We start from the raw sequence: 54,162 nt of genomic DNA on the forward strand, positions 1-54,162 counted from the left end.
ATATTCATATAGCTTGAAGCCATGAGGCATCAGTTTAGCCTCCAGCTCCGGTTCCTCCAGTTAAGCCACTTTGTTCCTTCAACCTGTCAAATTTTGATTTATTGTCACTGGCATCTTTGACTTGCTCCTCAGGTGCAAAAAGAAAAATGAAAGTTTTAATTGAAACTACTGTAGTATTTAATTCACATGACACTGTTTTCATAGAGCTGCTTATTCTGGAAACTACTGATTACTGAAACTGATTTTTTTTTAAAAGTAAAGTAGCTCTGAAGCAGTTTGTATTCTGTGAAGAGCTGTACAAATGAAAACCTAATTAAATGATTATTTAATACAATATTTACTCAGTTCACTAAGAATGAGAAAACAGATGATGTTCATTATGGCCATCTGACAAACAGGGATATCTGTACCGACTCTGTCAAGATTTTCAACTGACAAATAAAAAAGAAATGACACCATTTTTAGGACAAAATTATTCGCTGACATTAATATTCTCGAAATGGCCAAATGTCATCTGATACTGTATATCAGTCTGTCATTATTCATTTTATACAGTAATTATTAATTAAGGCACCTGCGCTCGGTCACACACTGCTTTTAGCACCTCATGCTCCATCTAAATATCCACCAATATTCTCTGAAATAATCTCCACCAGATCTGCTGAGGCTATTACAGCGTTCACGGATTCAGAAACTGCAGACACTCTCTACAACAAGATTAGATTTAAAAAAGAAAGAAAGCTGACTGGTTATCTTTGTAACAATTTCATTAATTTTATTATTTTTTTAAGTTATAAACTAAACCAAAAAATATAAAAAACATTTTTACAAAAATATTGTAGTATGGTTTACAAGAAAATACTAAATAAATTTCAATCTTTCTACTTCAAAATGTCAGGTGTAATTCAGTGTTACTCGCTGTTTGTGATAATTTGTGAAAATTGTTTCTACACCGTTTTTCTTTTCATTGTAGTTGGTATAAGACCAATATTTGTTTTAAATGAGTTTAAGTACTCATAAAAATTTGTAGTAAAACTACTCATATTTATGGGATTGTCTGCACTTCATGACACCAGACGGCTTTATCTGAAATTATGATCACACACATAAAGCAAACAATCAGCATTTTGTTTTGCATGTAACCATAAATATACAGACAAAAATGTAAAGAAACGGTAAGACTTAATAAGATCTCATATTTAATGCATTAACATTAATTGAGCAATACATTTGTTGCAGAATTTATTAATCTTTGTTAATATTAGTTAATAAAAATACAAATGATTAGTTCACATTAGCTCAAGTCAGTTAAATAACAATAACAGATAACTAGATTTCAATAAAATATTAGTAAATCCTAAAATTAACATTAACAATAAGATTAATACATGCTTTTGACATATTTTTCATTGTACATTCATGTTAATAGATATAGTTAACTAACGTTAACAAACTGAATCTTACTGTAAAGTGGTATTGAAGAAATAAGTAAAGAGACAAAAGATAAGCTTCTTACTGTATCATTAGTTATTTTTGAAGCAATGTTCATACAAAAATATTCAGAAATTCATAGTAACCCAGAAACTATGTAAACCACAAATGGAAATGAGTAAAAAAAAAAAAAAAAAAAAGAAATCCTCCGTGTTGAAAGAGTTTCTGGCCACATATGAAAAGCTAAAGACCAGTGCCACCCGGAATGCTGTGAGACAGAATATGAATATGCACGCGCTAATAGGCCTCTATAGCTACACCACACTGTACTGAAAGCAAAACAGAGCTTTTGAAAGAGCAAAAGTGATCAAACAGAAAATGACACATTGTCCACTTAAGTGGTCATTTTCAATAAGAAATATTAAAAATATTTAATGTGCAGAAGTAGTACAAAAAAAATCATTCATTTTGTTAAATGTACAGCTGAAGAGGGTAAATGTGGTAAATCTGTAAGCGCAACTCAAGACCACACGAGGGAGCTGCAGGTGCAGATTTATTTATTTTATTTTTTTTTTTTTTCTGGTTAAAATTATGTGATACAGTTGCTATTATATTAATTTGTTAAACTGAGGTGTATTACGGTATGTATTTTGCATGCTACAGATTTACAGGAAGGTCTGTGGCTGTATAATAATGCTTTTGGCCATTAAGAAACACCTCCATTTCTGTGTCCAGCAAAAAAAGTGTCTTTTTAAATCCATTTCTTAACACTGCAGAGTAGACTCAGGGTGATCAATTATGTAATTTAATAATGTCTTGTCATTACTGTTACCAAACTGGCTTAGTATAGACCTATCCATTCCAAGGTTATGTTAAACATTCATTTTCTCATTAGGTTCCTCCTCTTTCTGATAAGCTTTAAAATGAGCACTGAAACAGACGTGTTATCTTATTTACCTGATCAAAGATGGATCTGCAAAACTCATTTCAGAGAGTTAAGTCGTTTTACGACTCTTCTTTTTTGCTGCAAGGAAACTAGTGAGACCGCCGCGCAGCTATTTGTCGGGTGCAGATATGTGACCCTGAATGACAAAACCAGTCTTAAGTGTCAGTTTTTAGAAATTGAGATTTATGAATCATCTGAAAGCTGAATAAATAAGCTCTCCATTGATGTATGGTTTGTTAGAATCAGACAATATTTGGCTGAGACTATTTGAAAATCTGGAATCTGAGGGAGCAAAAAAATCTAAATATTGAGAAAATCACCTTTAAAGTTGTCCAAATGAAGTTCTTAGCAATGCATATTACTAATCAAAAATTTAGTTTTGATATATTTACGGTAGGAAATTTACAAACTATCTTAATGTAACATGATCTTTACTTAATATCCTAATGATTTTTGGCATTAAATAAAAATTGATAATTGTGACCCATATAATGTATTGTTGGCTATTGCTACAAATATAAAATGAAAAGTGTGGAATGTTGAACACTTCATTTTTAAAAAAAAAAACTTTTTTTATTGCATATGAACATATGTAACAAGAAGTAAACAACAAATACAACATTGCATATAAATGTCTCGTCTGAACCGCCAGTGACGAACATACACCCCATCATTTAGACAACCTATCAGACACCAGAAAGAACAAGAGAGAGGAGAAAAAACACACGACACAACACAGCAAATACCAAAGACACAAACCGTAACATATGCACATTCACAGTTCTGTCTATATGGACATTTTTTATTTTCTGTATATTTGTATTTTTAATACTGTTGCTATTTATAATTTATTGTCTATTCTCTTCATTATTAGTGTTTTTATTACCTTAATTATATGTTGTCTGCACTATGTTTGTACTTCTGTACTGGAAGCTCCTAACAAGACAAATTCCTTGTGTGTGTAAATCAGCTCTTTCTGATTCTGCTGTGGATGTGATGTTCTGAGCTGTAATACAGCTGATGTCCAGCAGAGAGCGACACTCACTGTCTGTCTGTCACTCAATCACGTGATCATGATCTCCTGCTGCTACACTTTCAGACTGAAGGATCAGAGACACTTCCTCTGCTTTACTGTAATAGTGAATGTTTGGGACTTTGACCATGAAAACTTAACAACTGAAAACAAATGCTGCGTCCCAAATGACACACGGTACACTATGTACTTATGCACTATGCATGTAGTGTATGGATTATATTTTGTCATTAATAATCTGAGTCCATTCAAGTGCATGAAGTGTTCAACATAATTTTATCAACAAATTTAAACAATACTGTAATATGGCATATAAATGTAAAACCAAAAAAAAAAAAGCTCTCAGGACTTCTAATATTATCTGCAAATTTGAAATAGACAAGTAAACTGTACCGTCTTCATTGTTTTATTTATTTATTTATTTTTAGTTTTCTTTCTTCCTCTGGCTTATTATTATTTTACTTGTAATCTTGTGTACCGATGGCATTTATATGCTATGTTGTATTTGTTGTTAACTTGTTGCTATATATGTTCATATGCAATAAAAAAAAAAAGTTCAGTGTTCAACTTTCCACACTTTTCATTTTTCGGTTATTTTCAGTGTGAACACACTACTCGCAATATTTATACTTCAAAACGTAAAACTATAGAATAGTGCATAAGTACGTGATTTGGACACACCTAAAATTTACAAAATCAACAGTGAACACAAAAAAAAAAAACAGAAGTTTGTCTTTGACTTACTTTGACTGTTTTTAAAATTGCTTTGCTGTAAAAATGTAATAGTGAGATGAAAATTGAAAGTTTCAGGGGGAAAAAAACTAATATGTAAATATAAATTGATAATGTTTTTTTTTTTACTTAAAATGTAATGCAGTGTTTTTGAGACACTGGCAATCAAAGCTGGGCAATTCAGAAAATGATGTGTAAAGATGAACAGCAGGTGTATTATTTTCAAATGTTTAGATGTATCTGATTGATTTTAAATTGTTTTAAATTTTAAATTGAAAATATGTATATAAAAAATAGAGCATGATTGCCTTTTACATGAAAGACATTGATTTGATTTTATTCTTATATCAATAGTTAATGTCTTCACCTGAAATTAGGGTAAAGAATATATTTTTCTGAAGCTTTGACAAACTAATCCTTAGTGACTCAAGACTTTTCAGAACACATTCCAGTTAAATTATATCATTTATATAAAAAACTATATAAACCCATGTTTATATAAATATAATCTGCTTCTTCACTTGTTTCTGTAGTTAATCACTTGTCTGATTGTGGTATAGGCGTCGCCATAGTAACATATTTTCTGCCAAAATTTTTGTTGTTTCAAAAATGTTATAATTTTTACACATCAAAATTAACCCATACAGTACCTGCACAGATGTTATCAAATTGCTTTCTGATTTTTAACCATTACTGTGCTGCAGCCTTACAAATTCAACAATGCCAATAAAAAATAATAATAACAATATCTGTTTTTTTTGTTTTGTTTTTTTAACACAACTGCATAGACATGAAAAGAGTGTCAGTCGAGTCACTCCTGCTCCTGGTTATGTGTTGTTGTTTTTTGTTCTGTCATGCATTTGTGTTTTGATTTTGGATTTTTTTTCTTTAAATGTAGTTCTTAATATTTTAATTTAATTAAAATATGCCTTGCCTTGAGTCTAAAATTAATTACTATAGTTGAAACATTTATTTTACTTGCTTTATATTTCAATCTTTCAAATGAAAGATAAAGTACAAGATTTTGGACCAGGTTTATTCTCTCATGGAGTAAAAATTATTTCTTTCTAAAAATTGTTTCATTCATATTATTACAGTGAAGTTTTGCACTGTAATTAAAGTTTTATTATTATTTAATAATGAAGTTTTAGAACATCATGTACAGGAATATTGTATTTATTGTGTGTATAATGAGTTTGTTTCTCACTCGCTCATCTCTGGTCATCAAAAGAGCAGCAATGAGACGAAGCACATGGAGAATTCCTTTTTGGTCTTTCTTGTGATTTACATACTGGTCATGTTTTAGTCATTAGTACATTAGGTTGTTGTCACAAACACTGTTGTTGAGAGTCCTCATACTCACCAGCAGAGGGCTCCTCACCTGAGAAACATGTCACATGACCCCAACCTATGCTAAAAATAAAGGATACTGTTTTGCAGACTGTGTTTTAGTGATTAGATATCTAGTGTCTGCAGCAGTGTTCAGATAGTAATATAGTATTATGTTCTGAACAGCTTCAGTTCAGCAGTTGAAGCTACTTATGAGCTGCTGATGTTTTATTAGAGACTTTTAAATGTGTGAAACGAAAATATGTTGTGGCATGGAAAATATGTTCTTCATGGAAGCATTGATGCCATTTTTTTTTTCATTGCACAAAAGGTTCTTAAGATTATTAAAATGTTCTTTTAAGAACTGATCGCTGAAATGTTCTTTGGAAACCTTATTTTGGAGAACTTCTGAAACTAGACGAGACATTAGAGATGACTGTGGCTGTAATGCGAGATTACTCTGGTCTGGTCTCAGGAATAAGTCTCCATTTGCTCTCAGTGCTGTCTCGAGACACAGCTGTTATATTAAAGGTTTCATCTGTTTTTATTTCTTGTGAGCAGGAAGAAGGCGGTGAACGCCTTCATGAGGCTGGGAAAGTCTCTCGTCTGAGTCAAGGCAGGTCTGTTTGTATACAATCACTTCAGAGGCTCCTCCCCAAGTGTCCGCCGGGTATAAACCGATCTCAGCAGCATCAGACACTACTGTGATGCCGGACGCGCGCAGAGGACATTAATATTAATGTTACAGCAGAGAGTCGACCAACACGAGTACAATAATAACGTGTGTCACTCATCCAGAAGAGAAAGCGTCTTGATCTGTGATTGTGGCTGTGATTCTCTGTTTGATTACTGAAGGCTGCTGTGGATGTCTGTATCTCGTAAGTCTGCTTTAAACGTATCAACTGTTTTATAAGAGAAGTCTTAATAAAAGTAATACAAGTAAAGAAATATGGTTTTGAGTGAATTACTCTGATGACTGTACCCTTTAATCTTATTCTTTAATCATGGCTCTGTGTTTATATTTATATACTGTAGTTAAGACCGGAGCTAGTTGTTACATTAGGTTTTTAACTTAACTTACTGTAAGGCTTTGAGTAACACACTTTTGTAACAGCCGTGTATGTAACGTGTATGTAGTACTATTGGAGTATTTTATACTTTTTTATTATAACCTGCAATATCTTGATACATCATTATTAAATAAATAATTTAGATTCCACTTGGGGGTATCCAAACTAAATCTGTCTTGAATCAGGGGCATTAAGGGACAGTGCGAACAGCACAGATCTCTGAAACTCTACTCCACACTATATACTGTTTATGTAGTTCAGAACTTCAGTGTGAAACTGCTCTGATTGAAAGGTAGCCAGCAAAACCAAAGAGTTCTGATACAGTTAATACAAGATCACATGTACCAGAGTGGGGATTTAGGTTTAATTTTCCAGTTTATTAAAAACTTTATCACCAAACATTTTTATATTGATATGGATTATATATGGCTCATTTTATTTTACCAGAAATATTTTAATAGCTTCCACTTAATGCAAGATATGAATTACTGTCTTGATTTAGAACCATTAAGGTGAGGAGAAATGAATATTGATTGTTTTCTTTATATTTGATTTTTATTGTTTAATTTAGATGGAAATTGGAAGTAAACACATGAACAGATGATGAGAGAGAGATGAAGACACAAAGCAGTGAAAATATGACGCTCATCAGATGGAGCAGCTACAGTGATATAAGACCGAATTGTAAGCAGACAAAATTAACTTCAATATGACCTTCTACTAATGTATGTATGAAGATAACCGCTGTGTGTTTTATTCCCAGTCTCTGATCCACACACACCTGTGAAGAGCTGCTCTCATCAATCACAGAAGAACAAACATGATGTAAGACTAAATGAAGTCCATCAGTTTCAGTATTGAACAGCATGTGTGATTTTATTAATTAATCTTGTTTCTCTTTTGTAAACCACAGAACATTAAAGTCTCTTCTGGACTCTCCAGCTCCTGACAGCATCTTTACATTTACATTTATTCATTTAGCAGACGCTTTTGTCCAAAGCAAGGTATAGTATAAATGAGGAATACAAGAAGAAATGCCATGAGAAATGCTAGTAATACAAATATTCAGCAATATACAGAATAGTGTAAGCTAGAAGGATGGATAATAATAGGTAATCAAATCTGCTGGTCATGTTCTTTTGAATCACTGATTACTGTACGTATTGCATTGCTGTATGGCATTATATGGAATATAGCATGGTAGGGAAAGTATGGAAACTAACCACCGAATTAAACCTTGAGGATGTGTCACATAACGGGACACAGCAATACATAGACGTTGCACCTTAACGCCGAAGGCACTTGAAGCTTCTTGAACTCATTAATAAAATGTTATATTTTAATATAATATACTAAAATGTTGTTACTACAGTTAATAAAATATATAATATAAAATAATTACTTGTAATCGCTAGATAATCGAAAATTTGACAGAAAGACCGCGCTATTACCACAGCTTGCTATCAGAGAACGCTAAACCGGAAGCTCGCCTACAACTGAGATTTTAGCGGAAACACGTAGGCGGTGGGCCGTGCATAGAGTCCATTCCTCTGCCAGCTTCTGTTGGAGGCATAAAGCGCTCTAAACACAGTTGTAGGACACTTCAGATTTAACGTTATCACAGCTGCTTAACATCACCTCAGTAACGATAACATGCCGGATGCTTCACGGCACGCGCAGTAACAAATACACCGCATCAACAACAATTAAAAGTTAATAAACTTATTTATAAAGCTGAAAGTGAGCACACTGTAACACATAACTTACCTCCACGTCGAGTGAGATGTGACGGTGTGCTGAAAATGTCAAATGCGACGGCTCCGACATTCATTTGGCAATCAAGATAGCAACTGTTACAAAGTTAACGTTACAGTTTGTTACATTTAACAAAATATAATTTACCACGGAAGTGTACGGTTCCTCAAACCCGAAATCCAACTTTAAAATGAAATTTTTACCGAGACTATCTCCGTGAATAATGGCGTCTGCTCAAGAACTGTTTTCGCGCCGATAATCGACTGAGCTTCTTGTTCCCACAATGCAAAGCGTAATTAAAAAAATACGGAAAAACACCTGTAAAAAACAAATACGGAAAATTCCTTCAAATTATTACGTTATATTACGGAGCCCGGGAAGTCACCTGTAGGAGAAAAAAAAAACAATCCGTGCCGACGGTTTTGCAATCCGTTCCCTCAGTTTATAAACCGTACTCACGGATTCTTAAACTGTTCCCACGGATTAATAAACCGTACCCACGAATTTCCACTCCGTGCGCTCAGATTTTGTAAACCGTACCCTCGGTTTTTGGATCCGTACCCACAGATTCATAATCCTTTCCCACGGGTTTGTAAACTGTACTCACGGATTCATGCAGCAAGCTCCTAGGTAGCCTACGTGTTAACAAATCATATTGTATATTGTTTTATTGCATATTATTATGTGGAATAGGCCTACAGCAAATTGTAACGGACACGGGTTGAATACAACGATTTAATAAGAAAGTTGTGCGTCAAAATCTTGTTTAATTTGTGATCATCTTAGACTTGATTATTATTGTATAATAAACCTGGCATTGTGACTGACTTTGGAGACATTTGTTACTCTTTTGTAAGTCGTTTTGAATAAAAGCTTCTTCTAAATGCATGTAACCTAAATATATAACAACAACAACAATAACAATAATAAAATAATAGTTATTATTATTATTTTAATTTATAGGCTAAATAAATGAGTGCACTTAAGACAGTAAAATGTTTGTCATAAAATAATTCATGAATGCTTTATTTTTAATAACATTTTACAGTTTTGGAAATGTGTTTGTGTACTATTCATTCTAACATGAAGACTTATTTTGGTGATTTTATTATACTAAGCTATTCCCCCCAGAGTTAGATACTGTTAATGTGGATGTGCCAGAACTTTCTTCAGTTAAATAAGGAGAAAACTGAAGTCATCGCATTTGGAAACAAAGATGAAGTTCTCAAGGTGAATGCATACCTTGACTCTAGGGGTCAATCAACTAAAAATCAAGTCAAAAATCTTGGAGTGTTTCTGGAGACAGACCTTAGTTTTAGTAGTCATGTCAAAGCAGTAACTAAATCAGCATACTATCATCTCAAAAACATTGCAAGAATTAGATGTTTTGTGTCCAGTCAAGACTTGGAGAAACTGGTTCATGCCTTTATCACCAGCAGGGTGGATTATTGTAATGGTCTCCTTCCAAAGAAGACCATTAGACAGCTGCAGCTCATCCAGAACGCTGCTGCCAGGATTCTGACTAGAACCAGAAAATCTGAGCATATCACACCAGTCCTCAGGTCCTTACACTGGCTTCCAGTTACATTTAGGATTGAATCGTTTTGGGCCTAATTTATGCCTTACGCACGGAGGGCCCAGAGGCAGCCTTACAATATCTTACTATTTATAGCTTTATTATTATTATTACTATTATTATTTTGTCATTACTATTACTACCATTATTATTATTATTATTATTATTACAATTTGTCCTCTTCCTGATTCCCCAACCACCCCCTGTCTCGGATGAATAAATTTATTATCGTTATTGTTGCTACTATTACTAATTACTATTTAATACAATTATTATTGATATTTGTCATCCTCCTCACCCTCCAACTTTCCCCTCATTTCTGATTAATTGAGTTAATTACTATTATTATTATTACTGTTATTATTTATTTATTGATATTGTTGCTGCTACTATTAATATTATTACTTATCACCTTCCTCATCCTCCATCCTCAAATTTTTGTTATTAATGCTATTATTACTATTATTATTACTGTTATCATTACTATTATGTTTTGTTTTTTGTTTTTTTTACTTTTGTCATGTCTGTTGTACTTTCCTTTATTTATATACTTCCACCCCCAACACTTACACAAACGCACACACATGTTCGTTTTTGTGAAAAGTGGGGACATCCCATAGGCGTAATGTTTTTTATACTGTACTTACTGTATGTGCTATTGTCCTACACCAACCCTACACCTAAACCTACCCCTTACAGGAAACTGTGCATTTCAACTTTCCCCAAAAAAACCTCATTCTGTGTGATTTATAAGCGTTTTGAAAAGTGGGGACATGGGTCAATGTCCTGAGATGCCACCTTCACCTTGTAATACCTGCCATACCTTTGTCATTATACACAAATTAATGTAACAACTCAAATGTGCTTTAGAAATAAATTGAATTGAATTGAATTGAATTGAATACACATCTATGTCCTGACTTTTCACAAAAACGCGCACACACACACACACACACACAAACAAATCATGTTCGCTATCATGTATGTTTTGTTGACCTTGGTTATTTTGTATTTGATTTGTTACCTGTAAGTATCTGTATGTTTGTTTGCATAAGAAAAAAATATAAATAAATAAATAAAATAAACGCCAAGGGTTCACACAAAACAAGGGGAGTCTGCTTTTAGCTATTATGCCGCCCGCAGTTGGAACCAGCTTCCAGAAGAGATCAGATGTGCTAAAACATTAGCCACATTTAAATCCAGACTCAAAACTCATCTGTTTAGCTGTGCATTTGTTGAATGAGCACTGTGCTACGTCCCAACTGATTATATAAAATGTATAATAAAATCACCAAAATAAGTCTTCATGTTAAGAATGAATAGTACACAAACATATTTCCAAAACTGTAAAAATATTTATTAAAAATAAAGCATTCATAAATTATTTTGACAAACATTTTACTGTCTTAAGTGCACTTATTTATTTAGCCTATAAATTAAAATAATAATAATAACTATTATTTTATTATTATTATTGTTGTTGTTATATATTTAGGTTACATGCATTTAGAAGAAGCTTTTATTCAAAACGACTTACAAAAGAGTAACAAATGTCTCCAAAGTCAGTCACAATGCCAGGTTTATTATACAATAATAATCAAGTCTAAGATGATCACAAATTAAACAAGATTTTGACGCACATCTTTCTCATTAAATCGTTGTATTCAACTCGTGTCCGTTACAATTTGCTGTAGGCCTATTCCACATAATAATATGCAATAAAACAATATACAATATGATGTGTTAACACGTAGGCTACCTAGGAGCTTGCTGCATGAATCCGTGCGTACAGTTTACAAACCCGTGGGAAAGGATTATGAATCTGTGGGTACGGATCCAAAAACCGAGGGTACGGTTTACAAAATCTGAGCGCACGGAGTGGAAATTCGTGGGTACGGTTTATTAATCCGTGGGAACAGTTTAAGAATCCGTGAGTACGGTTTATAAACTGAGGGAACGGATTGCAAAACCGTCGCACGGATTGTTTTTTTTTCTCCTACAGGTGACTTCCCGGGCTCCGTAATATAACGTAATAATTTGAAGGAATTTTCCGTATTTGTTTTTACAGGTGTTTTCCGTATTTTTTTAATTACGCTTTGCATTGTGGGAACAAGAAGCTCAGTCGATTATCGGCGCGAAAACAGTTCTTGAGCAGACGCCATTATTCACGGAGATAGTCTCGGTAAAAATTTCATTTTAAAGTTGGATTTCGGGTTTGAGGAACCGTACACTTCCGTGGTAAATTATATTTTGTTAAATGTAACAAACTGTAACGTTAACTTTGTAACAGTTGCTGTCTTGATTGCCAAATGAATGTCGGAGCCGTCGCATTTGACATTTTCAGCACACCGTCACATCTCACTCGACGTGGAGGTAAGTTATGTGTTACAGTGTGCTCACTTTCAGCTTTATAAATAAGTTTATTAACTTTTAATTGTTGTTGATGCGGTGTATTTGTTACTGCGCGTGCCGTGAAGCATCCGGCATGTTATCGTTACTGAGGTGATGTTAAGCAGCTGTGATAACGTTAAATCTGAAGTGTCCTACAACTGTGTTTAGAGCGCTTTATGCCTCCAACAGAAGCTGGCAGAGGAATGGACTCTATGCACGGCCCACCGCCTACGTGTTTCCGCTAAAATCTCAGTTGTAGGCGAGCTTCCGGTTTAGCGTTCTCTGATAGCAAGCTGTGGTAATAGCGGTCTTTCTGTCAAATTTTCGATTATCTAGCGATTACAAGTAATTATTTTATATTATATATTTTATTAACTGTAGTAACAACATTTTAGTATATTATATTAAAATATAACATTTTATTAATGAGTTCAAGAAGCTTCAAGTGCCTTCGGCGTTAAGGTGCAACGTCTATGTATTGCTGTGTCCCGTTATGTGACACATCCTCAAGGTTTAATTCGGTGGTTAGTTTCCATACTTTCCCTTTGGACAAGGAAACAAGTAAAAAATGGATTCACTATATCCGACGTGAGGATTTTAATATCACTCCTAACACAAGTCTGCAGTCGTCACTTCAAGAGTGATGATTTGATCGAGCCATCGGCTCCCACAGGACGCTGGCTACTGAAGAAAGGTGCAGTGCCCACTTTGTTTGAGTGGAACAACTACTCCACTTCAGCACCAAGGCGCACCGGGGCATGGCAGAGGAGAGAAGTTTCCCCTCCACTGAACGAAGATCCTGTGCCTGTGGACCTCCAGCATGAGGAGCATGATTATTGTTCATTTCCCGTTCCTGCGGCTGTCGATCTTTCTTTAGATCAGACTGAAGATCTCCGAAAGGAAGTGGAACAACTGAGGAAACAGGTGGAAGAACTGTCTGTCCGTCACAGATTTTGCTTGGGCAGATTTGCTGCATCAGACGATGACATACGGTTCTACACTAGGTAAGATTTAAAACTTATAAATAATATTATATCATTGTTAGGATGCTGTATTATAATTTTCTGGTCTTTGCATAATACAGTATGTCCATGTAGATATTTTATTTACATGTCAGTAAACCCGTATACTATACAAGTAAGCTACAATACAATCTAAAAGTAAGATAAAACTGTTGGTCATTTTGTGATGTGTATTATCTCAAACATGTCCCACATCTTATGTAGGTTTGTGACGTACAATCACTTGATGGCGTTCTGGAGACTCATTGAACCTGCATCCCACAACATGGTTTGTGTGACCAGAGCAAGGGCAGCTACAACTAGGAGTGAAGGTGGAGCATCAGGCAATGCATCTGTAATTATATATTTTTTTCATTTATCATTCCTTTCTAATTTTGTATATTATACAGTACATTAAAACAAAATTTAAATGCTGCAAATGCTACTTTCTCCATGTATAAACACGCATATAAAAAGTTTTAACAATTTTTTAACCGAGGATGAGTTTTTTCTCTTCATGGTTCATCTCTCAGTTGGTCTGACACAAAGGGATCTGGCTCACAGATTTGATATTCATCAGTCCACCGTGAGTCGAATTATAACAACCTGGGCAAATTTTCTTTATACCGTTCTTGGATCAGTGCGCATCTGGATGTCTGAGGAGGCAGTCAAGGCTCACATGCCAAAGGAGTTCCAGGACTATCCAGACACACAAGTGGTGATCGACTGCACAGAGCTGCGGTGCCAAACTCCATCCTCTCTCCTGCTTCAAAGTGAAGTGTTCTCCTCTTATAAATCCCACTGCACCTTCAAGGGGTTAATTGGCATGGCACCACATGGCGCAGTCACCTTTGTGTCATCCCTGTATGCAGGATCCATCAGTGAGCTTCTCAAGCAGTCTGGGATTGTGTCTCTGCTGAAACCTGACATGGCTATTATGGTCGACAAAGGTTTTCTCGTGGATGACTGTGTGCCATGCAAAGTCTACAGACCTGCTTACCTGTCAAAAAGAGAACAGATGTCGGCTGATGAGGTAAAGGAAACTCAATCCATTGCTCGACTGAGGGTCCATGTTGAGCGTCTCATCCGCAGGGTGAAACAACACAAGTTGTTTGATACAGTCATCCCTCTTTCCATCACAGGGAGCATCAACCAGCTATACACTGTTGCTTGCCTCCTTGTGAACTACCAGAATGGCCCCTTGGTAAAAGCATGGGCAAAGGATTAAAGACTAGACAAGACACTTGCTGTAGGGGACAGAACAATTTGAATTTATTTGTAGAGAATATAAATATGTTGATTAAATGTAAACAATTTTAATAATGTGTCTGTAAATAAATAACTTTGATACAGCATTTCTGTAAACATGTAAATATAAATAACTGATAGTGTTTCTGTAAACATGTAAATATAAATAACTTTGATGCAGTGTTTCTGAAAATTTGTAAATAAATAACATTTATACAATGTAAATCAACTTGAATTTCTTTTTTTTTTCTTTTACATTTTTAAGGATCTTGGCAGGTAGAAATAAAAAAAGAAATGGTCAGCCCTCTCTCTAATAGTTTTAAACATTCTACAGTCTTTGTAGATGCGCTGGATCATCATGTCATCCTGTGCGTACACAACAAAATCACACCAGTCCAATCCCGAGATCAGCATCTGACCTTGCACTTGCCAGTAATAAGCATGCTGTTGTTTTAGCTCTGGTGTGCCATTCTGCAGCTTCAGGTAAGGGCAGTCAACATAACTCTTTAGATTTGGGCACTTTATCTCCAAAAGGCCAAAAACCTGGTGCTCTGTGGGGTCGTAAACGATACCATCAGGAGAGGAGCCAAGCCAAGGTGCATCTGGGTGAATTAAGAATCCACAAGGGTAGAAGTTCACTCCACGCAACAGACAGTATTCCTCCACCGCTGCAGATTCCAGTTCAAGGCCTCTCTTCATGTCTGCTGTCTGGCGAGTTCCCTTGTGGATTCTTTCAGCCAAGTGTTCAGCAGAGTTCTGCCCCCTTACATGGCAAACCTCTCTAAATCGGGACGATGTTACTCGTGGCTTTCTAACGGAGTGCCAATCCATTGAAGCACTCTGGTCTTTGGTGGCATCCTGAATCTTGTGTGCCGTTTCCAGAGTTACTGCCAGTGACTTCATGTGCAGTAGTTCATGTTTGCTATGTACAAATAAGCACACAGATGGGTCAAGGTTGTAACCATCTAGAGGCAGAGGTGGTCGTGGTGGGGCATCTTGATGGGGAGTAACGTTGCGTGTTGTTGCTGCTGGCTGTTGGTATGACAGAACACTCCCAGCCTGAACTTTACCGAAAGCAGAATCCACCATCCAATCATCACTGGACATCCCCATTGTGGTGACTAAAGGGGCTGTAGTGCTGGTAAAGTCCTTATACACCTCTGCCACTTGCAGGACTGAGAGGTCAGGCAAGTCGCTGGAAACACCTTTATACAAGGTACTCCTGAAATGAAAATTAGTAAAAAATAATAATAATAAAAAATAGTATGAAAAATAAGTTGCACATTTTTATAGACTCAGTTACCATTCTTTAATTGTATGGAGAAAAAAGATGCAATGAAAGTGAATAGTGACTGAAACAGCCATGCTGCCTAATATATGTTTTTGTGTTAAAAGTAATATGGGTTTGGAATGACATGAGAGCGAGTAAATGCCATGACTTTGTGAACTCTCTCTTTGTCCATATAGTAAACAATCTTAAACAATCCCATATTATACTTCTACATTAAGTAAGTAACTGATTGCACTGTGCACCTTAAGCCATCTGCGAGTTTCCTTTCTTTAGGTCGTGCAGATATAACCACCATCCCACTGACAGGACCTGGCCGGACTCTAGGAATACCAATAGTCACTTTAGTATGAACCAGTGTTTGCCAGACTTGTTCCTGGAGGCCCACCAACAGTGCATGTCATCTGACTAATCTGACACACAAGTTTTAGGTCTTTTAAAGAGCAATGAGTTGAATTTAAAACAAGGTCTGTGTGCCTCCAGGAATGATGTTAGGAAAGCAATCATTTAATATAATTCATTCTAAAAAGTTTTGAAAATTCACTTAAACTTACCATTGTTCGTGGTTTGTGCCAGCTCTGCTCAGTTTCAGTACAGCTGCGAACTGGAGGAACTGCACTGATGCCAAGCTGAGAGTAATGTGTAGTCTGGTACAATAGTGCAACAATATGGTTGCACAGTGCTGTGCCAGCAACACAGGAACAGCTACACTGGGACAGTATGACAGGTTTGGAGTCCTTTAATGTAATCTGTAAAGATAATTAAACAATGACATAGTAAATGGATGGCCCCAAATGAAACAAATATCTATCTATTTATCTATATAAATAAATATATCTATATATATAACAATCTTTCAAAATCAGTATCTTTCTTTTAAAGTGCTAAATTTATTTACTGAATAGACTTATGTCTGCATTTCTAAACTTACTGTATAAATTAATAGAAATTTAACTTAAAATAAAAAGTTTAGAAAATTTAAACATTTTAAAATATGAACAATAAATCCATCCTTTATTTCTCTAGTTTTGTCTCCCTACTCTCAAACTATGTGGCTTCTCTGTCTTCCTCATAGATCTGAAACAAGTCGCCCTCACGCTGATCTCTCCTGTCACCTGATCCTTTTCAGAGACTGAAAAAAATGACATAGCTTTAAAGGGTCATACAGATCGTATTAACATAATATCATTAGCGAAATTATAAAAACAGAAGATCTTAAAAAGGTTAAGTAAACAAGAGTATGCACTGTCACAAACGAAGCTAGCTAACGTTAGCTTGTTAGCTTGAGAATACGTACCTTCAAAGTTGTCGATATAGGTCGAAATATACAGTTTGAAGCCCTTCTCCTTTTTACTTGAAGGAGTGACCGATGCTAATCTTACAATTCGATTTACATCGTTCACTGTAATCCGTGGAAGTTCTTGCAAGCAGGGAGTGTAAAATGCCATGCTGAGAGCGCTCATTGAAACGGTAGGAAAAAACTGCTTCCGCTGCAGCACCAGAAGTTGCGGCGCAACTGACACAAAACGCGGAAGTAGTCGTGCATCGAGTCCATTGACAATTCTGTCAACTGTACCGAAACGCGAGCTAAAGTCTTGTATCGCAGCGTGCAGCAGATGTGAAGAGAAGGTCAGAGAGAGAAGACGCAGTACAGCTGAATCACTCGCGCTGTTTTCAAATGACTGGTTGTGTGAATTTATTTACTCATCTAACCTACACGCTATATTGAATAAATGTTTTGCAGGAATTTCCTTCATTTTAAAGTCGAAAGCTGCGGGAATATATGCGCAATCCCACACCGAAATTCAGGACCTGATTAAGTATAATTCAACTGTACATAGAATTGTGAAACATGACTTTTCCAAAACTTTCTGGGTTTATTTATTTTTCCAAAACTTTACAGGACTGGAAATTGTTGTTTTAAAAGTCCATGACTTTTCCAGGTTTTTCATGACCGTATATGAACCCTGAATGTGACGATCGGGTGCGGTTATCAAAATCAGACAAAAATATAGGTGCGGGTGGTTGGCCATGTTTTCCAGGTACCGTTATCTTGAGTCCGGTAGAAGTTTGTCTCTGTATAGTACATTTCGTTCTTTTAATCAACTTTTCAACATTGTTTTTCATGTGGTTGTTTTAAGTCTCGCCCGATGTGGCCTCACAATATGGCGGCACCCTCTTGTTTACATCCGAGAATGCACTGCGCAGTGACGTCGGTTGCCAAGCTCTATATAACACTGTTTAAATTTAGACTTATATTCACATTCAAGGGACATTTGCACGCACATCATATCTGATTCTGAAGCTCTCTGCTGCCAGCTCATTATCATACGAACCAATCAGAGCCGTTCAATGGCTCTGGAACCAATCAGGTTTAGTCTGTGTTGTTTGAATTTAAACACAAATAAACGTGTTTTTTTTTTTTCTTTTGTTTGTTTTTTTTTCTCATTTCAGATATGATGTTGAAATCCTTGTGGGAATTTCAGAAATGTATATTAGAAAATAAAGGCGTCAAGCTTGAACAAGTTTATAAACACCTAGCTTATTACAATTAATGTATCATGTAATGAACAACAGCCTAATCAACCAAAGTAGCATAACCCACATTAAACAACATATTTTAAATACTGCAATGGTTAATAATATTTGACAAAGGTTTGTACATTGTAAATGTAAAAAAAAAGTTTTTCAAAATATCGTACTTTTCCAAATATTAAAATTATAAATACATAAATATTTAAAATATAACCATGTGTAGGCCTACTGCAATATAAAGTACATTAAAAACCTACTAAAAGTGTAATCATTTTGTGTTCTTACACAAAGTACACATAAAATATATTTTAAGTAAGAGTAACATAAGTGTGTTTTTTGTAAATACACTAAAACGTCACTAAAAGTATGCTTGTGTTTAGTATATTCCTTAAAAGTGTAACTAAGCATATATTTAATACAAAAGTACTTCTAGTATACTTTTTAGAAATATATTAAAATGCAATTCAGTATATTTTAATGCACTTCAAATAAGCATGTTAGAATACAAATGTATTATAAACATACTACTTGAATTTCAAGTACATTTTAATACATTTAATACTACGTCTTTTTCACCTGGGTCAGGGTGACGGCAAATGACGATTTCCTCCTAGAGCTCGCTCTCTGCATCTAGCTGCAAAGATAGACATTCACACACATACGCAGAGAACACTTATCTGTACTTCAAGGTTGCCCTGAATATTATCAAATATGGTTAACTACACACACACACACACACACGCACACACACACACACACAATGAGATCAGCTTCTTAGAGAGTAAAAAGGCAGACTAAAGCCATATTCAACTTATTTTCTAACATGCATAAATGTAACTTTGATAAATAATTATTCAAGAAATATTATAATTAACATTATTATGAGGGCCATTGTAGATCAGCAATCCATTCCTTCACTTTACCAATACTCTCGAAGCTTATGCAACAGCGTGTAGCTTGCTTAAGCACGGCATGTTGCAGTAGTCAGACCTAAAGAAATAGCATTACCAATAACCAGATGACCCACAGCAGCAAGCATATCTCAAGATAATTAGATGGCCTTAAACAATAGCTTAACTTTGCCTCTTGCTGTCACAAGTTTACCTGGATACCAGCACTGCAGAAACACCTGATAGCCTAGCGACGGCAGGTCTAGCAACAATATGATACTGGACACTAGATAAGTCAAGTCAAGTCAAGTTGAGCTTTATTGTCATTCCGCTACATGCGGGGCATACAGTGGAACGAAATGTCATGCCTAACAGGACCACGGTGCTACATAAATACAGGCATACAGCAATGAAGTAAAACAATATAAACCTATACACAACTATCCTACTGATAAATTTTGACTATAAATATACTATCTATAAAAAGTACCTATACAAACTAAAAAATACAAACTATACAAACTATACGAATGCTTCAGATAAATGCGGTACATGTGCAAGGAGAAACATTGAGTTCAAGCAGCTGGCTGGGGAACAGTGCAGGATGATTTGTAGTGCATGAGCATGTAAACATACATATATTACTGAGTTCTTTTTGTGGGATTTGTGTACACACAGCAGTGTGTGTGAAAAGTGACTAGTGCGCATAGAGGAGGAGAGTGTGTTACTACAGGTGGTTTGTACAGGCCCACTCACCTGTGTGTAGCACACTTCGAATTGCACGTTACATGTTACAGGAGGTAGGGGTTTGTATGGGGGTTCAGAGAGGGGCGGGTGATTTGAGTTCAGGGCTCTCACAGCCTGGGGAAAAAGCTGTTGAGCAGTCTGGCAGAGCGGGCTCTGATGCTCCGGTACCGTCTTCCTGATGGTAGGAGCTGGAAGAGACTGTGGGAGGGGTGTGTGGAGTCCTTCACGATACTATTTGCTTTGCTGGAGCATCGTGTGAGGAAAATATCCAGGATGGAGGGAGGGGCACCGATGATCCTTGCAGCGGTGTTCACTGTCCGCTGGAGGGTCTTGCGGTCTGCTGCAGTACAGTTCCCGTACCAGACAGTGATGCAGCTGGTCAGCACACTCTCAATGGTGCCCCTGTAGAAAGTGGTGAGGATGGGTGGAGGGAGACTTGCTCTTTTCAGCCGGCGGAGAAAGTGTAGGCGCTGTTGTGCCTTCTTGGAGAGTGACATGGTGTTGGTGGACCAGGTGAGATCCTCTGTGATGTGCACCCCCAGGAATTTAGTGCTGCTGACTCTCTCCACAGTCGAGCTGTCGATGGTCAGTGGGGGTGATCACGGAGTTTCTCCTGAAGTCCATCACAACCTCCTTTGTCTTACTCACATTGAGGGACAGGTTGTTAGTGCCACACCATTCAGCCAGCTGTGCCACTTCCTCTCTGTAGTGCGTTTCATCGTTGTTGCTGATGAGGCCTACCACTGTTGTGTCATCAGCAAACTTGATGATGTGGTTGGAGCTGGACTTGGCAGTGCAGTCGTGGGTCAGCAGCGTGAAGAGCAGCGGGCTGAGCACACAGCCTTGTGGGGCACCTGTGTTCAGTGTGGTAGTGCTCGAGGTGTTGTGGCCGACACGGACTGACTGAGGTCTTCCGGTTAGAAAGTCCAGGATCCAATTGCAGAGGAATTGTTAAGGCCCAGCAGGTTGAGTTTATTTATGAGCTGTTGTGGGATTATTGTGTTGAATGCTGAGCTGAAGTCAATGAACAGCATTCTAACGTAGAAGTCTTTATTTTCTAGGTGGGTAAGAGCCAGGTGGAGAGTGGAGGAAATTGCATCGTCCGTGAGCGGTTCGGACGGTATGCAAACTGGAGCGGTCGAGTGTGTTGGGAGGCTGGTTTTGATGTTGTGCATGACTAACCTCTCAAAGCACTTCATCATGATTGAGTCAGTGCTATGGGACGGTAGTCATTTAGACAGGACACAGGTGATTTCTTTGGTACCGGTATGATTGTTGTGGATTTGAGACATGTGGGGACGACTGCCTGGCTCAGCGAGGTGTTGAAGATATCTGTTAGGACATCTGTCAGCTGTGCAGCACAGTCTTTCAGTACACGGCCAGGTATGTTGTCGGGACCCGCAGCCTTGCGTGGGTTGATCCTAGATAGGGACTTCCTTAAGTCGGCTGGAGACAGACAGAGCGCCTGGTCGTTGGGAGGTGTGGGCAGTTTTTGTGCAGGTGTGTCATTCAGCATTTCAAACCGTGAGTAAAAGTGGTTGAGTGTATCTGGGAGGGATGTGTCATCATCACAGGCCTGTGGCGGGGGCTTGTAGTCTGTGATGGTCTGAATAGCTTGCCACAGGCTCCGTGTGTCACTGCTGTCTGTGAAGTGATTGTTGATTTTTTGAGCATATGACCGTTTTGCATTTTTGATGCTGCGGGACAGATTGGCTCTTGCTGTTTTGAGGGCTGCTTTATCTCCTGATCTGAATGCTTCATCTCTGGTCTTTAGCAGCCCACGAACCTCTGCTGTCATCCATGGCTTCTGGTTGGCGCGTGTGGTGATGGTCTTGGTGACTGTCACATCATCAGTGCACTTTTGGATGTAAGCAGTCACTGTTTCAGTGTACTCCTGCAGGTCTGTATGGTTGTTGTAGGTGGTTGTTGTAAAGGGTACTCTTTAAACATGTTCCAGTCTGTGTCCTGGAAGCAGTCCTGCAGTGCTGAGGTGGCATTGTCTGGCCATACCTTGATCTGTTTGTGAACCGGTTTGGTGAGTTTCAGAAGTGGTCTGTATGCTGGGATTAGCATAACAGAGATGTGGTCCAGTACCGAGGTGGGGCGGGGTTCGGCTTTGTATGCGCTCTTAACTGTTGTGTAAACAAAGTCCAGTGTGTTATTTCCCCTTGTTGCAAAGTTCACATGTTGGTAGAACTTTGGCAAAACTGTCTTTAAGTTTGCGTGGTTGAAGTCACCGGCTATGATGAAAAAGCCGTTGTGCATTTTAAAACTTAAATTTTGTTAAAGTTTTTTTGTTGTTGAGAAAATCATATTGTGAAATCAGTATTTCAAAACTGATTTAGCCTCAATTACTAGCTGAAAGAACTGTTGCTAATAAATAGAACAAAGACTTGAGACTTGACTTGTACTTGGACCTCAGAGACTTGTGAACATGTCTGCTACAACTACACTGATATTTGTATACTTACTACATAAAGTATACTTAAAATATACTTGAACTTTACTTAAGTATACATAATAAAATAAGCTTTAAGTATACTACTTTTTGGTAATGGAAATTTTGACAAACAAAGAAATGTGCTACTTGGTTCCAGTTATTCAAAAAGGTTAAGTATTTGTAAGCTGTACAATGTATTTATCTATTTATGTGAATTATTTATGCTCTTGGATTTCTGTATAGTGTGTATATTAAGTCCTGTTACTAATGTGTGTTACTTGAGCAGGTTTTCATGCAGCCTGTGTGGCAGATTCAAGCAGACATTGTATAATTACCTTCTCATTAGAAGGTTTTGCACTATTCCCTTATAAAATGTGCTTCACAGTACAACAAGGTGTTTGTTTGCTTGATTTAAATTTCTGACGTAATGATGAGATTTCATTGCTGATTTGAAATGTCATAGAGCAGCCTCAGGGCGTTCACCTGACTGATTTCCCTTAATTTATTTTCCTATAAATCACCTGATTACAGCAGGTGCGTGACTCATATCTGCTATCAGTGTTGTTTCACCAGTTTGCATTGCTTTACATTGTGTTCACATCATAGCAACTGTATTTGCATCAGGTTGAAAAGGTAGATGCTTTTTTAAACATTTATGTCTTGTAATTTGAAATTAATGACAACAAAGGAAATAAATAGTGGTTCATTCGCACCATATAACTTTTGCTTAACATTTTGGTGATGATTTGTCAGTAGATACATTATATTAGTGTTGTCAAAAATAATGATTTTCAATACACATCAAAACTTTACATGTGTTCCAACATTTTCAGCAGTTCGGTTTACAGTTAATGATTTGAAGTCCAAGCACTTTTGTCTTGCCAATTTTAACATTCAAGTACAAGAAGATGTGAAAGAAAGAAATCAATTATTCACATGCTGAACTGAGTTCTCTTTACCTTCTTCTTGAATATGAATGGATAAAAATGCACAAAATTATGTCATAATGTCCATTTTGGTGAATATCAAAAAAAAAAAAAAAAAAAAAAAAAAAAAAAGAGTAATTTATGTCTTAAAGGGATAGTTCACCCAAAAATAACAGTTTTTTTGGATTGCTTAAGCACGATTTTCAAAACAGGGCCCGTGTTTTCAAAACACTACACACAATTAGCACAACCACACACCCAATTAGCAAAACACTACAGATCCTTTGCATAATTAAACACTCTTGTAAAAACTATACACTTCTGTTTAAAAACCACACTTTGTTACCATATGAAACACACGTTTCACATTAACTATACTCTGTTTGCACGAGTTACACTCTACTGTGATAAACCTAAAACACTTTTAGCACTTCTACTTCCCTATGATTAGAGTAGGCTACCATCAACAAAGTACAAATATAATGTAAATCCACCAAACACTACACAAGACCAATGTTGCAGACTGAAGAAACTCATTTATTTCTCAACACGCCCAAAATGTTGACATGGAGATTCATAATACTGTAACAAAATGTCACTTTACGTATTGTACTGTAAGTTTACTGTAAATCGGGAGAAGCCGAATATTCACCAGAAGAGGCGGACAGCAGCTCGTAAGTGTTGCGATACTTAGTCATAGATCTGTTGTTTAAATTATTTACCTGCTGTTGGGAAGGAATACTTTCGTTTCCTTCTATTTCTATTCTGCATTTTCGTTGAGGTTTCGTTGTTTGATTGCACTTTCTGTTAATTATAATAATTTGCACCTCGGCTAAGAAGGAACCTGGATCATTTTCAGTGCTCCTTGCTAGCGAAGTGTTAGTTTCGTCTTGAGTTATTTGCACAAGGCTATTGGCTGGGCCAATCAGAAGCCGGCCACAGCTGTTTTCACGGTAGTGTGTTAGGCTGTATTTATCAGAGGTCCGGCGCTGACGCGGAAGCATCAGCGGAAGCGTTCAGCCTCCTCGTGTGAAGACAGACGAGGGTAAAGACCATCGACTTTTCCTGCGCGACTTTAACCGAGCAACAACACCGGCGACACACTTAAGTATCTTTTCTTTTTCCCCTTCCCTTACACACTCTCCGTTTCCATCCTCTTTCCTGCCACCTCTATCATGTGTTTCCAAACTATCGGTTCTCTCTCAACCACGCTCTAACGTCCCACGCAGACGGCAACGTAATCCTGCTAACCTGCGCCTTATCTCTACCTCCTTCACTACACCTCTTTCCTTCTCTGTGGGTCTCTGGAATTGTCAGTCAGCTGTCAACAAAGCTGACTTCATTTCTGCTTTTTCTTTAAAATCCACGCTCAGCATCTTGGGCTTGACTGAGACCTGGATTCGTCCAGAAGACTCAGCAACCCCAGCTGCTCTCTACTAATCTCTCTTTCTCTCACACCCCGGCAAGTTGGCGGGGTGGAGGCACTGGTCTGCTCATTTCTAACAATTGGAAATACTCAACCCGCTCTTCCCTATGCAATTACAACTCATTTGAATCTCATGCCATTACTGTATCAGCTCGATAAAACTCCAGATCGTGGTCATTTACCGTCCCCTAGCCAAATTCTAGCCACCTTCCTAGAGGAGCTGGACGGGCTGCTGTCCTCTTTCGTGGAGGATGGCACTCCACTCTAGTCTTTGGTGATTTCAACATTCACCTAGACAAGCCTTATGCTACAGACTTCCATGCACTCCTAGCTTCGTTTGATCTCAAACGCCTTACCACTACTAGCACGCACAAATCAGGCAACCAACTTGACTTAATTTACACACGCAATTGTACTGCAGATAACATTCTGGTACAACCGCTACATACCGGACCATTTCTTCATTACATTTACATTACACTTTGCTTCTCCTGTGCCACCAACCCCTACCAGTTACTTTTAGACGAAACCTGCGCTCCCTTTCTCCTTCCCATCTTTCCTCTGTGGTATCCTCCTCTCTTCCTTCACCCACCCATTTCTCATCTCTGGATGTAAACGCAGCTACTGAGACTTTATGCTCTACCTTAACCTCTTGTCTAGACGACATTTGTCCTCTCTCCTCTAGGCCCGCACGGGCTGCTCCTTCCAACCCCTGGTTATCCGAGGTTCTTCGTGAACATCGGACTACACTCAGAGCGGCAGAGAGAAAATGGCGCAAATCAAACGATCTGTCGGACCTCAGTAGGTACCAGTCTATGCTCACATCCTTCTCTGCTAAAGTCCACACTGCCAAATCCTCACATTTCCGCAACAAGATCGACAGCGCTCCAGACATGCGTAATCTCTTCAGAACATTTAATTCCCTCCTCTGTCCCCCTCCACCTCCTCCCTCCACCTCTATTACAGCTGATGACTTTGCCACTTTCTTTACAGACAAAACTAGATCAATCAGTGGTCAGTTTTCACCTCCACGCACACAGGACCCTCACCCTACCACATCCACTGCTAAAACTCCCATCTTTTCTTTCTGTCCACTCACTGAAGCTGAAGTATCCAAGCTTCTCCTCTCCAACCATCCTACAACATGTCCTCTTGACCCAATCCCCTCACACCTTCTCCAAGCAATCTCACCCACACTCTTACCTGCACTCACACACATCATCAACACATCCCTACTCACAGGTAACTTCCCCATTGCGTTCAAGCAGGCTCGGGTAACCCACTGCTCAAAAACCTACATTAAACACTTCTCTTATAGAAAACTACAGACCTGTCTCTCTCCTTCCGTTCATAGCGAAAACACTTGAACGAGTTGTCTTCAACCAAGTCTCACTGTTTCTTTCACAGAACGACAAACTGGATGCTAAACAGTCAGGTTTCAGGAGGGGCCATTCAACTGAGACTGCGCTTCTCTCGGTCACTGAAGCCCTGCGAATTGCAAAAGCCCATTCCAAATCATCAGTCCTCATTCTGCTGGACCTATCTGCCGCTTTTGACACTGTCAATCATCAGATACTCCTGTCCACCCTCTCATCACTGGGCATCTCTGGCATTCCACTTCGCTGGTTTGAATCCTATCTCACTGGTAGGTCTTTCAGGGTGGCCTGGGAGGTGAGGTATCCAAAGCACATACACTGGTCACTGGGGTTCCTCAGGGATCAGTTCTTGGACCCTCCTCTTCTCCACATACACTACATCACTGGGTCCCATCATACAGGCACATGGATTCTCATACCATTGCTACGCTGATGACACACAGCTCTACCTCTCTTTTCAACCAGATGATCCAACGGTAACTGCAAGGATCTCAGGTTGCCTGGCGGACATCTCGGCATGGATGAAAGAACATCACCTGCAGCTCAACCTGGCAAAGACTGAGCTTCTTGTCCTCCCTGCCACTCCGACTCTACAGCATGACTTCACGATCCAGTTAGGTTCATCAACAATAACCCCATCAACTTCGGTCAGAAATCTTGGTGTAATCTTTGATGATCAGCTGACCTTCAAAGACCACATTACAAAAACTGCTCGATCTTGCAGGTTTGCACTATATAACATCAGAAAGATCAGGCCCTTTCTGACAGAGCATGCTGCACAACTTCTTGTCCAGGCCCTTGTCATTTCTAGGCTGGACTATTGCAATGCTCTTCTGGCTGGACTTCCGTCTAATACAGTCAAACCTCTACAAATGATTCAGAATGCAGCGGCACGACTGGTCTTCAACGAGCCCAAAAGAGCCCATGTTACACCTCTCTTTATCTCCCTGCACTGGCTACCAATCACGGCTCGCATCAAGTTCAAGACACTGATGCTTGCATATAGAACAACCACTGGCTCAGCACCCGCTTACTTGCACTCTCTATTAACAAACTACATCCTCCAGAAATCTGAGATCTGCTAGTGAGCGGCGCCTCGTGATACCATCACAGAGAGGCGCAAAATCACTCTCTAGATCATTCTCATTCACCATTCCTGGCTGGTGGAACGATCTTCCCACCTCTATCCGGAATGCTGGATCCCTGTCAATCTTCAAGCAACAACTGAAAACTCATCTCTTTCGACAGCACTTGACTTCATCCTAAACTTAAAAAAAAAAAAAAAAAAAATTATCTTTACTTATTCCTTCCTTTGGTAGTTTGTATTTATTTGAACAATGTCTGAGACTTGGTGTTGCAAGCACTTCGTATGTCTGATTGCCTCTTCAAGATTAATCGCTCGATGTATTCCCCAATTGTAAGTCGCTTTGGATAAAAGCGTCTGCTAAATGACTAAATGTAAATGTAAATGTAAATGTAAAAAAAAAAAAAAAAAAAAAAAAAAAAAAAACTAAACATTGTGTCTTCGCCTAGCTGGATCTGGCCAGAGAATTTCATCAACATCGCAGGCAATGTTGTCATTAGCAAGACACCTTGGAAAGAAACGTCTTGAATGACGAATCCATCCTTGCATTGCTGCTACCTCCATCTGGTCACAGGCCTCCTCCATGGCTTGGATGAGGGGTACCTCAGCCTGGAGACGGAGATCATATACCTTCCACCGCCATGCCGAGAAAAACTCTTCTATAGGGTTGAGGAATGGAGAGTATGGTGGAAGATATAGACGTGAAATGTGGATGTTGCTGAAACCAGTTCTGAACCAGAGCAGAGCGGTGGAAAGACACATTGTCCCAGACAACAATGTATTGCATATGATCGATTTGATTTGCTGCTGTTATGTTTTGCAATTGGTCCAAGAATGCAAGTATGAGTGCTGTGTTGTAAGGGCCCATATGGGCATGGCGGTGGAGGACCCCATTCTGTGTAATGGCTGCACAGAGTGTTATATTACCCCCACGTTGCCCTGGGACATTGACTATAGCCCTGTGGTCAATGATGTTTCTTCCCCTCCTTCGTGTTCTCGTCAGGTTGAACCCAGCCTCATCTACGTAAATGAACTCATGCTGGATCTCCTCTCCATCCATTCGTAAAACTCCCTGAAGAACAGTGTCAGGCAAAATTGTATAGTTCAGTGTAGATCTAATATACATATTACAGTACAGTAAAGGATTATGAGACAGTATGCAAGATCACACTGCTAAAGTGAATACATACCTCTGCATAATCATGCATGATCGTTTCACCCTTTCGAATTGCGCTCGAAGGCACTCGATATATTTGCTTCATTTGAATATGTTTTTAGGATGCGTGCCAGTGTTGATGTTGAGACCTGATGGATATCGTTGAAACTGGCATGGTTATTGACAATGTTAGCTTGGAGCTGATTGATTGTGTTATAGCATTGTTGGCCAAAACCATGTTTACCATCTCCCTCTCTTGCTGTTCTGTGAACATAGGAGGCCTTCCCCCTTGTCGTTCCTGACCCTCAATCCTATGTAGAAAAAAAAAAAACAGTATACAATAGTACAGTAATTTCACAGGAAAAGGTAACAGAAGTGCTGATAGTGCATAGAGTACAGTACTGTAAGCAGTTACTGAAACCGTGCAGATGTTTTTGATATGATGATATTTTTACAATACCTATTTTCCAGTCGAAATGTTCTTATCACACTTGCCACTGTGTATCGGCTTAGATTTGGCTGTACTCGCAGTCCAGCCTCCCTCAGTGTCAGGCCGTGGTTGACAACGTGGTCAACCAGTGTTGCGCGGATCTTATTTGTCAGATTCGGTCCTCTTTGAGCACCTTCTTGTCTTCCTCTTCCTCTTCCTCTTCCTCTACCTCTACCTCTACCTCTACCTCTACCTCCAGCATGGCCTTCATCTCTTCCTCTTCCTCTGTTGATTCCTCCTCCTCCTCCTCCTCGTCCTCGTTCTCCTCCTCATCTTACTCTTTCTCTGACTCTTTCCATTGTGCTTGAAGACCGATGAACTCACCTGCTGCTTTTTATAGTGCTTATACACCTGATTGGTGTGTCTACAATTAAGCAAACAAGTGTTTGCACACCTGATGACTGTTGAACCAATTGGTTGGACGGTGCGGTAATTTGACAGTCAGTGCTTTGGTATTGCAAGGAAGTGACTTCATGATAGATTTTTGTGTGTAATGTATGTTAAGTGTGTTTAGTGTTTTACAAATCACTGTGTGTAGAGTTTTGCAACAAGTGTGAGGTTGACAATGTGCTTATAGTTGTGCAAATATGGGCTGATGTTTTGCTTCTTGAGTGTAAGTTTTTGCTAATAGTGTACTACTTTTAATTTTAGTGTGTAAGCAATCCAAAAAAACTGTAAAATTGTATCATTAATTACTCACCCTCATCAGTGTTCAACTGTAATTTTATGAAGCTATGAGAATACTTTTTTTGAAAATACTTTTTTGCTAAAAGAACAATATATTTTTTACAGCATTTATTAATGTTTGTTGATGTTAATCAAAATGTTTACGTTAATTTACAGTGCATTGACTAATGTTAACAGATAAAACTTTATATTTTAATGTTTTAGTTTTGAACTTAATATTAACTAACACTGATATATGCTATATAATTTTTATTCATGTTAATTAATATAGTTAATGTTAATAACTGGAACCTTATTGTGAAGTGTTACCAAAGTTTTATATACAGTATTGTGTGTGTGTGTGTGTGTGTGTGTGTGTGTGTTCAACCCAGCCGTGAGACTGGGTTGGAAACACACCAACCACAATCTTGATGGTTTGGATTAAACCTTTCAGTGTCATATCCCTTAAAACCAGTAGATGCGTCAAATGTAAATGGAAAAAGGACAGTCTGTAGGCTTCTCATGAAATTGTGAGAAACTATTATAACATGTTCCAGAAAGCTGCAAAGATGCAAAATGTCAGTACCTCAAACTCACTGCAACTGTAAGAGTTGTAAAATGTTCCTTGCATTAACAATATATAGGTTGAGATACATTTTAGTCTAGTGATACTTCATTTAATGGCATTTTGTAAATTTTCAAAGTACAAAATACTGCATTTGTATTTTGATACATTTTTTTTCCACACAGTATTTATTGCATTTTATTTTAATCTATTTAAACTGAGGTATTTTGTATATTAAATGCATTTTCATGTATTTGTGCCCATTAGAAAGAATCTGTTTGCTGAAAGAATTGCTGTCTTGCAGCAAGATGTCCTTTTTGTTTATGTCATGTTAAGGATCTTTTTAGACCTCACTTTAATTTAACTGGAGTAAAAAAAAAGAGAAAGAGAGAGAGAGACCTTAGTTATATAACGTTCTCATTAGGGACATTTGGTGATTAGGGGTTCTTGCTTTCATTCATTTCTCTCATAAAATGTGCCTCATGGTCCAACATGAAGTGATGCCAGTTGTTTTTCTCACATTATTGTTGGATTGTAATTGTTTTATTTATTTGAATATTACAGAAATGTAGTCATGATTACTGTTAGTTTGGACTCTTTGTTTCTTTACCCTTTACCTTAGTTCATTTGTTGTCATTGTTACTCATTCGATTTAGTCTTATTAAGGTGTGTGTGTGTTCAATTATTTACTTAAGTTCAGTTCCATTTGTGTTTCCTTTGTCTTTATAATGCTACCCTGTGTGTTGGATTACCTGTGTTTGGTTAAAGACTTTCAAAACCTTCATCTTCATTTTCATGTATTTTTTACAGCGAAGCATGACAGTAAAAGCTGTGCTGCCTATGAAACAGTAGCCTGAGGGTGTTATTAAAATTATCCCTTCATTTAAATGACTATCTACTAGATCACCTGGGTACATTTTTGTGATGTGAGGGTGGAGCACTGTGTAATTTTGCATTGTTTTGCATAATTTATTTGCAAAATTTGCAAATGAGTTCAAAAGATAGACATTTTTTGTCGTCTTCAAATTTACCACAACAAAAAAGAAATACAGTAGCTCCTCTAAAACAGTCTTTGTGATGTGTTTACATTGGCTTTTATGACAACACTAGACTGAATGAATATCAAAAGTATAAATACATGTGAAATTACATTTATTGCATACATTTAAGATGACACAATGATGTCAGTCTTAAGACTGTACATTTTAAATATATCTGTAAGCAATAATCTTACTGCCTGAATGTCTTGTTCTCAATAAGTTTGGGCTGTTATGGTTTAGCAAGCCTTGATTACTGTGTGTATCAGGCTATCAAACAAAGGTTTGCTCGTGAAGGGTTACTGCAATAATATGAGTGTGACTTTACCTTTGGGTCCTGTCTCGATGATGTTGTACATACTTCACATTTTAGTGTTATTATTTAGATGAAGGAAACTTTAGTTTTGTTTCCAGCAGATGAATAGTGATGCTGCTCTCATCTAAACCTTTAACTCCTCTGTTAATGGTGTCCTGGAGTTATGTTTCCATTTCCCGTGGAGAGAGACAGGAGGAGTATGTGTATATAACGTGACCTTTTAATGTGTTCATTTTACTATATACTGACTCATTTTAGGACACAACACTGACTTTAACCCCCAGGCACCACCCTTAAATACAGTGATGCCATCCATCATTTCATTGGGCACAGCACCGAACACCTGTCACAGTCAGATTGGCTGATGATTTTAGAAGACGCCCAAAGAGTATAAAAGTTCCAGATTTTTCTCTATTCTTTACTAACGTTATTAGAGCCTAATTGTGAATGTCGACTTTATTTGAAACTCAAATGGAGAACCGTGTGAGAGACATGTATGAAGGAGTGAATCGTGAAGGAATGACTAAAGCTCAGCGCAAAAGGTTTTGCAGTGAAAAGCTAAGTAAAAATCGCAATGTTCTATTTAGAATATATAAACAAGGTCATCTACATATACTGCAATTCAATTCTATTCACTTGGACGAGTGGGTGGAGTGCTTTAAATCATACCGGCAACTTAAATTTCAGCATAATCCTACACGTAATGCGTTCAGTCTCTGCAGTCAGTCAAGTGAATTGCAAAAGTTTTGCAACGAATACAATCAAAACTTGGAAATGGTTGAAGACACCGTCGCCGCCTGTAATTGGCGCTGCGTCTACACGGCGTCAGACACGACCTCCGTCTATGGCGCGTAGCGTACTCCGTCCGTGCCAAAACCAAACATCTTTACGACCGCGCACCATATCCTCAAGCGTTGACGCCGGCGTCCCGTGTAATTGCCGCGGCGTCAACAGTCGCCACCGGACACCACCTTCGGCGAGAAAATGTTGAATATCGCATTTCTCTTGTCCAAATAAATCTAAATTCAATAATGATATGGTCTCTGTCTCAGTTATTTAGTTATTATTAGAGGTCAACTAATAATGGATTTTACTGATAAATGTAACTAGGTTGGACTGCACTGGCTGATAACCGATTAGTTCGTTTTAAAATGGATACTAAATGAAGAAAAATTGTAGGTAAAATAGTGCTGAACTTGCATTTTTTTTTTTTTAAGTGCTAAAAATAACAATGTAGTGTAATTTTTAAATATACACACATTAATATATAATTGTACCTATGATAATATATTAATTCCCTTCACTCATGATTGTTCATAATGCATTAACTAACAGATACAACTTTAAAATGTAGAACTATATCGGTAAATGTTGAAATTAACAAGGAACAATATGCATTTATTAATGTTTGTATCTTATTGTAAAGTTTTATCTTGTCATGTTGTTGTTTTTTGTGAGTGGTACATCTGCTCCTTACAGGCCAGCAGCAAGTTGTTAGTTTTGTTTCACAGCAGACCAGAGAGCCATTTATGGAGCCGTGCTGAAGTCCTCCAGGACTGAGATGGGTGTCATCAAACCAGGTAAAATAAACACGACCGAGTTTTGAGTTAAATAATTATGTATTAACAATGAATAATAAAGCATTAACAACAGTTCAGGCATGTTTGTAATTTCTGAACAAAAATAAATTGAAAAACTTAACTTTAAGCTATACAGTGAAAAATTGTAAATGGTTTAGCATCACATTATATAATTCTATTGTAAAATGCTGTCAAATTCATGGTTTTTCAAAGTAAAAACATATAATTTAAAATTAAAAGGACGTTCTCAGACGTATTATGGATAAATTGTTTAAATTTGTTTCTTCTTATTTGTGTTATTGCATATATTAGAGTATTTTGTGTTGTTTTCTGTTGTTCAGTTAGTGTGTTGCCCTCATGATGTTTTGACCCTGTGCCCTGTCTACAGTAAATACCAGTATTGGGTGGGTTTTATGGACCGCAACCTGCGATTAAACTTATGATGATCCGTCATGTGACTTTCTGTTTAACCACCTGTGTTATGGTGAGTATCAAACATGCACCTTATCTCAAATTTAGATTTTAAAGGGGTGGTTTACTGCTTTTTTTCTTTGCTTGATTGTGTTTATGGGGTGCAATATAACGTCTTCGTGTTTCGTTTGTTAAAAAACGCCTTATTTTTCATATATTTCACCTTTATTGTAAGCCGCTTTCTCCTCTGTCATTTGAACGACCGGTTGACTTCCTGATTCTCTGAAACCACTCCCTCAGAAACAGGCGATGGGCTCAGATTGGTCAGCTGGGCCGGTGTGTTGTGATTGGCTAAACTGCGTACTGCACATTGTCCGGAAACGTCTCGCCCATTACCTTCACGGGCGACAGCTGTATGTGCTGCGGTCAAATGTAAATAATGGTGTCAATATTGCTGTATCAGTTTGAGCCAGAATCAGACCCAGAAAGCAGTAATGAAGAGAGTCAAGCAGAACTTCTGCAAGCACGGCTCTTACAAACGTTTCTGAATGGAAGTTTGCTGTTGTGATTACATATCATTTTTTGAAGTTTGTACACGTTTGTCTTATACACACAAAATAGCATCGAACTACTATAACCAGACAGCGTTGGCTTGTGTTTATGTTCTTGATCAAATCGAAAAATTACGTCATAAAGTATACATGCAAAATACATTTACAAAATTAGTACATAATTACAAATTCGGGTCCAAAATGTTTGTACGCGTTTGTCAAAGACACACGAAACATCATTTAACTAACTGGCTACTAAAGCCAGCGTTGGCATTTGTTTACGACCTTGATAAAACTAAAACATTACGTCTGAAATTATACATGCAAATACATTTAAAATGATGAAATCTTACTTACAGGTTGTGGCCCAACAACTGCTGCCTCTGGTTTTAAAGTTGGAACTGCTCCATGTTTTAGTAATAGTTTCTGTGTGAATCCGGCATTGAACTCGTGTAGATTCTGGAAGCTGTCTTCCGTAAAATGCGCAGCACAGAGAGCTAAATTAGGATTGTAATTGTCAGGAACATAATCAAACATAAATTTTAACCATTGTTGACGAACTACAGAAGACCTGACAGCTGGGTGAAAATAACACCGTTTCGACGGCATGACTACAACTCTCCACTATAACTCTTCCTCTTCGACAAAGCCGCAGAACATGGCCTTGCCCCCTCTTTGGCATGTTCCGGAGGGAGGGGTTGATGGGTTTTTTACGTATGCAACCCGGGAAGTATCTCGTTGTAGTCCCGTATGAGTCGTTTTTGTAGGCATTAAACTTCCTGATTTTTAAAAGACGATATCTCCGCTAACTTTCAGCGCAGCAACTTTGCAGATACCGTTCATGCACCAACAGCAACATTACACACTATTTAAAATGAAAAAAAGTGAAATTACAGTAAACCACCCCTTTAATATTTGAGAAGGAGGTTCCTCCTGTCCTGTATATGGTCTGAAATCCAAGATGTGAAAAGTAAAACATATTGAACAATCCTGTCTCTATCCAGGTTGAATTTCGAAGATGACATCACCATAACAATTGATGGTGTGGAGCTGTTAATCTTCATCATTAGTCTACTTCACATCACATGTGTCCCGATATCCATCAGCATCTTATTGTTTGTGTCTTGCCAGAGGAGGATGGCACCCTCAGTTGAGTCTGGTTCCTCTCAAGGTTTTCCCTCCACTGCCTAAACCTCTTATGGAGGGTTTTTTCCTTGCCACTGTCGCCTTTGGCTTGCTCACTGGGGGCTTTGAGGCACAACTTTGTTTAGCTCTTTTGAAATTAAAATGTCTATACAACTTCATTTGACCTTCATGATGTAGGAGATTTTCTTACTCAAACTGGGAAAATCTCTTCATTTCAAGACTTTTCCATAGTTGTGTTCAAGGAAGCAAAGGAAGGTTCAAGGGAACTTTTTTAAAAACCTCTTTAAACATTATTTGTTTTATTTGTCTGGTTAATTTTTTTTTTTTTTACATTTTTTACATTTATTGTATTTTTACTAACATTTTCCATTACTGTTAAACAAACTTTGTGATGCATTTTCATGCACTTATTTTAATGATAAAAGACTGTAAAAATGCTACAAACCGGTAATTGTTTAACAGTATGTTTCCTTACTGTAACAGATCTAACCTTACATTTAATGTAATTTTATAGTAAAATACTATTATTTACAGTTTTGGAAGTAAAAAACAAGTAATCTTCTTGTTTTGTGTGTTACCATGATGGTGTTTTTGTATTCGTGTGTGTGTGTGTAAACATGCATATCTTTGTATAGATCAACTATACATTGTTATATATATATATATATATATATATATATATATATATATATATATATATATATATATATATATATATATATATATATATATATATATATATATATATATATATATATATATATATAAATAATTGTTTTATTTTTGTTGAAATTGTTTTATTAGTCTTGTTATATTTTTATTTATTGTATTTTTATTGTATTAAATTATTTAATATTGTATTGCATTTATGGATGATTTTTATCTAACACCTTTATTTAAAAAAAAAAAAACAATTAAAGGAAATCAATGATAATGATATAATTTATTTTAAAAATTCAAAGTTGGCACTGCTTTTCTTTATATCAGTGTAACAATGAGCAGACAGAGAGCAAAAGGAAGTCAAGCAGATGGCAGTGGCTCTTGAAAGTGGTTTTAATAAATTAAAAGAGCAAAACGAGAAACCAGGAAATAGGCAACTCTAATTAAATAAAAACTCAACATACAGACATAAGAATCAAGGGAACTTGGAGGGAAAACCAAGGGATAGTTTGTTTTTTTCTATAGGTGTCTCTATTGCACAACCATAAAGGTGTAGGACAATTAGTGCAAATATTAATTTACCCTTAGTAATTAATAGTGATTTATACAATTTTAGCTATTATATTTGCTAAAAGATTAAAATACATACTGGGTTCTGTAATAGATGAAACACAATCTGTTTTTTTTTTGAGCAAAAAGACACATTGTTAACAATATAAGGTTGATTCTTTTTTATTAGATTATTCAGACTTGATTCAGGAGGACAGCTTCATTCTTTTCTTATATGTCTATAAGGCTTTCGATTCCCTAGAGCACCAATTTATTATTAATTCATTATACAAATTTGGTTTTGGGGATATGTTTTGCAGAGTAATCAAAACCCTTTACAATAATGGAAGTGCTTCGATTAAATTAAAGAATGGCACTTCACCAACGTTTAGTTTATCCAGAGGAGTGAGGCAAGGGTGTCCCATTTCTCCCTATTTATTTCTTCTTTGTGTGCAACTACTGTCAACGTTTGTATGTTAAAGCGGTATTCGGGGTATCCGTATAGCAGATCAATAAATATTTATTAGTCAATTAGCAGATGACACCACCTTATTTTTAAGAGACGCTTCCCAAATCCCTATAGCAACTGATTATATAAAACTTTTCTCTAAATCTTCAGGTCTTAATTTAGACATAGGTAAATGTGAATTAATGTCTATTAAAAATTATACAGCACCCACTATTTTTAATATTCCAGTTAAATCTGAAATTACATACTTAGGTATTGTGATAAATGAAGCATTAGCGTTAGTTCTGGCAGGTCACGTGAGTCAAGCTTGCATCAGTTGATTCTCAGCTGATCGTATCTACCTATAGAAATACAACACCTATCGCTGCATTCCTATATAAGCTCTATTCCGTATCAATCAGCAGCTTTTTCCGCTTGCTCAGGAGCAAATCAGACGGCGAATTCCATCTCTACAGGAAAGCTTTCAGTCAGGGATTTTCAGGGGTTCGTTCCCACGGGGTTCTCACCAGATTCAACAAGTTTGTGAACTTGAACGCGAATTCGCCGCGATCGATATAAGCTTCTCAAGTACTGCTTCTCATTACGTTATATCACTGACATAGACTCTTCGCCTGCAAATCATCGCTGAAGTTGTGCTAATGTGACCGCATCAACAACGCTTTTACACGAGATCTGCTTCCCCACTGGTAGAAGTAAAGATATCAAGGAGGGTTAAAGCATCCACGTAAAATGAACATTTAACCCTTTATTCATCTCTGAATGTCTTCACGAAGCTAAGCTAAGTTCTTATTTCATCCTCATTGCCTTATGCTATGTTGGCAATTATGCTATCGTCAAATATTGCTCGTTGTTAAGGCAGTTGTCAGTAACATGTTTGTTTCTGGGCATGCTGTTGCTTTAGACTGCGGTAAAGTTGGTTTTATATTCACACATTCGGACTTCCACGTTCAATAACTTTCTGTTTTAATGTGCAATAAAGTATTTTTTGATAATTCTATTCAGCGACATGATTTTTCAACCTACTACATTTTTCACAATCGATCAAAATGGCCAAGCATTTTTTTAAATGGCATATTTACTGGCGAATGTCCATTGAATGTCCAACATAGTGCGGAAAACAAGATAGGGACCGTCTAAAAAGTTGTAATATTTTTTCATTGTGTGCAAACAGACAACTTAGCCAACTACAGATGTACCAGCTATCACTCACATTATGTATTCTAATGCTATAGATTTTCCTTTAGCAACAGTAAAAATAGGATTATAATAATTGTTTGAAAAGATGTTTAGGAAATGAAAAAAGAATGAACCTACATGAATTGTAATTTGGTAACAATCCAGACAAGTGGAAAATGACCTGGAATCTCCTGAACATAATGAATTGCTTCATTTTACAACAGTTTTATTTATTTATTTGCTTCAAAATGAACAAGAACTGTGTTGGTGTGTTGGTTTTAACACTGATATATGATTTATTTCAGTAGGTTTTGAAAGCATGGGTTGACCGCTCCAAAGCAAGTTGGAACATCTTGTTCGGACCCTATAGAACATACTGCTGCACATGTCTTGCTGTTTTATTCACCTCTGTTTCTCTGGTTTTAAGTGTGATGAAGACTTTACAGTGTAACATTGTTCTACAGGTGTTCAATGAAAAGAATATCTAAACTTTTATGTGTCCCTGTTCTATGACATCTTCATTTAATATTAAAGTCTCACAATATCACAATTTATGTGCATTCGTTGATGTTTACAGTCCTGCAAAAATATCACTGTCCATGGTACTAATTCTGTCAGATTATTGACAAGTACTCAGAAATCATGACAGCAAACAGGATGTTTATTTTGGGTGAACACTTTCAAAAACTATAATTTTATATTTAAAAAAATAATAATTTGCGCCTCACATATATATTGAATTTCTATCATCACTGCATTCTATGGGATTCTTCAATGACACATCATCCAGTTCAATAACTTTGATATTTATGTCTTGATAACTGTGTTCTAACTTGATATTTATTTGACCATGAATAACATACTACAAGTCTTTAAAGTGCTATTATTTACTCTAGATATTCAATTTCTATCATCACTGCATTCTATGGGATTCTTCAATGACACATCATCCAGTTCAATAACTTTTGAAGGAAGACACTGACTTACCCAGTACACATTGTATAATATTAATTTTTCTTTAAATAACACACCTCAGGTCAGCAACATTTTACTACAAACTGTAAAATGTTTAGCTCAATTGAAAGAACATACTATAACTCTTTCTTTCTTGTGCGAGTTATTGCTTTACTGTATGCTCCCAGCGTGTTGCATTGGTTTCTTCATTGGCACCTTTACACAGTTCAGTAGGTCTGGAAAAAACTTATCAATTCATCCAAGGAAGATTGTAAAATCTTTAATTAGTCTCAAAGACCAAGCTACAAGTTTTGCTTTATAAGTTTCATACCTATTAATGACATTTTGTATAGGTTTCTCCACTGACACATGGTCCACTTCAATAGCTTTAGAAAAAATGGGTCGTAGTGCTCCTGAACGAGCTGGAAAATTGTTTATTTGACCCTATAGAGGATACTCTTCAGTGTTCATATATTTGCCTTTTATGTTTTTCTCAATCACACATTATCCACTTCAATAGTTTTTGAAAGGAGTGAGCGACTGCTCTGAACAAGTCAGAAATCCTTATAAATAATTTACAAAACAAACTACAGTCCAGGTTTTCTTGTCTTTTCATCTCTGTTTTTGTAATTTTGTGTGATACTTTGTGTGAGCTGTGATCCTTATAATGAGGTATGCAACATTGTTGACAAGGTGTTGAATTAACAAATATATTATTATGTTTTATGTTTATGCTGTTTTCTGTATTTATCTAACATTAAACTCACTCAATATCATAATCCATGTTCACTGATCAATATTTACAGTCTTGCAGAACTGTCACTGTCCATGGTTCTGAATTTTTCATGTTATTGAAAAACATGTTTTTTTTTACATTTTCCAATTTGATAAGAAGCTAAGTGCATTGCTTTTTATAGCTGCACTAAAACAAGCTCGGTATACCTTCCACAGCACAAATATTTGTTACTGGAAAGACTTACATTTTCACAGCTTTTAAGCAAGCCTTGATAATGTGATTATTCAGCTGAATGGCATTTTTGGCCAACATGTCATTGAAGTTTTTAGGTGCAAATCTGCATGCTTTGCTGAAATGTGAACATATGCATGTAGTGCACCAGCAGACAAGATGAATTTCCAGGGGTCCCAGTTTATGAAATGGGCCCTCTCTAACTGCTATAGTGGAGGATGGTTTGTTACAATTTGATTGGATGCCAATGGACTAAAACAAACAAACGTCCAGTGATATCAGATAAGGAGGCTAAGACAACTACCAGACATCTTGCTTGGGCAAAAGGCGATCCCAACACCCAGGAGAGGGCATTTTAATTGGTTCAAAAGATTCACCTTTTTACCCAAACCCTCCTTTCACTTTCATTCTAAGTCCTAGGCTAAGATGGCCATTCATTCCTTTGACCTACAGATGCAGCATGCAATTTTGCTGGCCATGCGGTAACAATGGCTAGAAAAAGGGATCAAACTTTTCACACTTTTCAACTTTTCACACCTCTAAAATATAATTGCTATTCCTTAGTAGTGTTTATCATTTGCATAGTTGTTTAGTACTTTATTAACCATGGCATGTTTTTTTTTTTTTTTTTTCATTGTTTTAATTAAATTTGTATTTTTTTACAACTCACTGAAAAAAGTGATCCACTATATTTATTCAATAAAATTGAGGTAACAATTTGCACTCACTTTATTTGAGTAGATTCTATCCTATATATTGAGTAAAGAGTACCTAAATTTTACAGCTATGACAAACTAAAAGAAATTAGGTAATGTCTACCTAATATTTTTTCATTAAATTACATAACTACTTATAAAAATTGAGTAACATTAACTCTATTGTTAGTAGGCAACAGTTCATCACTGTAAAACCCAACAAGTTACGGTAACAAACCATTTGAGTAAACGGATTGCCTTAAAACATTTAAATTTTTAAAACTAACAATTATGATAAAATAAAAATACCAATAAAGAAATTTTGTATAGGTTTCTCCATTGACACATGGTCCACTTCAATAGCTTTAGAAAAAATGGGTCGTAGTGCTCCTGAACGAGCTGGAAAATTGTTTATTTGACCCTATAGAGGATACTCTTCAGTGTTCATATATTTGCCTTTTATGTTTTCTCAATCACACATTATCCACTTCAATAGTTTTTGAAAGGAGTGAGCGACTGCTCTGAACAAGTCAGAAATCCTTATAAATAATTTACAAAACAAACTACAGTCCAGGTTTTCTTGTCTTTTCATCTCTGTTTTTGTAATTTTGTGTGATACTTTGTGTGAGCTGTGATCCTTATAATGAGGTATGCAACATTGTTGACAAGGTGTTGAATTAACAAATATATTATTATGTTTTATGTTTATGCTGTTTTCTGTATTTATCTAACATTAAACTCACTCAATATCATAATCCATGTTCACTGACCAATATTTACAGTCTTGCAGAACTGTCACTGTCCATGGTTCTGAATTTTTCATGTTATTGAAAAACATGTTTTTTACATTTTCCAATTTGATAAGCTAAGTGCATTGCTTTTTATAGCTGCACTAAAACAAGCTCGGTATACCTTCCACAGCACAAAGATTTGTTACTGGAAAGACTTACATTTTCACAGCTTTTAAGCAAGCCTTGATAATGTGATTATTCAGCTGAATGGCATTTTGGCCAACATGTCATTGAAGTTTTTAGGTGCAAATCTGCATGCTTTGCTGAAATGTGAACATATGCATGTAGTGCACCAGCAGACAAGATGAATTTCAGGGTCCCAGTTTATGAAATGGGCCCTCTCTAACTGCTATAGTGGAGGATGGTTTGTTACAATTTGATTGGATGCCAATGGACTAAAACAAACAAACGTCCAGTGATATCAGATAAGGAGGCTAAGACAACTACCAGACATCTTGCTTGGGCAAAAGGCGATCCCAACACCCAGGAGAGGGCATTTTAATTGGTCTAAAAGATTCACCTTTTACCCAAACCCTCCTTTACTTTCATTCTAAGTCCTAGGCTAAGATGGCCATTCATTCCTTTGACCTACAGATGCAGCATGCAATTTTGCTGGCCATGCGGTAACAATGGCTAGAAAAAGGGATCAAACTTTTCACACTTTTCAACTTTTCACACCTCTAAAATATAATTGCTATTCCTTAGTAGTGTTTGTCATTTGCATAGTTGTTTAGTACTTTATTAACCATGGCATGTTTTTTTTTTTTCATTGTTTTAATTAAATTTGTATTTTTTACAACTCACTGAAAAAGTGATCCACTATATTTATTCAATAAAATTGAGGTAACAATTTGCACTCACTTTATTTGAGTAGATTCTATCCTATATATTGAGTAAAGAGTACCTAAATTTTACAGCTATGACAAACTAAAAGAAATTAGGTAATGTCTACCTAATATTTTTCATTAAATTACATAACTACTTATAAAAATTGAGTAACATTAACTCTATTGTTAGTAGGCAACAGTTCATCACTGTAAAACCCAACAAGTTACGGTAACAAACCATTTGAGTAAACGGATTGCCTTAAAACATTTAAATTTTTAAAACTAACAATTATGATAAAATAAAAATACCAATAAAAGAAAATAAAAATCATGCTGCAATGCATGCTGGGAGCCATGGATGAGTTTTGTACTTTGCTAGTACCCAGCATACATTGCAACATGATTTTTATTTTCTTTTATTGGTCACCATTGTTGAGGTTCACAAGCTGATTCTTGATGTCTGTGTGAGTCCAGTTGCTGCCGTAGATTGAAACTTTTTGTGGACAAACTGTTTAGAAACTCCTTTGATAACTGACTGTCACAGAAACACTTTTACTATAATCAATGCACCATTCACTTAACCAGAGATTAGACACACAAAGAGTCTGTGCTCACTCTCAATGCGATCAGTTCACTTACAGATGACCGTCATTATAAATATATGACAACCAACTACCGATCATTTTCTCTGTGATTTTGAGATGTAACAAATATGTTCGAGAAACACATGGTTACAACAACCAGAGAAAGAAAAAAAACCCAACTAACACAGAAGTCAAGGGTCAAGAGCCCAACTAAAGCAGACACTGATCTCTAACATGGTTACTTCAATTGAAACAATAAATCAACATCTAAACCTTAGTTAATTCTCAATAAGATCTTCTGTAGAACACTCATAATTGTTAGTTTTAAAAATTTAAATGTTTTAAGGCAATCGGTTTACTCAAATGGTTTGTTACCGTAACTTGTTGGGTTTTACAGTGATGAACTGTTGCCTACTAACAATAGAGTTAATGTTACTCAATTTTTATAAGTAGTTATGTAATTTAATGAAAAATATTAGGTAGACATTACCTAATTTCTTTTAGTTTGTCATAGCTGTAAAATTTAGGTACTCTTTACTCAATATATAGGATAGAATCTACTCAAATAAAGTGAGTGCAAATTGTTACCTCAATTTTATTGAATAAATATAGTGGATCACTTTTTTCAGTGAGTTGTAAAAAAATACAAATTTAATTAAAACTAAACATGCAATGAAAAAAAAAAAAACATGCCATGGTTAATAAAGTACTAAACAACTATGCAAATGATAAACACTACTAAGGAATAGCAATTATATTTTAGAGGTGTGAAAAGTTGAAAAGTGTGAAAAGTTTGATCCCCTTTTTTCTAGCCATTGTTACCGCATGGCCAGCAAAATTGCATGCTGCATCTGTAGGTCAAAGGAATGAATGGCCATCTTAGCCTAGGACTTAGAATGAAAGTGAAAGGAGGGTTTGGGTAAAAAGGTGAATCTTTTGAACCAATTAAAATGCCCTCTCCTGGGTGTTGGGATCGCCTTTGTGCCCAAGCAAGATGTCTGGTAGTTGTCTTAGCCTCCTTATCTGATATCACTGGACGTTTGTTTGTTTTAGTCCATTGGCATCCAATCAAATTGTAACAAACCATCCTCCACTATAGCAGTTAGAGAGGGCCCATTTCATAAACTGGGACCCCTGGAAATTCATCTTGTCTGCTGGTGCACTACATGCATATGTTCACATTTCAGCAAAGCATGCAGATTTGCACCTAAAAACTTCAATGACATGTTGGCCAAAAATGCCATTCAGCTGAATAATCACATTATCAAGGCTTGCTTAAAAGCTGTGAAAATGTAAGTCTTTCCAGTAACAAATATTTGTGCTGTGGAAGGTATACGAGCTTGTTTTAGTGCAGCTATAAAAGCAATGCACTTAGCTTCTTATCAAATTGGAAAATGTAAAAAAAAACATGTTTTTCAATAACATGAAAAATTCAGAACCATGGACAGTGACAGTTCTGCAAGACTGTAAATATTGGTCAGTGAACATGGATTATGATATTGAGTGAGTTTAATGTTAGATAAATACAGAAAACAGCATAAACATAAAACATAATTATATATTTGTTAATTCAACACCTTGTCAACAATGTTGCATACCTCATTATAAGGATCACAGCTCACACAAAGTATCACACAAAATTACAAAAACAGAGATGAAAAGACAAGAAAACCTGGACTGTAGTTTGTTTTGTAAATTATTTATAAGGATTTCTGACTTGTTCAGAGCAGTCGCTCACTCCTTTCAAAAACTATTGAAGTGGATAATGTGTGATTGAGAAAAACATAAAAGGCAAATATATGAACACTGAAGAGTATCCTCTATAGGGTCAAATAAACAATTTTCCAGCTCGTTCAGGAGCACTACGACCCATTTTTTCTAAAGCTATTGAAGTGGACCATGTGTCAGTGGAGAAACCTATACAAAATGTCATTAATAGCTATGAAACTTATAAAGCAAAAACTTGTAGCTTGGTCTTTGAGACTAATTAAAGATTTTACAATCTTCCTTGGATGAATTGATAAGTTTTTTCCAGACCTACTGAACTGTGTAAAGGTGCCAATGAAGAAACCAATGCAACACGCTGGGAGCATACAGTAAAGCAATAACTCGCACAAGAAAGAAAGAGTTATAGTATGTTCTTTCAATTGAGCTAAACATTTTACAGTTTGTAGTAAAATGTTGCTGACCTGAGGTGTGTTATTTAAAGAAAAATTAATATTATACAATGTGTACTGGGTAAGTCAGTGTCTTCCTTCAAAAGTTATTGAACTGGATGATGTGTCATTGAAGAATCCCATAGAATGCAGTGATGATAGAAATTGAATATCTAGAGTAAATAATAGCACTTTAAAGACTTTTAGTATGTTATTCATGGTCAAATAAATATCATCAAGTTAGAATACAGTTATCAAAACATAAATATCAAAGTTATTGAACTCCATCATGTGTCATTGAAGAAACCGCAGTAATTAACACAGTAATGGCCAAAACAATTGACTTGAGGCACAAATTGTTTATTAAATATATAAATCATAAATGTATCATATATCAACATGCTCTGGAACCTTTTAATTAAAACAAGCAGTGTTTTTCAGCTCAAGAGAGTCTTTAGCAACTTGCAATAAAAGCATCATGTAATTTGTAGACGGTCCCTCTGGTGGTGATGACGTCACATCATTCCATAGGCATAAACGTGTTTTTCAGCCTTTTAAAAACATCGACTTCTGCAGAAAAATGGATTGTAGGTACTGCTCATTATAGTCGGTAATGGAAATTAATTGTAAGTATACTTTTTAAATGCATATTAACAAAGCTATTGAACACGGAAGTCTGAATGTGCGAATATAAAACCAACTTTACCGCAGTTTCGCTGCTCTTGTTCTTATTAAAGGGCATGCTGCCACAGTCTACGCTATTTCAGAAGGTCTTTGCTTTTAAAGCTGTTAGGGTACTGGGATTTTGCTTGCTTTTAGGGCTTATCTAGTGCTCAGTATCATGTTTGTTGCTAGACCAGCTTGTTTCTTTAAGCTATTGGTTGTACTGCAAGTACTGGTACTTGGTGAATTTGCAACAGCAATAAGCTAATATTTAACCTGTTGTTAGGCCATCTGATTGTTCTCGAAATACGCTTGCTGCTTATGGCTCATCTAGTTATTGGGACTGCTATTTCCTTAAGTTCTCTGACTACTGCAACATGCTGTGATTAAGCAAGCAACATGCTTGTTGCAAAGCTATCGAGTGCATTGGTAAGGATTTCTGTCTTCACTCACGTTAGTTGTCAGATTGAAGACACGTAACATAACGAGCACCATGTTGTAACAAACTCTCTCAAACATCAGTTTAACGAAAGCCACAATAAACAATATGGGATACCATCCATTGAGTTTTTGATACTGATATATTAAAGTTTCATAGTGTATACAAACAAGCAACCTCCACACATAAACAACCATTTCACCCCTCTCCATAATATGTACAAATCAGTTCCTTCAAAACAGTCCACGCAATAAGTTTTACAAAAAACCTGTGTTTCCAGCGTTGTTTGGCCGTTGCCAACAATTTTGTCCCAAGTGTTCCAATACCGGCAATGACACGATGAAGCAGTCAATGAGTAATCCCCAGACCGTCGGTATGTAATCCAATGGCATTTCCCACACGCATTTTGCGGTTGAACTTATCGTACACAGTCTAATAGAGCTACTTAACTCAAGACCTTGCGTAACATACAATTAACTTAACATAAGGTCCAGAGATTCATTAGAAAACCATTTTCTCATCTCTGGCCTAACAAAGGATGAAAACCAGTGAGCTCCAACTCAAACATCCTACCTTTGTATTAAAACCAACCACCCCTCAACTTCACTTACTCTCTCTGCTTATATTGGAGTCTTCACCCTCCTACCTGAGGACATAGCCCTCTAGTGTTGAGGAGAAGAACTGCAGTAACAGTAAATTCAACATAGAACTGTTACACACCCTCCCCTTTAGAAAAAGGCTGAACAGCCCCAAAAAAGGGTTTCAATTTTTCAACATGATATGTGTCCATGCCATCTGGATTATTTAGCATTTTTACTTTATAATTAACCTTGTTAACCTGTGACACTACTTCAGCAGGACCTTGCCATTTAGCTGCTAACTTCGCCATAAAAGCATCACCTGCACGAGACAGCGGATGAGTGAGTATCCAGACTAAATCTCCAGGTTGGTATTGTACTGGTCTTCTTCGGAGATCATAATATCGAGCCTGTCGTTCCTGAGCTCTATTGACATTCTCCTTCACTTTTCCAAGCATTGCTTTCTGCCGCTCTAGCAAACTATAGGCTACATGGTCAGGGTTTGGAGGCTTATGTACCAACCGTTCCAATGGGCCTTTCAACTTCCGCCCTAAGGCAATCTCAGCTGGAGTATGACCTGTGCTCTCCTGCCAGGCGGAATTGATGGCATAGCGAATTCAGCAACCCACCGGTCCCATTGTCGGTGATTATCTTGGACATAGGAGGCTATCATTGTCTTGAGAACTCTATTGACACGTTCGGTAAGATTTGTCTGGGGATGGTAGGCGGTGGTAAGTTTCTGTATCACTCCCCACTGCCTGCAGGTCTCATTCAGCAATTGGGAAGTGAACTGGGGTCCTCTGTCTGACACGAGATACACTGGAGTTCCCCACCGTGAAGATCTCTTTAACTAAGATACTAGCTATTAGAGGGGTCTTTGCGGATCTCATCGCAAACAGTTCAACCCACTTGCTGCAATAATCCACTACCACCAATAGGTACTCATTCATACGAGTGCTTTTAGGGAATGGCCCCATCAAATCAACCCCCAGCATGTACCCTGGTTCGACCACTGGTGTGGACTGGAGACGCCCAGCCAGTTTAGAGATGCGGGGTTTATATTGTTGGCATATTTGGCATTCCTTACACATCTTCCAGACATCTTTTCGAATCTCAGGCCAATATGTTACCTCTAGTAGCCTCCGTAATGTCTTCATACGCCCAGATGCCCACTTAATGGACTAGCATGTACATACTGCAGACAATGTTCACGGAGTTTAGGTGGCATAACAACTTGTAAACTCTGACCCCCATTCTTGTCAGTGGTACTTCTGAAGAGATAACCATTCTGGTTAACATAATGCACACGGTGGGTACTTGTGTTACCATTCTTTACCTCATCCCACAAAGGTTGGAGAGTAACATCTTCCTTCTGTTCTCTACCGATATCCTCCCAGCTCACCGGCAAATCATATGGTACACTCTTTGCTTGTGAAAGGGCTATGCTCCCTTGAATCTCCTCCTCCAACCCCCGTGACAATGTATCCGGAACTAGGTTGCACTGACCTTTCCGATACTTCACTATGAACTCAAAGCTTTGCAGCCTAATCGCCCATCTCGTGAGACGGGATGAAGGTCGGGGTTGGTTAAAAACCCAAGTAAGAGCAGAATGATCCGTCAATACGTCAAAACGACGGCCTTCTAGGTATTCACGCCATTTCTCCACAGCCCAAACAACTGCCAAGCATTCTTTCTCTGCTGTAGAATAGGCCTTTTCAGCTCCGTGCAGGAGCCTTGAAGCGTGCTACGACACTTTCTCCCTGCTCTGACTCTTGAGTAAGGACAGCTCCGAGCCCGATGTTACTAGCATCAGTCTGCACTCGAAAGTCACGACTGAAATCAGGGGTCGCAACACAGGGGCTTTCTGCAGAGCCTCTTTCAAAGTTTCAAAAGCTCGCTGACACTCTGTGGTCCATTCCCATCTAGCCTCTTTCTTCTTTAAAGCATGGAGAGGGGCTGCCTGTTCTGAGAAATGGGGAATAAAGCGGTGGTACCAACCCGCTAACCCAAGAAAGCGCTGAACTTCCTTCACCGTCTTGGGAATGGGGAAGTTTTTATGGCTTCTACCTTTGAGGGTTCTGTCCTCACTCCCCTCTGAGACAACATGTCCAAGAAAAGAAAGGGATTTTGGAGAAGATTACACTTCTTCAGGTTCAGCGTCAATCCGGCAGCCTCCAACTCAGCAAATAGCTGACGGAGATGTCCATAATGCTCCTGGACATTGGTAGAATATATAACAATATCGTCAATATAGACGAAGCAAAACTTGCCAATAAACTTCCGCAGGATGGAATTCATCAATCGTTGGAAAGTTGCTGCAGCGTTTTCAGCCCAAAGGGAAGACGTAAGAATTCATATTGGGCAGTTTTGGTGACAAACGCAGTCTTGGCAATGCTGGCCTCTTCCATGCATACCTGCCAGTAGCCACTCCTCAAATCCAGTGTACTAAAAACCGTCGCTCCGTAAAGAGAAGTAAGGATATCATGCACCTGTGGCATAGGAAAGCCATCAAGGGGGGTCTTGGTGTTCAGGGCTCTATAGTCAACACAAAAGCGCATACTCCCATCCTTCTTTGGTACCAGCACTACTGGAGCAGCCCAGGGAGAGGTAGACGGTCTGATTATTCTTTTTTCCAGCATTTTAGCTATTTCATCATCTATAAACTTTTGTTTATGGACAGGTGTCGGATATGCTTTTCTCCTTACCGGTATTTCATCCTTAGTATTAATTTGATGGGTAATTTTGGAAGTACATCCCAATGAATCTGTACACACCGTGGTCCATTCGAACAACAGTTGTTCTAGCTGTCGTTTTGACTTCGTGAAACCTCAGCTGCATCCACCAGTCCTTTTATCATTGTTCGGTTAGCATCACTCATCTGCACAGATGGAAGCGCTACGTGCAGTCTAGTAGCGGAAGACAATCTATCAGCAAGTTTAAAGCGGGCAGGAGCAATAAAATAATGTGACTTCTCCTCTTCCGGGAATACATAGGATGCGGAAGCAAAATCCAACTTCATACCAGACATAGACAGAAACTCAAGTCCAATAATGAGAGGAAAGGTCAAATCATGATTCCTCATCACAAATACCCTGAATGGATATACTTGGTTGTGCACTACACATTGTAGAGAAACTTTTCCTAACGCATGCTGTATATGACCGTTGGCAAGTGAGAATGTTTGACCCTTACTGGACTGCAAAGTCTCCCCTTCCTTCTTGATCTGATCCCAAAGAGACTCTTGAATTAAAGAATAAGAACTTCCGGTGTCAATAATTGCTTCCAGATGATGGTTACGAACATTCAAAGGCAACGTCAAAGTTGTCATGGGGGGTTGGTAAACCTCTGTATATACAGCAATGTTATGGCTGTTAGGACGTCCTCGGCCTGGCTTTCCTCCTCCACGTAATGTTGCTTGCTCTGCTTGTCTTTGCCTCCAAAAAACTCTCTCTTCATTCAGATCACGTTCCACCAGCGTGCCTACACGCACTAACTCTTCTATCGTGGACACAGTTCCTCTCAGAATGCTGGCAATGCGTGGATTGCAGTTCCTCAATATAGCTTGAAGAATCTCACGCTCTGTCATGGCAGGTTTCAGTCTTAAACACAGAGCCCTATATTGATACACAAAGGAACGAATGTTCTCATCCACTGCCTGCTTTCTTTCCCTAATCCTTCTCTCTGCTTCTACTTCGTGATCTTCAGGTAAAAATGACTGCAGAAAGACTGTTTTAAATTGTGTCCACGATTTGACACGTGCCTTCTCAGCTACCCACCAATCCTTAGCCGTATGGGTAAGGACCGATGGTAACATAGACAAAATCTCCACATTACTTAAAGGTTGGATGGCGAGATACTCTTCGCACTTCTCCAGATAGGTAATAGGGTCTTCCCCATCCAAACTGCTGAATTTTGGAAAGTCAAGTTTTATGGGAGTTTTGAACTGAATAGAGCGAGAGTAAATTTCTGGAAGTGGAGTTGAATGTCTGGCAGGAGTGGAAGTAGCATCTCTCCTCTTAAGACAATCCATGACTGCTCTACCCAAATCTTGGATGCTTTCCTCTAAGATCTGTTTTATTCGTTGACATTCATTCTTAGCCTCAGTAACAATTGCTTCATCTCGTTGATTCAAAGACCTTTCATAAGCCTTAACCTGAACTTCTAAAGAACTTATTTGGTTCTGATGAGTGTTCAAATTATCCCGCACCTGAGTTTCAAACTTATCAAGACGGCTACTCAGGTTTCCTTCTACTTCACTCATTCTAGTTTCCAAATATTTAACTCGGTTGGCCAACACTAGGGAGATAAGACTTTCATCATCATCTTCAGGAGGTGGTGGAAGTGGTAGCAAACCACTATCTTCAACTTCCTTCACCTCATCGGCCTCCTGCTCAGGCTCCAAATAAAGGCTACTGAATGACTGAATCAGGTCACGGACAGGTTCCCGATGCACCATAAATGCATCTGAATTATAATTAGGCTCCATGAGATACTCACTCCCAGTCTCGGCAGGGTCAGTCGCCATTTAGAAAAGTTATGAGGAAGTATGACCTTTAGAATGAGTATTCATGTAATAAATTGACTGGCAGAGGCATAAACACTCTATACAAAACTTTTGTCATACAAATGAATTACCTCTCAAGAAAGTACACACTGCTTTTACTCAATATACTTTGGATGGTCCCTGTTTGGGCGCCATTTTATGTAACAAACTCTCTCAAACATCAGTTTAACGAAAGCCACAATAAACAATATGGGATACCATCCATTGAGTTTTTGATACTGATATATTAAAGTTTCATAGTGTATACAAACAAGCAACCTCCACACATAAACAACCATTTCACCCCTCTCCATAATATGTACAAATCAGTTCCTTCAAAACAGTCCACGCAATAAGTTTTACAAAAAACCTGTGTTTCCAGCGTTGTTTGGCCGTTGCCAACAATTTTGTCCCAAGTGTTCCAATACCGGCAATGACACGATGAAGCAGTCAATGAGTAATCCCCAGACCGTCGGTATGTAATCCAATGGCATTTCCCACACGCATTTTGCGGTTGAACTTATCGTACACAGTCTAATAGAGCTACTTAACTCAAGACCTTGCGTAACATACAATTAACTTAACATAAGGTCCAGAGATTCATTAGAAAACCATTTTCTCATCTCTGGCCTAACAAAGGATGAAAACCAGTGAGCTCCAACTCAAACATCCTACCTTTGTATTAAAACCAACCACCCCTCAACTTCACTTACTCTCTCTGCTTATATTGGAGTCTTCACCCTCCTACCTGAGGACATAGCCCTCTAGTGTTGAGGAGAAGAACTGCAGTAACAGTAAATTCAACATAGAACTGTTACACAGTCAATGGGAGACGACAACCTGTAAACTGATGAGTTGATTTGAGTTATTATATGCTGTTTCCATAGAGTTTTTAAATGGATGCTGAAGCTTTTAGGTCAGGTAGAATATGCAATCTCTCTGAACCGTTCATTGCTCGCTTCTATGGCTGCAGTACCTGTGTTTGCTGCAAATTAGGCTGTCATTTTTTTTTTTTAGTGAGTCAACTAGCTGTCAATTTTTCTGCATCTTTTTCAGGTATTGCATAAAAGGGGCTTGCTGCTCTTCTTAGCTGCTTATTAAGAAGAGCATCCCTTCGCTGCTACTCTCTTCCGGTAAGGGGCTTGCTGCTCTTCTCAGCTGCTGATTAAAGAAGAGCACCCCTTCGCTGCTTCTGTTCTTCTTAAAGGGCATGCTGCCACAGTCTACGCTATTTCAAAAGGTCTTTGCTTTAAAGCTGTTAGGGTACTGGGATTTTGCTTGCTTTTAGGGCTTATCTAGTGCTCAGTGTCATGTTTGTTGCTAGACCAGCTTGTTTCTTTAAGCTATTGGTTGTACTGCAAGTACTGGTACTTGGTAAATTCACAACAGCAATAAGCTAATATTTAACCTGTTGTTAGGCCATCTGATTGTTCTCGAAATATGCTTGCTGCTTATGGCTCATCCGGTTATTGGGACTGCTATTTCCTTAAGTTTCTCTGACTACTGCAACATGCTTGTTGCAAAGCAATCGAGTGCATTGGTAAGGATTTCTGTCTTCACTCACGTTAGTTGTCAGATTGAAGACACGTAACATAACGAGCACAATGTCAATGGGAGATGACAACCTGTAAACTGATGAGTTGATTTGAGTTATTATATGCTGTTTCTATAGTTTTTAAATGGATGCTGAAGCTTTTAGGCCAGGTAGAATATGCGATCTCTCTCTCTCTGAACCGTTCATTGCTCGCTTCTATGGCTGCAGTACATGTGTTTGTCATTTTTAGTGAGTCAATTAGCTGCCAATTGTTCTGCATATTTTTCAGGTATTGCATAAAAAGGGCTTGCTGCTCTTCTTGGCTGCTTATGAAGAAGAGCACCCCTTCACTGCCTTCTCCGTAAGGGGCTGCTGCCCCAGTCTCTGCTATTTCAGAAGGATATGCTTCTTTTAGAATGCCATCAGTTGTGGTTTGGGCGGTTCTGGCCTATCGTTGTGTCGGGCGGTTCGGGCCTATCGTTTGTGTTGGGGGGGGTTATTATTGTTGCTCTCCCTGCTCATTCATGACAGGCTGCATGGATGGGCAGGGAGTTTTTGCACAGAACAGAACCATACCGCCAAACCAAAACTTTATGCTAAGTATCTATCTTTTGACGATAGTGGTCCTGACAGAACTAAAAATCAAGATAAAAGATGTACCTTGAAATTTGACCCAGTTATAATAAAAGCCCAAAGAAGATTTAACACATGGTTGCAGAGAGACTTGACCTTGAGAGGCAGAGTACTACTGGCTGAGGCGGAGGGCATCTCTCTATATGTGGACAACACAATTTGTAAATCAGTTGATAAAATCCTGTTTAATTTTGTTTGGAAAAACTAAATCCATTATGTTAGGAAGTCTGTAATAACGAACACGTAGGAGTATGGTGGGTTGAATTTTCTTGATTTCTCCTCTTTGAACACTTTCAAAATTAATTGGATTAGTTTTTGTGTAACCCAAACTCAATTTGGAATTTTATCCCCAATTACTTATTTTCCAAATTAGGTGGTCTCCCTTTCTTATTGATCTGTAATTATAATATTGCTAGAATCCCTTACAATTTATCTAAATTTCATAAACAGTCATTATTTGCATGGTCATTAATCTTTAAGCACAATTTCTCCCTCACTGGTACTTCATTTGCAACAATCAAGACATTGTATATAAGAGAAAATCTGGTAACACTTTATAATAACTGCATGCTATGAATCATTAGGTAAGCATTAGTAAATAGTCAGTTCATCCTTTATAAATCATTGTCCCAACATTAATAGTCATTAGTAATCAGTTTATAAATACAGCTATAAATGCCTTGTTCTTGATTTATAAGGCTCAGTTATCTTCCTAACAAAAAAAAAACAAACACGACACAGAGGGATACAGAACTCAGAAATATTTATTTCAAGATGCAAAAAAAAAAAAAAAAAGAAACTG

The 54,162-nt window shown here is 37.5% G+C and overlaps 1 protein-coding gene, 1 long non-coding RNA gene and 1 pseudogene across 2 annotated transcripts; 2 read left to right on the forward strand and 1 right to left on the reverse strand.

Annotated features, from left to right (window-relative positions):
• Positions 1-14,187: 14,187 nt before the first annotated feature.
• Positions 14,188-16,117, reverse strand: LOC131528662 (uncharacterized). Its single transcript, XM_058757985.1, has 2 exons — positions 16,046-16,117; positions 14,188-15,734 (listed from the first exon to the last, which is right to left on the reverse strand). The coding sequence occupies exons 1-2, from the start codon at positions 16,096-16,098 to the stop codon at positions 14,765-14,767; spliced, it is 1,023 nt and encodes a 340-aa protein (XP_058613968.1). The 5' UTR covers positions 16,099-16,117; the 3' UTR covers positions 14,188-14,764.
• Positions 16,118-26,306: 10,189 nt separating this feature from the next.
• Positions 26,307-27,693, forward strand: LOC131528669 (uncharacterized; annotated as a pseudogene).
• Positions 27,694-31,865: 4,172 nt separating this feature from the next.
• On the forward strand, positions 31,866-35,773 carry LOC131528672 (uncharacterized). Its single transcript, XR_009267915.1, has 3 exons — positions 31,866-33,034; positions 33,423-33,518; positions 35,001-35,773. It is a non-coding gene; the product is annotated as an uncharacterized LOC131528672 (long non-coding RNA).
• The last annotated feature ends 18,389 nt before the right edge of the window (positions 35,774-54,162 follow it).

The sequence above is a fragment of the Onychostoma macrolepis genome, chromosome 21 (genome assembly GCF_012432095.1).
Source record: "Onychostoma macrolepis isolate SWU-2019 chromosome 21, ASM1243209v1, whole genome shotgun sequence".
Classification (NCBI taxonomy): Eukaryota; Metazoa; Chordata; class Actinopteri; order Cypriniformes; family Cyprinidae; genus Onychostoma; species Onychostoma macrolepis.

Bases quoted from the DNA above. Each gene is read 5' to 3' on its own strand.
- LOC131528662 (XM_058757985.1), bottom strand. From the start codon at position 16,098: ATGGTGGTTATATCTGCACGACCTAAAGAAAGGAAACTCGCAGATGGC. The intron at 15,735-16,045 runs GTGCACAGTGCA...TTTTCATTTCAG, and splicing joins AAACTCGCAGATGGCTTAAG to GAGTACCTTGTATAAAGGTG.